The 71393-nt window shown below is 36.9% G+C and overlaps 5 protein-coding genes and 1 long non-coding RNA gene across 10 annotated transcripts; 5 read left to right on the top strand and 1 right to left on the bottom strand.

Annotated features, from left to right (window-relative positions):
- Positions 1 to 17398: 17398 nt before the first annotated feature.
- Positions 17399 to 21382, top strand: LOC112089962. Of its 2 annotated transcripts, none has more exons than XR_002901326.1 (6): positions 17399 to 17787; positions 17896 to 17990; positions 18225 to 18273; positions 18384 to 18431; positions 18527 to 18616; positions 20799 to 21382. It is a non-coding gene; the product is annotated as an uncharacterized LOC112089962 (long non-coding RNA). The 2 variants fall into 2 exon arrangements; XR_002901325.1 differs by lacking the exon at positions 20799 to 21382 and adding an exon at positions 20531 to 20786.
- A 1331-nt stretch (positions 21383 to 22713) lies between these two features.
- On the top strand, positions 22714 to 24558 carry LOC18026303 (probable xyloglucan endotransglucosylase/hydrolase protein 10). Its single transcript, XM_006409586.2, has 4 exons — positions 22714 to 23269; positions 23382 to 23482; positions 23761 to 23954; positions 24028 to 24558. Exons 1-4 carry the CDS (start codon positions 23056 to 23058, stop codon positions 24428 to 24430), a joined length of 912 nt encoding a protein of 303 aa, XP_006409649.1. The 5' UTR covers positions 22714 to 23055; the 3' UTR covers positions 24431 to 24558.
- A 3502-nt stretch (positions 24559 to 28060) lies between these two features.
- On the top strand, positions 28061 to 32266 carry LOC112089817. The gene is made up of 4 exons (XM_024160573.1): positions 28061 to 28108; positions 28164 to 29163; positions 29356 to 30390; positions 30582 to 32266. Exons 1-4 carry the CDS (start codon positions 28061 to 28063, stop codon positions 32264 to 32266), a joined length of 3768 nt encoding a protein of 1255 aa, XP_024016341.1.
- A 3070-nt stretch (positions 32267 to 35336) lies between these two features.
- LOC18026300 (inositol-tetrakisphosphate 1-kinase 2) lies at positions 35337 to 38653 on the bottom strand. The gene is made up of 10 exons (XM_006409583.2): positions 38044 to 38653; positions 37309 to 37390; positions 37149 to 37181; positions 36726 to 36846; positions 36538 to 36630; positions 36257 to 36376; positions 36005 to 36181; positions 35869 to 35924; positions 35695 to 35779; positions 35337 to 35608 (listed from the first exon to the last, which is right to left on the bottom strand). Exons 1-10 carry the CDS (start codon positions 38220 to 38222, stop codon positions 35526 to 35528), a joined length of 1029 nt encoding a protein of 342 aa, XP_006409646.1. The 5' UTR covers positions 38223 to 38653; the 3' UTR covers positions 35337 to 35525.
- Positions 38654 to 48135: 9482 nt separating this feature from the next.
- Positions 48136 to 48681, top strand: LOC18026176 (thymocyte nuclear protein 1). The gene has a single exon (XM_006409582.2). It carries the CDS (start codon positions 48136 to 48138, stop codon positions 48598 to 48600), a length of 465 nt encoding a protein of 154 aa, XP_006409645.1. The 3' UTR covers positions 48601 to 48681.
- Positions 48682 to 54405: 5724 nt separating this feature from the next.
- On the top strand, positions 54406 to 60043 carry LOC18026175. Of its 4 annotated transcripts, none has more exons than XM_006409581.2 (18): positions 54406 to 54497; positions 54872 to 54942; positions 55350 to 55443; positions 55577 to 55685; positions 55771 to 55809; positions 55905 to 55988; positions 56096 to 56157; positions 56419 to 56521; positions 56732 to 56872; positions 57357 to 57425; positions 57514 to 57570; positions 57659 to 57919; positions 58132 to 58215; positions 58443 to 58553; positions 58662 to 58732; positions 59179 to 59373; positions 59467 to 59560; positions 59631 to 60043. In XM_006409581.2, exons 2-18 carry the CDS (start codon positions 54879 to 54881, stop codon positions 59886 to 59888), a joined length of 1896 nt encoding a protein of 631 aa, XP_006409644.1. In that variant the 5' UTR covers positions 54406 to 54497; positions 54872 to 54878; the 3' UTR covers positions 59889 to 60043. The 4 variants fall into 4 exon arrangements, with proteins under 4 accessions (XP_006409644.1, XP_024016499.1, XP_024016498.1 ...); XM_024160731.1 differs by having other exon boundaries at positions 54415 to 54497; positions 55582 to 55685; XM_024160730.1 differs by lacking the exon at positions 54406 to 54497 and adding an exon at positions 54510 to 54712.
- Positions 60044 to 71393: the final 11350 nt, after the last annotated feature.

Genomic DNA, 71393 nt, shown 5'->3' with positions numbered 1-71393 from the left:
TTTTTTATACGACGGTTTTAAAATTAGACGTAAGATCGTCGTAAAATCGTTGTAATTTTGCGACGATTTGAAAACCATCGTAATAGACCGTTGGAAAATGATTGTTTTCTTGTAGTGAACATGCCGAAGAAGAGTATTGGGGACTTAAAAGTAGAACCCTTTGGCTACAAGCAGGAGATAAGAACACTCGATATTTCCATGCAAAGACAAAGCAGAGAAGATCCTTAAACAGAATCACATCTCTTTCTGATACACATGGAAATCTTTATTTTAAGCATAAAGACATTGAAAGAGTTATAACTAATTATTTCTCTGCGCTCTATACTTCTAATTGCAGAGTATCTCCTATGAATATTCTTCAAGATTTAATGCCAAGGGTCACAGACGATATGAATGCCTCTCTTCTCAAATCTGTAACAGAAGACGAAGTGTATAAAGCTCTCCATCAGATGAACCGAGACCAAGCTCCTGGACCAGATGGCCTTACAGCAGGATTTTATATAGATACTGGTCAACATTGAAGGAGAGCCTGGTGAGTTTTATTCAACATTTTTTAGATACAACGGAGTTGGATCCAGAATTGAATAAAACTCACATTTGTTTAATCCCTAAGATAAAAACACCCACTGAAGTTAAAGATTTTCGCCCCATCAGTCTAGGTAATGTGGCTTACAAGTTATTGTCTAAGGTGTTAGCAGAGCGTTTAAAGCCTATATTGCATCACATAATCTCTGAAAATCAAACGGCTTTTATTCCAGGGCGTCTCATAACTGATAATGTTCTTATATCTCATGAGATGCTTCATTCAATGCAAACTATGAAACGGGCTCATCCATATATGGCATTGAAACTAGACATTAGTAAGGCTTTTGATAAAGTAGAATGGAATTTTATTGATGGAATTATGGAAAAGTTGGGTTTTGCAGAAAAATGGAGAGGTTGGGTGATGAAATTTATTAGAACTGTTATTTATTCAGTTCTCATTAACGGTGCTCCATCGGAAACTGTAATCCCAACTCGAGGGATTCGACAAGGTGACCCAATTTCACCATATATATATTTGCTCTGCACTGAAGGTTTGTCTTATATGATTTCTCAGGCAGCAAATAAGGAACTTATTTCGGGATTTCAAGCCAGTAGAGGTGGACCATATCAATAACTCACATGTTATTTGCGGATGACTCGCTACTATTCTGTAAGGCCAATGTTAATGAATGTCATGCTTTGCTTGATATTTTGAAGAAGTATGAAGAAGTGTCGGGGCAAGAAGTCAATTTTCAGAAATCAGCTGTCATGTTCACTAAAGGTGTCTCTCCAGCTTTAAAAGACTACCTTCTTCAAACTACAGGAATTCAAAAGGTGGGAGGTCTTGGGAGATACTTAGGACTCCCTGAATATATTGGTAGAAATAGGAATGATATATTTGATTATCTTGTTTAGAGAGTTACTAATAAGAGGATGGAAAATTGGTACTCGCAATTATTATCTCCTGCTGGTAAAGAAGTCTTAATCAAGTCAGTTATTACAGCTTTACCAACATACTGTATGACATGTTTTATGTTGCCAATGAAAATCATCAGGCGGATAGTAGCTGTTACCAGGAAATTTTGGTGGTCATCACAATCAGATAAAAGCCATATTAATTGGATCTCATGGGATACTCTGGTTGATCCAAAATTTCAAGGTGGGCTGGGATTCAGGGATATGCAGGATTTTAACATAGCATTACTAGCTAAACAAAGTTGGAGAATCCTTCAAAATCCACACTCGTTGTTGGCTAAGGTATATAAATCTAAATACTACGCAAATACTTCTTTGTTACACGCTAAACAGAAATGGTCATCAAGTTATGCATGGCGTAGTATACTTCAAGGAAATAAATTAATTAAGAAAGGAATAAGGTGGAACGTGGGTTGTAGACAACATATTCAGGTATGGCAAGATCCTTGGCTGCTTACAAATCTATCGATTTCACCTACAGGTAGTGGTGCTAGATTATACCCAGATCTTAAAGTCCATCAACTATTTAAACCTGGCACTACAGAGTGGGATGACAATACTCTGATAAGGTTGTGTAATGATGAAGATATACCTCTGATAAAACAAGTTCGGCCTTCAATTGCAAGAGCTCCGGATTCTATAACATGGCTTCATACTAGACACGGAGATTACTCGGTCAAGTCGGGTTATAATCTCCTGCGTTCTCAAAAAGGTCAGAGTTCTAATTCTCCAATACATTTGTATAAGACTATTTGGAAGCAAAACATTCCTCCTAAAATCAAACATTTCTGGTGGAGAGGATTTCATCAAGCACTACCAGTAGCAAGGCAGCTAGCTCCATCAGAAAAGAATTTTATTAGATAGTACATGTCAAGTTTGTGGAGAATCAGAGGAGACTACTAATCATTTATTATTTACCTGTAGAGTCAGCAAAGAAATTTGGGACCTAGCACCTTTAAAATGCCATGTAAGTGAAACTTTGAACAGTCAAGACATGCAGGGTAATTATTCCTCTTTTGTGGAAGCCAACAAAGATAACGAAGATCAGCTAATGTTATTCCATTTACTGGGGTGGAGGATATGGAAGCAACATAATGAGATTATTTTCAATGCCAGACGATGGTCTCTGCCGGACATTATTAACAAAGCTCTTACAGATCAAATGTTATGGAAGAAAGCGTTAGAAGTAAATCAACAAGAATTATTGCTTGCTCAAACGCTTTCAGGTCATAACCAAGCTCAAACTAATACCCCAACTACTATCCAGCAAGTATTGCAAGATACAAATAATCCAAGCTGTCTAGTAGATTCATCATGGATATCAGCAAATCATGAAGCTGGAATTGGTTGGGTGCTATATAATAGAGATAGACACAAAGAGATCATAGGATCGGGTTCAGTTCCTCCAACGCACTCATCAATAGAAGCAGAGATGGAAGCTCTTCGGATTGCAGTCACTAGTCTTCGGAGGCTTGGTTATAAGAATGTTAAGTTTTGTGGTGATCTAAAATCCCTATATAGTCCACTTCAAAATGACCAAGCTGAGAAAGAACTACAAGAATGGAGACATCTTCCATGGGCTACTTATTTACATGACATTAGGAAGATTTCTGCTGAATGTGGTTTTTCTTTTAAACAGATTAGTAGACTAGCAAATAGTGAAGCTGATCAATTATCAAAAAATGCTAGAAGTAATTCCCAGAGATATGTAATCAAATGGACAATGTAAGCCATGAATGAATCAATGAAACAGTTTGACGACAAAAAAAATGATTTTTATTAATTGAATAAAATTATTATTCAAAAATATGTTTATTTATTAGAGTGTGCTCGATGGACTGGTCTGTTATAATTCATGTCATTGTTATTGTTATAGCTACATATACTATTTGTTGGCTTCCAAAATAATTCAAATTCACTAATTATACATTTCAATATATATACTAACGAGTCTACATTGCTAGTTTTCAAGTACTCTATAGAGCTTAGCAATTGGAGAAAATCAGAAGGGTTTGTAGTTGATTTCGAAATGCCTTCAATGTGTCATCTTTCTTCTATGATTTGAAACTTTCGCTTTTAGTACTCGATGTTGTCAATGAGTTTTCTGATATCTTTTGTAGTATTTTCAAGTACCTTAAATAAGAGAATGTGTACTGATACTTAGTGTAGTACGGGATGGACTAACTATTTCAGTGACCACGGCCTTGTTAGCTTAATTGGGACGACCTTAGATAGGACGGATAGAGTTTACGGATTTGTTACTAAATTTCTGACTAGTTCAGTAAAAGATTTGCAATGTAACGTCAGTGTCTCTTCAAGTTAGTGTGATATCTTCTATTATTATTTGATAAAGATAATTTAAAAATGACTTTTATGTCATATGTGATTTACAAGAATGTTATGCTAATGTGTCACTATAAGAGAGCTTCTCAAAGCACATATAAAAAATGTTTGATTTACTAGAATAATTACATCATATGCTATTAGCATTAATTTGGTTAGATATTAAGTTATATCAATTATATATTTAATACTTAACATGTAAATTGTAAAGATATTCTTTCTCTTTCTATTTCTTAACAACAAATTTATAAAAATTTAATACATAATATTACTTAATTTACTAAACATTATGTTTCTTTATATTATATTTCTTTGATCTTAATTTTGTTTGAAAAAAAATCACATTACCCATTTAATAAAACAATCTAATTTTTTCATGCATATTATAATTAATTTTTTTTATTAAAATTTAAATATCTGAGTTTGATGTTGAACCACTTAGATAGAACGTATTAATCCAATTTAGTATATTAAAATGTGCAATTTTATTCATATAAAAGATACTATTATAGTTAATTATAAAACCAACAATTATCTAACATTTATGCAATTATACTATAAAATAAATGTAATTGTAACTATTATTTGTAATTGTATAATCAGTGCATAAATTTATAACTATAAATATCACTTAACATTTTTTAATTATATTTATATATAGATATATATATATTATATTTGCATATTCAGATAAAAAAATTATAAATATTTATTCCGAATAGGGTGCAGGTAATCATCTAAATAATAATAGAATAATGCATGTGACATCATCTAAATAATAATAGAATAATGTTCCAGAGAAGGCATTTGAAACTTCTAAATGGTATTTTCTATATAAATGCTTTACTTGTAACAATTGAGGTAATTAAAAGTTTTAAATATTCTAAATTATATGCCAGACTAGTCACGCCCTTATTCTCAAATCTCAACAACATTTTAAGACAAGTACTCTCTAACTTATTATTTTGATTTTGAATGCCATTAGCAAAAATATATTATTTGAATGAAATCATGATAAATAAATAAATAAATTTACTTTTAAGGCGGCTTCGAATTTTCTATAGATCAAAATAAAGAATACCACTAACCCCTTCCCCCCCTTCGTTTGTTTGTTATAATAACACTAAACTATAACCCGCCCATGAATGGGTGAGAGTAATTTTCTTTTTAAATAGATGGTTGAAAAATGTTAAATAAATGTATGTTTGATTACACTAATATATTGAAGTTAGTGTATTAAAATAATTGAGTTTTATATGATCAGATGGTATTTTAAATCCAGTATAATTCATACTAATATTAATCATATAATACCATAAATTTTGTCGATGAATGTTTTAATGTTGACAATAGATGTTTAACAAATAAATATTGGCGGGCAGTATAAATAATTAGTAATTTTGCATCACTGTATATATATATATATATATATTAAATATGTGCATTCAATTTACTAAATATGTGATAGTTTTGATTATTAGGCATAAGATTATATATTAAAGCATGAAATTTTATATATTAAAAGTTATAGTTTTTTTTGATAAAAAATATATAGTACGTAATATTTTTATAGAAGTCAATTTTTATAAACAACTTGACAAAATTACTAATTATAACAACTAATAATATTGTAATAGTTGAAGAATAACTAATACTCTTATTACTCGTCAAATCCGATGAAATAAAACATATTACTTCTTACATGTTTTGTCAAATTCGAATGACGTGTTTAGAAAATTAAAAATAAATAAATAACAAAAAAATTTAGCAAGACCGTTGGTTGTAATGTTGGCTACTTGTTTTGTTACCTGAATTTCATGTCATGTTTTTTTATCGGAACACTTATAAATGTTTTCACTCGTCTTAAGAGTGGATATAATTTTTATTGTTTAAGGATACTTTTTTGTATGTAAAAAATGTGTTTGTAGTCTCTATTGGAACACTTCTAAATTTTGTACTCGTCTTGAAAGTGGGTATAATTTTATTGTTTTATGATGTTTAAGGATATATGTAAATAATGTGTTTATATATGCTAATTCGGATTCCTGAGAATTAACCTTATAATATTAAAATTAATAATACATTTAGGATATTACAGATCTTGATTTGTTCATATCATAAAATGCATGTCTATTTAACATATTGCATTCTGTGTACACTGAGTTTTGTAATTTAATGTACTAAACAAAATCTTGATATGCTTTTAAATCCAAACACAAAGCAGTTTATTAGATGACGTAAGATTGATTCAGACTGTAATTTGAATCAATTAACAGTTGAACATAAAAAATACAAAATTAAATCTTGAAACAGAATAGAACATTAAAACAGGACAAAAAAAACTCTAAACAACCAATCAAATTCTTCCAATTTCACTTCATAATCACTTTGTTATAGAAAACGAAAAAACTTATTTATTGTTGAGCCTCACTCTGGAGGCACTTTAAACTTGGAAGATGGAATTAATCCTTCCACACTTTTATATCTCTGCAAAAGGTAAAAAAAAAATGGAGTTGTAAAAATTAGAACAATTGGAAGAATAGTCTAACCTGACTTTCATGATCTTTGAAATATTTTTTTTTCTGAAATTATGTCATCAAAACCACACAAAAAAAAAAGTAAGTTACACCATTGGAAAAATGAAGACGAATAAGAAAAAAAAACTAAATAGACTAATAGACCAATAAACGATTCTCAATTTATTTTTATCTACACGTTAACTTGCGCAAGTTTCTCAATCAAACATTTTCTTTTATAAATATATCTCTGAATTTCAGACATGAATTAGGTTGATTTCATGTAAATGTAGGAGTATATCTTTAAAGGGATGATCTATTACCATAAACTTTGGAACCAATAAAATTGAAAACGTACTTTGAGTTAACTTTTTGTAGATTTTGCCTCATAGCGTTGCTTAGATCTCTCACTTGCAGTTCTTCTACATACATGTGAATGACATGTCTGCAATCATTAAAAATAAACAGTTTTATTGAGTAAAAATATTGAATATTTTAGAAGAAACCAATAAAATAAGAATCACATAATTGAAAATGATGAAAAATAGAACTCACCTTTGAAACAAAGAATTAATTCTCATTCTTTATAAAGGAAAAACAACACATATGTTACTATTTAGTTATAAAAATCTTGAATTAGAGTTTAAAACAAAAAAAAAAGATGAAAATTAGGACTAACCTATGAATCTTAGACAGTAAACCTCCATTGTTTTCCTAAATATCTTTGTTTGCTCTCACAATTAGATTCTTCTACACGCAAACGAAACAAATAGTGTTAGGATATTATGTGAAATTATATGTACATAATTCATAAGTAAATGAGAAAGAAAACACACACAAAAATGAGATTTTTTTTTATCAAGAGCAAACTTTAAAATTATCTTAACCGAGTCATAAACGGCATCGAAAAGTTTCACCAGACCCTTTTTGCAAAAGAATCATCTCACCATGGCTACAAACTTCACAACTGAAAGTTTTAAAATCAAACAATTAAATTACATAAATTTTACAATTAAAATATCGTTCTATCAAACGATTGGTAAGCATAAAATAAGTATTGGTAAGAAAAAGAGAGGGAGTCATACCAGCGATGTAGTTAACAATTATATTCAGAAATTAGATTATCATATGGGTGAACGTGGAATATCATTGTACCAAATGAGCATAATAGAATAATCAATAGCTATGTATTAAATCAGAATAAACAAATACAATTTGTAACGATAGGCTTACGGTTTCTTAAGCTTCTCCTTAGGAATCTCTTTATCAAAATTCTCATTCTAAACTTTTGTTCCTTAGACTTCTCTAACCATGTCAACTTTGAACCCTACATAAACATAAACACATAGTTATCAGACTACTAAAGTAAAATTTAACAAAGAACAAAAAAGTATAAATCAAAGAAAATGAGTTTAATATAACAAATTAAAGAGAGCACAAACTAAAAAACCAAAGATAAACAGCAAAGAAATAAATTTATTTATAGTGCTTGTAGTCGGCTACTTAGGTTAGTTAGTTTTAGATAAGAATAATTAGAATATCTTAGTTTTCAAGTTTAAATTATCTTATTTTTTAGGTTTGAAAAATAGGTAGTCCGATATTTATGATCAAACTGTTGAGGATATTCCGAAGTTTATGAATATGATTGGTTTTGTAGGAAAAATTCTTAATTTGTATTCTTGAATAATATTTTTAGGTTGTTATATTTGTTAAGAAGATATTGACAGATAACAACTATATGATATTTGTTAGTTTTTAGGAAAAAATTAGATTTTTTTTACTCGATGAAAATCTTTTTTTTTTTTTTCATTATCCATCTATTACAATCACATTTGGCCCGTCGTATTAGTGATCCGTGGACCACCATCGATTAGCTCGTTATGATCGATTTGGGAAAAGATAATGCCTCTTGCTCGAGCTTCTTTCGCAAGACTATCCGCCCGGACATTTAGATCCCTCGGAATATGAGATAAAGTGCACTCTGAAAAGCTCTCTTGAAGGAGGCGGAAGGTATCTAGCTCTGCATTAAAAGACGGCCAATCCGCTGGAAACTCAGTCATACGCACCAGATCCGAACAGTCGATTTGAAAGTGAACCGAAAGTATCCATCTCTCTCTCAAACAGGACATAGCCCACAGGAGGCAATCCATCTCGGCGTGGAGGGCCGAGAGGCTTCTACGGCATCCCTGTAGTCCAAAAAGTTCATTTCCTCCGCCATCCACAAAGCTCCATCCGAGGCCGCTAACTTGTCCGCGATTGATCCAAGAGGCGTCAATCCGGCATATTGGGATTTGCGGTACCTCGGGTATCGCAATGGTGTCCGGTGGAAAGGGCTACTTCCTCAACTTGAGCGTCGTCGCTGTCCTCAGGTTGGTTCGCAACTCTCCAACTTTCTGCTTCCACTTTTGCATGTATCCATGTATCCACCGGGAAAATTTCTTTCCTTTGAAGATCTTCTCATTCCTTGCTTTCCAAATAAACCATAGGATCCAAGGATAAATATCCTTTATAGGATCCATCATGCCTATCTCTTTTGTTTTCCAAAAGAGGAAGCTCATATTTTGATAAATAGAAGTACTCGGGAAGACACCCAGAAGGGACGGAAAGTCCGATAACGCCCAGACTTGTAATGCCGGGGGACATAAGAACAGTAGGTGGTTTATGGTTTCCTCAGGATCCCCACAGCGGGGACAGCGTTTGTCGGAACCCAAATGTCGGTATGTGAGGTTCTGGCATGTCGCCACGCACCCAGATAAAGATTGCCACATAAAGTGTTTCATCTTCCCAGGTGAACGAACTCTCCAAACATGTCGTTGTAAGGCCGTGATGCTTGGTTCCCTAAAAGCTCCAGCTTCTTGTTCAATCTTTGTTCTTCTAATTAGATCATATCCCGACTTGACTGAGTACAGTCCCGATTTAGAATGATTCCAGGCATATCCATCCAAGGTCCGGTTCTGGCTAGGTCTCAGCCCGAGGATAAGAGAAGTATCCTCAGGATGGAAAAATTCTCTAAGCAAGGAAACGTCCCATTGCTTGGTGTCTTGGCGGATGAAAGAGTATACCAGGATTCCCGGGTCTTGGAATCCAATATGCGGGGCCGGTCTAGGCGGCCGAGCTCTAAGATCAGGAATCCACGGTTCACTCCAAACTCTCGTATTTAGGTCCGATCCAATTGTCTTCCTCAGTCCCATCTTCAAAAACGGTTTTGCGGCCATTACACTCCGCCACCCATAGGATGGTGAGTAAACATTCCGGTCTTCAAGAGGGTCGGACCGGTTGAAGTATCTGCCTCTTAAGACCCGTGCCAAGAGTGATGAGGGATATTGGATAAGGCGCCATAGCTGTTTAGCTAGAAGTGCTAGGTTAAAGGCTTGTAAGTCTCGGAATCCGAGGCCTCCCATATCCTGGGGGACACAGATCTTATCCCAAGCAATCCAGTGTATTCCGCTGCTATTCTGTTTTGAGCTCCACCAGAAATTGGCAATGGCACTCCGCAATTTGTCCGTCACTCCTTGGGGCAATAGAAAACATGACATGACGTACGTAGGGACGACTTGTGCAACGGATTTGATTTGAATTTCTTTTCCACCTTTGGAAAGAAGTCTTGCAGACAAATTATTGACCCGATTACTCAGACGATCATGAACATAGGAGAAGGCTTTCTTCTTTGATCCACAGATCTGCTCTGGGAGACCGAGATACATCCCCATGCCGCCCTCTGATGATATTCCTATAGCATTCTTGATACCTTGCTTTAAAAGTGGGTCCACTCTATTCTCGAACATAATGGAAGATTTGCCCAAATTAAGTTGTTGTCCCGAGGCTCCTCCATATGTATCAATAATCCTGAAAATCTCGGCTCCCTGCTGAATTTCCGCTCTACAGAAGAAAAGGCTATCATCAGCAAAGAGAAGATGTGAAACCGGTGGACTTGCTTGGGCTACTTTCAGCCCAGAAATGCGATTTTCCTCCTCTGCTCCTTTTAGTAGCGAGATAAGAGCCTCAGTACAAAGGATAAAGAGGAAAGGGGATAGGAGATCTCCTTGCCGTAATCCTCTGGATGGGATGATCTTTCCTTTCGGTTCTCCATTTATAAGAATTTGATATGAGACCGAGGAGATACAGAACATTAGGAGTCTGACCCATCTCTCTGAAAATCCAAGCTTGATCATAAGGGCCTCAAGGAAACTCCATTCTACCCGGTCATAAGCTTTGCTCATGTCTGTCTTGATGGCCATGAAATTTTCTCTACAAACGGAGTTGGTACGGAGAGCGTGAAAATTTTCTTGTGCCAGCAGGATGTTGTCTGTAATAAGACGTCTAGCCATGAAGGCCGATTGAGTTTCTGAAATTAAATTTGGCAAAGTCTTCTTTAGTCTCTTACATAAAAGCTTAGATATTATTTTATAGCTTACGTTGCACAGGCTAATCGGACGAAATTCCGTTATCGCTCTGGGTTTTTCTTTTTTAGGGATAAGACATATGTTAGTCTGATTAAGTCTAGGATCAAAGGATCCCGAAGCGAAAAAATCTCTGACCAGTTTAACTATATCATGGCGAAAGTCAAGCCAGAATTTTTGGTAAAATTTGCTCGTCATCCCATCGGGTCCGGGAGCTTTGTCTGGGTTGATATCGAATAGGGCTTCCCTAATCTCTAGTTCTGAAGGATCCATAAGCAGGAGCTGATTAGAGGTATTTGTGACTTTCTCGGTAATAAACTGGAGTGCATTTTCTGGATCTATAGGCTGTGACGAAGTGAAAAGGTCTTGAAAGTATTTGGACGCCACCCGTTCAATACCTTTCGCATTCTCCACCAAATTTCCATTATTATCTTTTAAGGAGATAATGCGGTTCCGGCTTCTCCTTTGTTTGGTTAGAGCATGGAAAAATTTGGTATTCTTATCCCCCTCCATGTGCCACCTCTCCTGACTCTTTTGTTGCCAATAGATTTCTTCCTCTCGAAGCGCTGCACAGAGTTTTCTCCTGATCTCTTATATTTCTTCTGTCGTGGTGTTCTCATCATCTTGTGCTGTATCTAATTGATTCTTCAAGTCTTCAATTATCTTCTCCGAATTAGTAGGGAGAGATTTCTTCCAAATGGAGATACTCTTTCGACAGTTTGCAATTTTTTTATGGAGACCTCGACGAGAGGTTCCATCAAAAGTGCCCCATCCAGAGATTACTGCCTCTCTAAAACCCGGCTTTCCCAGCCATCTTTTATCGAATCTAATAGATTTTTTCCTCTGTTGGTTATCGATTCGTATCATAGCTAGTACTGGTCGATGGTCAGAGCCCCATAGTTTCAAGTACTCCACAGACGTGTGGGAAAATTTGGATTGCCATTCTTCATTTCCAAGGGCCCTATCTAGACGGCATTTAACTTTACCCGAACGTCGTCTTCCGACCCATGAGAATGAATTTCCCTTAAATGGGAACTCTAGCATGCCACAATTATCCAACATAGTTCTAAAGGGGATAAAAGAATATTCTGATCTCCTTCGCCCTCCCCTTTTTTCGTGGTTTCCTGTTATATCGTTAAAGTCCCCTATCATAAACTAGGTGTCTTTTCTGGAGAGGCTCATCCGAGTGAGACGCTCCCAGACATGCTCTCGGTTTTTTATAACCGGATCTCCGTAGACGAATGTCATAAAGATTTTATGTCCGTCTAGAGTAGTTTCTATATCAATCAAATGCTCATCTGAGTAAGAGATAGAAACCGTAGGTTCATCCATATAAAAAAGAGCTAGACCACCGCTTCGACCTCTCGGTTCAACGGTACAAACATGGTCATAGCCAAAAAACACTTGCATATCTTGCAGAAAAAGTCGATTGTTCTTAGTTTCTGATAAAAATAAAAAGCGAGGTTGAAAACAATAATGAAGTTCTTCTAGGTGTTCCTTTGTCAGGTCGGCTCCCGTGCCTTGACAATTCCAACCAATTACGTTCATTTTGGATGGTTTGTTAGCTTTTGAGCTCTACCCAATTCAAAAGATGTTAAGAGAGTTGATTTTTGGGCTCTGACAATTTTTGTCTTTAGGGCCTATCATTTTGTTTTCTGCTTGGGCTTGGCCCAGATTTTGTGCTCTTCCCTTCTTTTTGCTTTTTGGCGACATATAGCCCAAAACATACCCCTTTTTTTTTTTTTCTTCTTCTCCTACGCTAGTCGGAGATCTAGCGATCTCTGTTTCTTCTTTTCAAAATGTCGGCCAAATTTTCCGGTACCAGCACCAATTTCCCGGCTGGTATCTGATTTTGTCGGGCTTCTCCACCATGAGTCGACTGGTTTCTTTTGAGTGTCCTTTGTCACTTTTTGCTGGTCAGATTCCAGATGAATCTGATCCCCACTTTCGAGATTTTCACCGAGCTCCACACCAAACAAATCATCATCGTTTAAAAGCTCGTCCAATTTGCCATTTTCATACAGATCGGGTGAACACAGAATACCTCCCAGCGAGGGAGATAGCTTCAATTTTGGATCTGAAAGGTTTGCTGCAACATCTTAGAAGTTGGACTGGCAAAGGTAGCAGCGACACCTTAGGTAAAGCAGAAGAGGAGACGGGTTCTTGAGGAAGCATGTAGAATTTCCCAGCACTTCCCAAACAGGGAGAAAGGCTTCAAACTTGTAAACATGGACTGGAGAAGTATCGTTTCTTACTAAAGATGAAGAATAGAGACTAAGCTTCCCAGGTGAGAGATGAAGTTTTGATGAAGTTCTTCAAGGATTTTAGTAGATTGAACTTAGCTGCCAGCTAGAAACAGGGTAAACTCCAGAGGAAAAGCTCTTCAAACTTCCCAAGAGGGAGAAATCTTCAATCTTGGTCTGTCTTGGTTAAAAAAGTCTTGATTTTTCATCTGAGGTAGCTGACCGGAGGTGCAAGAAAGGGAGGCTCGGTAAATGGATACGGGAGAACACACAGTAGTTCTTCTTCAAGATGGTATCAGCTTTTGTTAAAAAGAGCCAGCTTGGAGAGGAGACGTACAGCTTCAAGATGATAACATCTTTGGTTTGCAGGTTTTTAAGTGCAGGTCTTAGCACGGAGCTAGATTTTGAATAGTGAAAAACAGGGACAGAGTTTGTTAAGAACCAAAGATGACTGGAAAAGGCAAGATCTCCGACTAGAAAAGGTGGAGAAGCTGCGGTGGTCCGGCCAGATTTGAAATTAGGAGTTAGCAATTTGTCACTCGATAAAAATCTTTATAATTGGTAAAACATTAACAGAGATTTTTTTAAATTTTCAAAATGTCATCTATATATGCAAATTAAATACTACTAATTGTGGTGTTATTAAATAATTTCCGAAACAATTGTTATGTGAGTTAATGTTTTCTATCTTTGAAATATTCATGAATTATATACTTTCCGAAAATAAATCTCATTTATTTCTGCCACTAAATACTTTCCAAAATATTATTTTGTTTAAAGTTACCAAGTCAAAAATATTGAATTCATGTCAATTTAAATATATAGTTATGGACATAAAAGATTTCAAATTCACTGAGTATATCTCCTACAATCGAGGAAAAAAAATATCCTACGAATAAAAAAGGTCAAGCACTAAATATTATTCTCAAACCACTAAATCTTTTATATTAAAGGCGATTGATTTAAACGAAAGAAAATATTATGTCTCTCACCAAATCTTCTGCTAAATATTTCAAAAGCGATTACATTTAAAAAATCAAAAATTACCAAAAATACAAAACGGTTTAAAGTTTAGGATCTGCATCCTTATTAAACGGGTCATTTTAAAAGGACACATATCCTCTCTGGTTTTGATTTTTTTTTTGGTTGTGAAATATATTTATTTATATAGCATTCATTGTAATATAGCACGTAACACTGAGATCAAATTCTAAATATATTTTTCCTTTAATATTATAAGATAGTAAATACGGGTAACATGAACCAAATTTTTTTTTTTTTTGAAATGGCATGGAACCAAATAGGTGGTGGCCCGTGGCCAAGTGGTAACACAAGGGGGTCGGATCTTTTGTGCCCTGAATTTAATTCTTTTTAGGACAGATGTTTATTATTTAAATCAGAACTAGAATCTATCTCGTGCGTCCGCATAGAAACTATTTTTAGTTTATCAAAATTTGTAATATAATTTATATTTTTTCTGTTTATATAATTTGTTTCTATTGATTTTTTTAAGTACTATATATGATCGCAATTAAAAAAAAATATTATTCTAACCTGTCCGTTCATATTAACCCGAAATATATCATGACTATAATAACATCATTATAGCATATCTATTTATATTAATCTGAAAAAAACTTTGATTATTAAACATATTTTAACATGTCCGTTCATAATATTTGTATATTTTAAATATATATTAAGTTTGAATATTTTAAATTTTAAATTTATTTAATAAAAATATACAATAATATATTATCTTTGTCATTGAAAATATTATTTAAATTTAAACATTTAAATGAAATCAAATTAGTATTTATTATTTTGTAAGGATATAATAACAACTTATTTTATGATTTTTGATAAAATCTATAACAAATCTAAATTGAAATTTAAATTTTTGAATTTATATTAAAATATAAATTAAAATATATTATTTTATTAATAAAACAATAATTTAATTTGTTTGGCAACATGAATAACATGAATAGCAGTTATCCCAAAACAGAATAGTTTAAAACTAAAACAAAATTCTGTTTAGACACAAAATATGTTTGCTTCCCTTTTAATAGTATATATTTCTAAAATTTGACTCGGCCAAGGCCCAAAAGTCTGATTAAACTCCCACAATTTATCCAGAAAAAAAAACAGAGTATGTCGTCATCCGTCTTGACTTGTTTACTAAAACGACCTAAGACTGATAATTGCATGGTAATCGTCAACATGGAATAATCAAAGCCTACGTCGTGAATAAGGCTGCTTTAAGCTCTTCAAATCTTGACCATTAGAACTCCAATGACTCCTTCGTTAATTGGCCTGTTCGTTTGCCTGCCGCAAGAGGCTGCGGCTGCGATTGCGGCCAAACGGTGTTCGTTTACTTGCTGCAGCCTTCTGCGGCCAAACGCAGTGTCCAGATGCAGGTCGCTGCGTTCAGTATTTCTGGACGCTATTCAGCGTTGCGATTAGAACTGTTGCGATTGGCCGCAAAGATTAGACACGCGGCTGACAAACGAACAACAATTGATTGCGTCTGGCCGCAGCGTCTAGCCGCAAGCTGGAGCCGCAGTCGCCAGTGTCAGATAAACGAACATGCCCATTTGTATATGAAAATTCACATGCATCATATCTTCAACATACAATACCAACGGAGTGGTGGTTTAGTGGTATGTAGTACAAGGGAGTTGGTTTCCTTGTGCTGGGGGTTCAACTATCCTTTCGAATGAAGAATTATTCTTTAAATCGGAAAACCTAAATACTGATTTCAGATACTGGAAGAGATTGTGAGCTGAAAACCCAAAATTTCTACGGTTTCATAAAAAAAAATTGTTCGTTTTTAATTGGTTCTTACTTATTTGTTTGTGAGAAAATGATAAGTTTATATCAAAATGGCGTATAAGGGTATTTTCTTTTTTGAGATAATTTTTTTAATGATTAATAATTTTTGGTTAAGGTTGCACCTTTTGCTACAGGTGGCCAAAGAAGATTTATTGATCAAATTAAACTAACTATCACATAATTATGCCATCTAATTTTCAATGCAATAGGTATCAAAAAGTTCAAATGATATCAAACAAATAGGGGTTTTAAGTATCAATGGACTTCCGATTAAAATCGGATATCTTTCCGACATAGTTCGGATAATAAGTTCCGTTTTTCGGATAATAAATTTTATTTTATCGGATTTTCTATCTTTGTTTGTTAGTTTATGGTTGTCTTCACCTTCTGATGCGCTTATCTTCAAGTTTGAAAGAGATAGAGGTCATGTTTCATCAAAGCTCGATCTCTTGCGTGCAGAGAGTAAATCTTCATACCCCCTTATGGGCGGTTGATCGGTTTGGATGAAGTGTCTCTCTATGTATGAAAATCGTGATGTGGGATCTTGTTGGTTGGTTTCAAACGGATAAGGAGAGCGTGTTTTGCGACTAATTCGAGCTTGGGATCTGCTCCGATTTCCAGTACTCCAACAAGTCGATGGATTCAATGATCTCTCTCGGAGAAAATTGCAGAAGATTATGCAATGGTGTTATTCAACAGAAGGAATCGCGACTAGTGGTGACGTTCGGAAAATGCGCCGGCAATGAGCATCGATGGCGAAGTCAGGTGGCGAGTTCTTCAGCCTTTCAACCCTAGGTTAACACGTGTTGACATGGGTCCTTGTGTGCTAATCCTTATCTTAATTTACATTTGGGCTGGATATGGTTTGTAAAAGGGTTTGAATGCATCTTTGTAATAGGCGTTGGGCCTTTAATTAATAAAGTTGACAAAAAAAAAATATCTGTAAGGATTTTTAATTTCTCCTGAGTGCTTAGATCTTAGGATCTATTAGATGAATTAGAAACTTAAAGAACACAAAAGTTTGATCACTCAGTTCACGGCCTCGAACCGCTACGTCTGGGGTGGGAACCGTCTCCCACAACCTCAACTATCAATCAAAGAATACACAAACGCACTAACTGGTGTTCTCTTTTGTGTTTCAAATACAAGTCACATATCAGAACAATAGAAAAGAAAAACTTTGAATCACAGCACACGACAAGAAAGACTCAAACTTCCTACGTTGCTCTCTTGGATTCCCTTCTTTATTCTCTTCTCTCTAAGTTGTTCTCTCTCTGTTTCTCTTGCTTGTACGTTGACTCTTTTTTCTGTGTTAAGGTTTTGCTTTAAGTCCTCTTCCTTTTATAATACGTAGCTTGGACAAACGATCACCAATTCCTCTAATGCTGATTTTCCTCTTTTGCAGTGGGCTTGTACACGGCTTTACCCCATCTTGCAATAAACAACAATTTTAGGATTTGGGCCAGAGACTAAATGACTGAAGCCCATAAACTAACAATTTCCACCTTGGGCCCAGTCAATTTCTCCTTTGTCTTCTTCACGACAATTTCTGTCGTTCTCCATAGCTTCCTTTTCTTGATTGAGAATAACTCCGATGACTCCCAGCAATTCCGGTGAAACTCTCGATCCTCAACCACCTCTGACAATCTCCAAAGCTTGCGACATCATTGGGCTCAGCCAATTTCGATTCTTGTCGCCAACTTCCCATCATCTCTCTCGATCCCGATTTCAAGAGACACAATCCGACCTGGGTTTGCCATTTCCGGTTGTCTTCGCCGTCGAATCTCTTTTATCTTCAACTGCCCTCACACGTCACTGCTCAAGCCCTGAAGCCTCAGTTCCTCTTTGATTCTTCCCGATAGTGAAACTAGATGCAAATTCTCTCAAACCAAAAAAAAAAAATTTCATCTCCTGCGATTCCTCTATCGCTGTTACTCTCTGTAATCTCAGGTATCCTCAATCTCTTTTTCATCTCCTTGCTGTGACGAATTAAGATTCTCGATTTCTGAAATTCCCAACTCATGAAGTTCTGACAAAATTCCAATCTTTTACTCGCAGCGGAACCAGTTTCTTTGATGAACATCCCATGTTCTTCTTCTTAACAGCTTCTCTAACGAACTACTTTCTCTTCTCCGTTGTTCAGGTGATTAAAGGTAATCCTTCAACCTTGAATCATCATATCTGTCTCTGTATCTTAAGATACCTCCAAGACACTATGAAATCTCAATTTCTGATTTCATACTTGTAGCTTCTCCAAAAAAAACTTGATTCATCTTTGTCGACCTTATTCATCTCATGTGCACTGAGCTTTGAATCAACGTCTTCATGAATCACTTCCAGCTACTCCACCTGAAACTAACCAGCCTCAAATTCATCTTCTTTTGCAGCTTCTTCCAAGGAACAGCCCATGTTCTTCAGCTACCTAGATGACCTCAAGTAAATCCTTTAACTTGGACCTTGTACTCTCGACTTGTTTCCCAGACTCAAAAAAAAAAAAAAAAAAAAAAAAACACTACTAACTTGTTTTCTTTTGAATCTCCCAACAGCTCCACCTGGAATCAAAGTGTCCTCACCGTAATTCCAGCCGCTTCCAGGTAACTCCCTTAACCCATTAATCAAACTGATTTTACTTTATCGACTGAAGAACATCTCCAAAACTGACCTGTTTCTTTGTTCTTCTTCCTGCAAGAGTACACCGTCGATAATAGAGTTACCTGGAGCTGCACCATCCTTCAAGCTAGGTTGAGAAGATCGCAGCAAGCCTGAGCTTTTTGTCCAGGTACTGCTTTAGTTACCAAATCTGTTGAACTTTTACTCTTGTGAACCGTAGATAAAACTACATCTCCTTTAGCTCTATCTCCAAAGAAACCTGTTCCCAATATCTTAGAAACTTTTTCCAAATCTTTCACCTCAAGTTTTTTGTTCAAACCCTCTTCTTCTTCTCCAACATTTTTCTGATCCATCCGCTTCTCACTTTCCAAGTTATCATCCATTGAAGATTCTGCCTCAGATTCTTCCTTGCTCTCTTTAGACTCATTTTCCTCCGTATTCTCCGTTTTTTCTGACGAAAAAGAGTCTCCACCTTGAGCTGATAAACTTTGTTTTTCAAAACCATAAGAAGTAGGTCCTTGAATCAGATTCTCACTGAATGTCACCTTCTTTAACTTCTTCTTTTTCACTTCTACCTCAGCTTTTGGCATGTTCACGTCAACCTTAGAAACTGTGCCTTGAAGATAATACAAACCACCTTGGTATTTTCCAGATATCACCTTCTTCTTGCCTTTTGTAGAACTGAACTTTGAAGTTACCTCCTTCATACCTGCAACCTGATTTCTCTAACATCCCATAAGAAATAAGATTCCTACTCACTTGTGGTATGTATTTCACATCCTTGAATATCACTACAGAACCATCTGGATTCTGAATCCGAATCTTTCCCATTCCTTTGATGTCACAATGAGTGTTATTAGCCAGCAAAACTCTACCACCATCAAACTCCTTGAAGTCAAACAAGACTTCTTTGTCTGGTGTACTATGGTATGAACAGCCTGAGTCCATAATCCATTCTTTCTTTGTATCTTGAGAGCTGACACTTAACACCATTGGTTCCTTTGAATCTGTTGCAACATTTGTGGAGTCTGCAGGTTTCTTTCTATGAGGACAATCTCGCTTCCAATGTCCTTCATCTCCACAAACAAAACAACCTTTGCTGTTTTTCTTTCCTCTACTCTTAGACCTTCCTCTTCCATTCTCTGACCTCTTTTCTGATCTGCCTCTAGCCTCAACATATAACCCTTCTCCATCTGATCTTGAAAGCTTTTCATTTTCAGACAGCTCTCTCTCCTTAGATTTTGCAGCACTAGCTACTTCCTCCAACTGAATAGTTTCCCTACTATACTTAAGAGTATCCTTTAAAGAATCATACCTAGAGGGAAGAGAGTTGAGTAACAGTATTGCCTGAACCTCTTCTGGTATCTCAATGTTGAGGTTGCTCAAATCTGCAATCATCTTCAAGAAGTCATCTACATTCTGATCAATTGATCTTGAATCCTGCATTCTAAAAGAATACACCTTAAGCTGAGGATGGAGCCGATTAGGCAAAGTTTTTGCCATGTAAAGCCTCTCAAGAGTAGCCCACGCTTGAGCTGCGGTTACGCACTTGTCTAGTTTTCTTAAGACATGATCTCCAACGCACATAAAGATAAGATTCAAAGCCTTCTCATCTCGCTCCAGCCTTGAAGCGTCATCTTTGCTCTTTTTCTTTATTGCCTCTGGATCTTTGTCATCCACGTCTTTGGATGTCGGTTCCGAAAGAACATCTTTCAAACCTTGAACGGTTAAGTATGCGAGCATCCTGTTCTTCCAAATCAAAAAATCACCTGATCCGTCGAACATGCTCACCTCCATCTTTTGTGTCGTCATCATTCAGTTTCTAATCTGATCCTTCTAGCACTCAAACCTGGATTGCTCTGATACCACTTGTAAGGATTTTTAACTTCTCCTGAGTGCTTAGATCTTAGGATCTATTAGATGAATTAGAAACTTAAAGAACACAAAAGTTTGATCACCCAGTTCATGGCCTCGAACCGCTACGTCTGGGTTAGGAACTGGGGTAGGAACCGTTTCCCACAACCTCCACTATCAATCAAAGAATACACAAACGCACTAACCGGTGTTCTCTTTTGTGTTTCAGATACAAGTCACAGATCAGAACAATAGAAAAGAAAAACTTTGAATCACAGCACACGACAAGGAAGACTCAAATTTCCTACGTTGCTCTCTTGGATTCCCTTCTTTATTCTCTTCTCTCTGAGTTGTTCTCTCTCTCTCTGTTTCTCTTGCTTGTACATTGACTCTTTTTTTATGTGTTAGAGTTTTGCTTTAAGTCCTCTTCCTTTTATAATACGTAGCTTGGACAAACGATCACCAATTCCTATAGTGCTGATTTTCCTCTTTTGCAGTGGGTTTGTACACAGCTTTGGTCCATCTTGCAATAAACAACAACTTTAGGATTTGGGCCAGAGACTAAATGACTGGAGCCCATAAACTAACAATATCAATGATCTGACTTTACTAATAAGGTTGACAAAAAAAAAAAAAGTTTACTAATAAGGAAAGATTGTCAAAAACTCTTCAACTTTACAAATTATTCTCAAAAATATCACTAATTAACTTTCTTATGAACCAATCAAATTTTCAAATATTAGGCCGTTAATCCTAAGATTTTTGAAAGATTTTTTAGTCATAGTGTTAGTCAACAATAATTGTGTACTAACACTAGAACTAAAATGGTTTATTTTGGTAGATAAAAAATTGGGGATTATTTTGGTAGATCAAAAGTTGGGAATTTCTTTGGTAAATAAAAAAAATGAATGAACTATTAAATCAAAAATCTAATTCGGTGGTTTGGATAAAAAATAATAAGAAAGAGATATAAAAGATGAAATCACAGTTTAGTTTTCACCTAAGAGCTATTTTATTTCATTTTTTCGTAAAAGAGAAATTTATGAAGTTTGTGAATTTTGGATGATAAAATCAGTTTATGCAAAAGATAAAACTTTGATTTTTTATATTAATAATCTATTATATTAAAACAGAAGCACATTTAGTACTTGCTTCCAAACACTCCTAATTTTTTTTAAGTGTTTAAAAATAATTTTAATAATTATTTATATTTAATTTCGAAAATTAGTTATTAATTTAAATATTTTTAGAGTTCTTTAAATATAAGTAATTTAGATTTGATTTGATTTGATTAAAACTAATAAATCAGATATTAATTTAGATTTGATTTAAAGATTCTAATTTAAATAATTTCTATACTATTAAACATTTTTATCAAAAATATCTAGAATTTTTGAAAAAAAAAAATTAACATATGAAAAATAATGATCAGATTTGAAATATAAAATATTTATAATGACGTAAATGATATGATATTTATGTTGTTTATATAATATATTTACGATTATGATTTATTTACAAATTAATAATAAAATAATAGGTAAAATTCAAATGTATAATTTAAATATTAAAAATATTTTTTAAAATTTATAGAACTAAAAATATATATAAAAAATTGGGTTAAAAATATTTTGGTAACTAATATCACTAATTTTGAATTATACATGTATATCGAAAATATATTTTTCATACAAAATCAAAACATAAAAAATTAAAAATTATTGCATACACTATAATGTGGTTTGAAAACCAGTTGTACACTCCCTTCGTTGATTAAATTTTTAGAAAACTATAATGCTAAATAATACTGTTAATACATCTCAAACTTTTAACAAATATTTATATTATACGATAATATGAACGGAAAAATTAGAATTATGTTTTTATAATAGTTCATTTTGAATTAATATTAACAGATGGGTTAAAATTATATTTTTATAATAATAATTAATTTTAATACTATAAAAATAGATATAAACACAAAAATCAATATTTTCGCTTATTAAAAAATATATTTATAAAAATAATTATATCTAAATTCAAAAACACAAATTATATTACAAAATTCGTTAAACAATAAAAAATATTTCCGTGTGGATGCACGGGGTTAGAATCTAGTTCCATTTTAAAACCAAGGACTTAGATTTTAATGGGTTACAATTTTTTTGTATATTTTCTCGTTTACAATCAGTTTTTAAACTTTACATCTTACTTAGTTAATGCTACAATCCTTTTTTTTATTATTTTAGTCCAAAAATTTGTAAAAACAACATTTTGTGCAAAATCAATTTCTGTCAAATTTCAGTTTACCATTTAGATCCGTAATTTCTTTTCCAGATGAGGTTTTTTTATTACCTTTAATCTTTTTTTTGGTCTACAATTGTTTTAGCCAGCTACGGCGAGAGGATAAACTGAGGCTAGCGGCTTACTTCATAAAATCTAAAAAATAATCAAATAAAAAAGGCAAACTGAAGGTTCTATGGAGATCAAATAAAAAGCCTATAAATTCATTTCTATCACATATTTAAAAAGCAAATATATTATGCAAGTATGAATTGTTAAGAAACAAACAACCAACCTTCCTACGTTTGGAAAAAGAAAGCAATAAAATATTCCTACGTAAGTATGTAGTTCTCTTTGCTTCTCCTCAAAGTATTCTTTGTTTAGGAACACAAATTACTTCAAACACTTTTCATGCAAATAAAATATGTATATATATATACTGTTGAATGATCCTAGGTCCAACCTAATCTCATGCATCGTAATAAATTAATGACTCTTATAAATCGCCCAAAACCATTTCTACTTCTAGGTTTCTTGATCGCATGTCTGCTATTATGGGTCACAGAGGCTTCCGTTGTCTCATCCGGAAATTTCAATGAAGACTTCCTCGTGACATGGTCTCCTACCCATGTTAACACCTCCAGTGATGGTCGATCAAGAACCCTTAAGCTCGATCAAGAATCTGGTATATAATATTTTTTTTTATATATAATATTGTAATTTACCGTCCAAACTCTTTTCGATTTTTTTTTTCCATAATCAAGAACTTATGTTTTGATTTTTAAATGCATACGTAGGAGCTTCCTTTTCTTCCATCCAGATGTTCTTGTTCGGGAAAATAGATATGAAGATCAAACTAATCCCCGGACCTTCTCAGGGAACCGTGGTTGCTTATTATGTAAGAAACCTTCTTTCTCCCTATATATTTCCTAACAATATTGTAGAAGTGGTCCAGAACATTAGCATAGGCCAAGGAAGTTATGGTTTCGGACCTTTCTTCTGGCCTCAATTTATTCTGTCGAATATAGGCGTTTAATCATACATCAACAAAGAATTTATTTAGCAAAAAGAAAACACAATGAATTTATGTAAAAGAGTAGGCACAATTTTTCAAAACGCAAGATACCAGCATGAATCTCAAAATGTTAATGAATCATCTTTAAATTACTTGATCAGATGTCCTCGGATCAGACAAACCGGGATGAGATAGACTTTGAGTTCCTTGGAAACGTTAACGGGCAGCCATACATTCTTCAGACAAACATCTATGCCGATGGAATTGATAACCGTGAGGAAAGGATCCATCTCTGGTTTGACCCGACCAAAGACTTTCACACTTACTCGATCTTTTGGAACATTCACCAAATTGTGTAAGATTCTTTAACAAACATCTCTTTGGCTACGTACCTCAAGAAGTAAGACGCATAAGAATGATGTTTTCAGGTTTATGGTGGATCAAATTCCTATAAGATTGTACAGAAACCACACGGAGAAAGGCGTGGCCTACCCAAGGTTGCAACCTATGAGTGTAAAGGCGAGTCTATGGAACGGTGAGAGTTGGGCTACACGCGGTGGGCGTGACAAGGTTGATTGGTCAAACGGTCCATTTGTTGCGTCCTTTGGGGACTACAAGATAGATGCTTGTGTTTGGAATGGCAACCCAGAATTATGTAGAGAAGAGAGCAGTGAAAATTGGTGGAACAAGAATGAGTTTAGCTCTTTGACAAGAGTGCAAAAGAGATGGTTCAAATGGGTGAGGAAATACCACTTGATTTATGATTATTGCCAAGATTATGCGAGGTTCCATAACAAGCTCCCCAAGGAATGTTCTCTTCCTAAATATTGAGTTTGCATCTGTTCTTCAGCTTTTATTTTTATTTTTATTCATTTTAGGCCTTAAATTTAATTTATAAATGTGTTTGTTCTTCCTTATATTTTTTATCTATCATTAATATAAATATTTGTTTTTATTCATTTGAAAATTAGAGAAAATTACCCAATATAATACTTCTGAACTACAAATCTGACTCTCCTCGTCTTTAACATCTCATAAAAAGGTAGCTGCAAGTGAAAATGTCGAGAGTAATTTGCTCCAGTGCTACTTCTTTTGTTTCTGAATAAGCCTCTCTATTTTAGACTTTCTAGTTTTTATGGTTCTTACTAGTATAATTTAGATTGGTGATTCACAAATCTAAAGCCTAACCAATCAAACTCATCATTTTAGGCTTTCTCACAAAAAAAAAAATAAAAGATAATTCAAATAATATCAGAAAAAACCAGCAAATTTTTAGAAAAAACATATTGTTAGAGTAACAAAAGAAGGAAAATTTTTGGGTTCACCCATAAGAATAAATCCTTTTATTCACCTCCTCTTAATTGAATTAATTAGAATGTGACATGTAATATTATTTTTTAAATAAAAATAAAAAACGAAAAATTAAGTAATTAAAACACTTATTCAAATCTTTAATAAATATATATATATATAATGTATATAAATATTAATATTTTTATAAATATGGAACCTTCGGAAGTAGAGATTAGGGAAGCACTCTTTGATATTAACCTAGATAAAGCCCCCGGACCAGATGGGATGACAAGTAAATTCTACTCCCTCCGTTTCACAAAGAGTATCGTTCTGACACTTTTTTTTTTTTTCAAAAAGAATGTTGTTTTAGAATTCCAATGTAATTTTAACATAAAATACCATTTTTAACCTCAATAAATTCAGAAAATTAATTATAAATATAATTCCAAGAGTCATATGACAAGTCAAAAAACGCTCTCAGGCACTGTAACCAATGTTTTCCTATTTTGTCTCAGATCTACTTTTTCTTTTTCTCAAACCTAATTTCTAACCGAAAATAACCAACTTCCTGGCTGCCTCCCTCTTTCCGACCGTAATCTTCCATGTCTCCTCCGCCTCTCACAACCGGAAAACTTGATTCCTCAAGAAATCACCCCTCCTTTGCTCATCGCCAAGTCTCCTCACCAAAATGAAAGAGTTCTCTGAGTCCACCTGAAGACCGACGACCTGGTGTAATCATATTCCCAAGACCTAACCCCTGTGAAAGATACCAAGCTGAAGTAAGAAGACATTCAAGATTCTAGCTTTTGCTAAGACAGTCCAAACCGGTTATAACATAAAAGTTTGTCCCCAAGATTACTGAACCAAGAAGATACCTCTGTTTTTAGAAGCCATCGTGCGATATAAAAAGAAGACTACTCTGCTTTTCCGTTATTCCATCCGGATCTGTCTCCCCTCTGACTTTGGCCTGGTTGGAAGATCTGTCTTCCGCAAACAAAGCAAGCTCCCCTCCAAGCTCTTATTCTCACGAACCCCTGCTGAACACTACAACAATGGATAAGTCAAAGCAAGCTTCAAAGCAACCCCAACTGGAAGAGGAAGAAGAGGAAATCATTGAACTCCCCCATGTGGATAACTCGCATCTGATAGCAAGATTCAACCGCAGCTTGGTTGGAAGAATGTTTAACCAGGACATAAGAAGCACAGAGGCGCTCATAGCCTTCATGCCGAGGGCCAACATATGGGATGTGGAAGGAAGAGTACACGGTATAGATCTGGGGAACTCCAGATTTCAATTCGACTTCGATTCAGAAGCCGACCTCCAAAGAGTCCTCAACAAGAGGCCTTGTCACTTTAATCGCTGGTCTTTCTCTCTGGAACGGTGGATCCCCCATGTGGGAGAGTCTTTTCCAAGTAACATGGTCTTCTGGGCAAGAATCTCAGGGATACCAACTCATTTTTGGCTTGAGGATAACTTCAGAGCTATCGGAAAGGTGCTCGGAGAGGTGAAAGCAGTGGACGCAAGAGCAGCAAGGGTCCAGGTCTCCGTCAACGCTGATGCACCTCTCAAGTTCAACTCAAGGGCACGCCTTCAATCAGGTGAAGTGGTTAGAGTTAAAATCAAGTATGAGAAACTGGAACGATGGTGTTTAACCTGCAGACATATCTCTCACGATGAAAGAACATGCCCTCATCTCTCAGAAGAACAAAGAAAAGAAAAGATGCTTGAAAGAGAGGCAGAAAGAAACTTGGCGATCACTGCCCGAGATGAACAAAACCGAGACAGAGATATCATGAACCTCAGAAGACAAGCTGGCCAAATCTCGGTCCCTACTCGTGAAAGAAGTTCTGGTGTTCAACACCACGAGGAGTCTCGTCTCCCTCCAAATACTGCAACTGTAAACCGATCTGAGGTGCCAAGAGAAAGAAGAGATCAGAGACCTCAAGAGTCCAGAAGAAATGATAGTGTATGGAATCGGATCGAAACGAGCAGGGATTACCGCTCGGAAGCTCGGAGATATGAATGCCGCTTCGATCCTGAGGAAGTCCACGCTCCACGCCAGAGGGAGCACCCTGCCAAAAACGAAATCATGTACCGTAAAAGAAGCTATGAAGAATCGTTTGCAGCAAGTAAAAAGAAAGGTGAAATGAACAAGGGTCAAGATTATGGCTCTTTTAAGGATTCTCGGGGAGAAAAGCCTAGTGCAAAGCTCCCTCCGATCCCGAAGCTTTCATCGGACTCACAGAGAACAATCTCTGATCTACCTCCTCGATCTGGCACCGGAAAAGCCAAGCAAGGAAACCACTCACCTGAGCATGTGAGAAGCCGACCCTTTCGACTTAAGCTCCTAAGCAAAACTTCTGGTCTGAACAGATCAAGCGCCGAAGTGGGAGAATCATCTGAAGCAGGGAGCTCCGCCAAAAAGGCTCTTACCTTCGACGACGGTGTTCCCGCTGAAGTCTCGTCACACCACTCACCAATCCATAACCTGCAACACACCACATCTATGATACCATCTCAGCCACTCTTTACCAAAAGTTGGTATGAACAAACCCTGGAAGAGGACTTGCCAATTCCAGATGCAAATGGAGAGAAAGAAATGGCAGATGTCGAAATGGAAGCTGAATGTCAGAGGAATTTAAGTATCAACGATCAAAAGCTTATGGAGGAGGATAACTATGACAATCCCGATAACACTCTCTCCTCAACCACCGTGGAGGGTATCGGAGAGGATGAGGACTGGCTCAATGATGACGATCTGTATGATGAAGAGCAAATGGATGAATTTCTGAAAGGAGACGACCTGTTGGGGGATGATCTCGGGGATGAGGAGAAGGATGAGCCGATGATGGATGGAGAAATTGTGGTGGAGGAGCAACCCGGGAATCAGAGGCCGACATGGTGGAGAAGCCCTGACGTTCCCGCGCAGATCCCACCTTCTGAGGACGGCGCCGGAAAAACTGGTCGGAACTCAAGCAGGAGACACCGTATCCCGAAGTCGCCGGCAAATCTGGGTATCTCGCTCAAGAAACGAAATCTGATAAAAGGCTGATCTTCTCCAAAAGGCCGAGCTTCTCCAAAAGGAAAAGGAAAAGGAAAGGCCACTGGATCAGGCCCAAATTCATCAGGCACAAGTTCATTTGCTGTAAACTCTGGCAAGCCCAAGAATGACAAGTCTACAAAGGGGCCTAAGTCCAAAGGCCCATCTGCTCCTGGTTTGGGTGGAACCCAGAAACCAGCAAACCGGCCCCAATGAATGTGATTGGTTAGAATTGTCAAGGCGCGGGAGCCGACTTGACGAAAGATCACCTTGAAGAGCTCCACAAATGTTTTTTCCCTCGATTTTTATTTTTATCAGAAACTAAGAACAATCGGATATTTATGCAAGATATGCAAATGTATTTTGGCTATGACCATGTCTGTACCGTTGAACCGAGAGGTCTAAGCGGCGGTCTAGCCCTTTTTTATATGGATGAACCTTCGGTTTTTATTACTTTTTCAGATGAGCACTTGATTGATATAGAAACAACTCTAGACGGACATAAAATTTTTATGACTTTCGTCTACGGAGATCCGGTCGTAAAAAACCGAGACAGTGTCTGGGAACGACTTACAAGAATGAGCATCCACAGAAAAGACGCATGGTTCATGATTGGCGATTTCAACGAGATTACTGGAAACCATGAAAAACGTGGAGGCAGGAGGAGACCGGAATACTCATTCATTCCCTTTCGAACCATGCTAGACCACTGCGGAATGCTAGATTTCCCATATAAAGGGAACTCTTTTTCATGGGTCGGAAGGAGACGGTCGGGCAAAGTCAAATGTCGGCTCGATCGAGCTGTAGGGAACGGAGTATGGCAATCCACCTTTTCCCACACTATTGTGGAGTACCTTAGATTATGGGGGTCGGACCACCGGCCAGTGCTGGCTATGATACAGGTGGACAACCGAAGGAGTAATAAGTCATTTAGATTCGACAAAAGATGGCTGGGGAAACCTGGATTTAAAGAAGCGGTAACCTCCGGCTGGGGCTCTTTTGATGGCGTCTCACGTCGAGATTTTCATCAAAAGGTAGCAAACTGCCGTAAGAGTATCTCCACATGGAAGAAGTCCCTACCAACTAATTCAGAAAAAATGATAGACGCCCTTAAAGACCAGCTAGACGCAGCACAGGATGACGAAAGTACATCTTTTGAAGAGATAGAGGAGATCAGGAGAAAACTCAGTGCCGCTCTTCGTGAGGAAGAAATGTTTTGGAAACAGAAGAGCCGAGAACAGTGGCACAAGGCTGGAGATAAAAACACGAAATTTTTCCATGCTCTCACCAAACAAAGGAGGAGTCGAAACCGTATAGTCGCCCTGAGAGACAGCAATGGGAACAGGGTAGAAACCGCAAAGGGTATTGAGCGGGTTGCATCCCAATACTTTCAAGACCTGTTCACTTCATCACAACCCACAGAACCAGATTCGGCACTCCGGTATATTACCGAGAAAGTAACAGAATCATCCAATCAATTTCTGCTAAAGGAGCCCTCAGAGGCAGAAATTAAAAAAGCACTTTTCGATATCAATCCGGATAAAGCGCCCGGCCCGGATGGAATGACATGTAAATTTTATCAAAAATTCTGGCAGGAGTTCCGCCATGATATAGTGAATTTAGTCACCGAATTTTTTACATCGGGGTCCTTTGATCCTAGACTTAACCAAACAAACATATGCCTTATCCCTAAGAAAGATAAGCCCAGAGCAATGGTAGAATTTCGGCCAATAAGTCTGTGTAACGTAAGCTATAAGATCATTTCGAAGCTTATGTGTAACAGATTAAAAAGGGTTCTACCTAACTTGATCTCGGAAACCCAATCGGCCTTTATGGCTAGACGCCTTATTACAGACAACATTCTGTTGGCCCAAGAAAACTTTCATGCCTTAAGAACCAACCCAGTGTGTAGAGAAAGTTTCATGGCCATCAAGACAGATATGAGTAAAGCATATGATAGAGTAGAATGGAGCTTCCTTGAAGCCCTTATGATCAAGCTAGGATTCTCGGAAAGATGGGTTAAATTATTGATGTTCTGCATCTCTTCAGTCTCCTACCAAGTCCTTTTAAATGGAGAACCGAGGGGTAAAATCACCCCATCTAGAGGTTTACGTATAGGAGACCCTCTCTCTCCTTTTCTCTTTATCCTGTGCACAGAGGCCCTTATCTCACTCCTCAAGGGAGCAGAAGAAGAAAAGCGTATATCTGGGCTAAAAGTAGCCCAAGCAAGTCCACCAGTTTCACACCTCCTCTTCGCTGACGATAGCTTGTTCTTCTGTAAAGCGGAGCTTCAGCAGGGAGCTGAGATTTTCAGGATCCTTAACACATATGGGTCAGCCTCGGGACAACAGCTTAACCTGGGTAAATCCTCCATCATGTTCGGGAATCGAGTGGATCCAAACTTAAAACAAGGTATCAGGAATGCCATTGGCATTACTTCGGAGGGGGAATGGGTATGTACCTGGGTCTCCCAGAACAAATTTGCGGATCAAAAAAGAAAGTATTCTCCTATGTCCATGATCGCCTGAGCAACCGAGTCAACAACTGGTCCGCACGACTTCTTTCCAAAGGGGGAAAAGAAGTTCAAATAAAATCGTTTGCCCAAGCCATCCCGACTTACGTGATGTCATGCTTCCTATTGCCACAAGGGGTAACGGACAAATTACGTAGTGCCATTGCTAATTTTTGGTGGAGCTCAAAACCAAATAACGGTGGGATACATTGGATTGCCTGGGACAAAATCTGCATCCCCAAAGAAATGGGAGGTCTTGGATTTAGAGATTTACAAGATTTTAATTTGGCCCTTCTAGCTAAACAGCTATGGCGACTTATTTTATATCCCTCATCTCTCTTGGCACGGGTTCTAAGAGGCAGGTACTATAGACAATCAGACCCTTTAGAGGACCGGAATGTTTACTCTCCATCATACGGATGGCGCAGTATTATGGCCGCAAAACCATTCTTAAAAATGGGACTTAGAAAGACGATAGGATTGGGCCTAAACACGAGAGTGTGGAGTGAACCATGGATCCCTGATACCAGAGCTCGGCCGGCAATTGCCGTCCCAATCATGAGATATCGAGACCCGGGATTGTTGGTTTACTCTTTTATCCGGCAAGATACGAAACAATGGGATATCCACCTTCTACGACAATTCTTCCAACCGGAGGATGTGTCTCTCATCCTTGGGTTGAGACCTAGCCAAACTCGAACTTTGGATGGATATGCATGGAACCACTCGAAGTCAGGACTCTATTCAGTCAAGTCTGGATATGACCTGATCAGAAGAACGAGATTAGCTCAAGAAGACGGAACAGTCTTAGAACCGAGCATTACGGCCCTCAAAAGACAAGTATGGAAAGTCCGTACCCCTGGGAAGATGAAGCATTTTATGTGGCAAACTTTATCAGGGTGCATTGCTACATGCCAGAACCTCACTTATCGCCACTTGGGCTCGGACAGGAGTTGCCCCCGCTGTGGGGACCCCGAAGAGTCTATCAACCATCTTTTATTTCTATGTCTCCCGGCTTTACAAGTCTGGGCGTTATCGGACTTCCCGTCCCTTCCGGGCTTCTTCCTGAGTACCTCTATTTATCAAAATATGAGCTTTCTCCTTTTGGAAACAAAGGAGATAGGCATGACAGATCCACAAAAAGATGTCTATCCTTGGATCCTATGGTATATTTGGAAGGCACGAAACGATAAAATCTTCAAGGGGAGAGAAATCTCCCCGGAATATACTTTGATCCACGCAAAGGTGGAAGCGGAAAGCTGGAGAATCGCAAATCAATCAGAGGAAGACGAGGAAGTAGTTCAGGAACACTTCGTGCCTCTTCCCCCCTTGACACCTACACCCGGGGTTCTGCGGACTCTATTTTGCCGGATCGACGCCTCGTGGATTGATCACGGACCGGTCAGCGGCTTCGGATGGACCTTGGAAGACGGAAGAGGTGGAGAATTTTTCGGTCAACAAGGATGCCCCAGAAGCCTCTCCGCTCTTCATGCAGAGATGAATTGCTTACTATGGGCGATGTCATGCTTGAGAGAAAGACAGATTACTTCGGTTCTCTTTCAGACTGATTGTTTAGACCTTGTAAGCATGTCAGAATCTCCGGCGGATTGGCCAATCTTCAGGTCGGAGCTGGAAATCTTCGGAAACCTTCGTGGAAGCTTTTCGGAATTTGCTTTATCTCACATCCCTAGATCTCAAAACATCCGGGCGGATAGTCTTGCTAAAGGAGCCCGAGTTAGAAGCATCATTTTCTCCCATATCCATCATACCGAGCTAGTCGAAGAGGTTCCTCGGAGCCTTACTCCGGCTGGCCACACGTGATGTAATCTTGGGTTGCTGACAAAAAAAAATTAATAAATAAATATAATTCCAAGAGTCATTCTCTGCAAATTAATAAGGGTATAAGAGACCTTTTATTTTATTTCTTAATTTGTGTGAGGAATGTCAGAACGACACTCTTTGTGAAACGGAGGGAGTATCAAAAATTCTGGCAGAATTTCCGCCATGATATAGTTAAATTGGTGAAAGATTTTTTCGTTTTGGGATTTTTGATCCTAGACTTAATCAGACTAACATATGTCTTATCCCCAAAAAAAAAAAGCCAAGAGCAATGACGGAATTCCGCCCGATTAGTCTTTGTAACGTAAGCTATCAAATTATCTCTAAGCTAATTATGTGTAAAAGACTAAAGAGGATATTACCAGATCTAATTTCGGAAACTCAGTCGGCCTTCATAGCTAGGCATCTTATAACAGACAACATTCTGTTGGCACAAAAAAATTTTCATGCCCTCTGTACCAACACCGTTTGTAGAGAAAACTTCATGGCCATCAAGACAGACATGAGTAAAGCATATGATCGGGTAGAATGGAGCTTCCTTGAAGCCCTTATGATCAAGCTAGGATTCTCTGAGAGATGGGTCAGACTCTTGATGTTTTGCATTTCCTCGGTCTCATACCAAGTCCTTATAATGGAGAACCGAAGGGAAAAATCATTCCATCAAGAGAATTGCGGCAAGGAGATCCTCTTTCTCCCTTCTTCTTTATTCTGTGTACTGAGGCTCTTATCTCACTACTCAATGGAGCAGAGGAGGAAAAACGTATTTCTGGGCTGAAAGTAGCTCAAGCGAGTCCACCGGTTTCACACCTTCTTTTTGCCGATGATAGCCTTTTCTTCTGTAGAGCGGATATCCGGGAGGGAGCTGAGATTTTCAGGATTATTAATACCTATGGATCAGCCTCGGGACAACAACTTAAGCTTGGAAAATCATCCATCATGTTCGGGAATAGAGTGGACCCGTTTTTGAAGCAAGGTATCAAGAATGCCATCGGAATTTCATCGGAGGACGGCATGGGTATGTATTTGGGCCTCCCTGAACAAATTTGTGGATCAAAGAGGAAGGTGTTTTCTTATGTTCATGACCGCCTGAGTAATCGAGTCAATAATTAGTCTGCAAGACTTCTTTCCAAAGGTGGAAAAGAAATTCAAATAAAATTGGTCGCACAAGCAGTTCCAACCTATGTCATGTCATGCTTTCTATTACCCCAAGGAGTGACAGATAAATTGCGGAGTGCTATAGCCAATTTTTGGTGGAGCTCAAAGCAGAATAGCGGCGGGATACACTGGATTGCCTGGGATAAAATTTGCATTCTCCAGGATATGGGAGGCCTTGGATTTAGAGATTTACAAGATTTTAACTTAGTCTTTCTAGCTAAACAGCTATGGCGACTTATTCAGTACCCTTCATCCCTCTTGGCTCGAGTTTTAAGAGGTAGATACTATAGACAATCCGATCCTCTAGAGGAACGAAACGTCTACTTACCATCCTATGGGTGGCGGAGTATAATGGCCGCAAAACCGTTCCTGAAGATGGGCTTGAGGAAGACGATTGGATCGGGCCTAAATACGAGAGTTTGGAGCAAATTGTGGATCCCGGATCTTAAAGCTCGGCCACCAAGAGCCGCCCCGCAGATCGGATTCCAGGATCCGGGAATTTTGGTATATTCCTTCATCCATCAAGATACAAAGCAATGGGATGTTCCCCTACTTAGAGAATTTTTCCAACCTGAGGATGTCTCCCTTATCCTCGGGTTGAGACCTAGCCGTACCCGTACCTTGGATGGATATGCATGGAATCATTCCAAATCGGGACTTTATTCAGTTAAGTCGGGATATGATCTGATTCGAAGGACGAAGCTAGAACGGGAAGCTGGAGCGATGAGGGAGCCGAGTATCACGGCCCTCCAACGACATGTTTGGAAAGTCTGTTACCTGGAAAGATGAAACACTATATATGGCAATCTTTATCAGGGTGCGTTGCTACATGCCAGAACCTCACATACCGACATATGGGCTCAGAAAAACGCTGCCCTCGCTGTGGGGATCCTGAGGAGTCTATAAACCATCTACTGTTTTTATGTCTCCCGGCCTTACAAGTCTGGGCGTTATCAGATTTTCCGTCCCTTCCGGGTGTCTTCCTGAGTACCTCTATTTATCAAAATATGAGTTTTCTCTTTTGGAAAACAAAAGAGCAAGGCATGACAGATCCTCAAAAGGATGTATATCCTTGGATCCTATGGTTTATTTGGAAAGCAAGGAACGAGAAAATCTTCAACGGGAAAGAAATTTCCCCTGAAGACACCTTGATCCACGCAAAGAGGGAAGCGGAAAGTTGGAGATTAGCAAACCATCCTGAAGACGACGATGACGCTCACATTGAGGCGTTGGCCTCCCTTCCGACCCCGATATTGCTACCGGAGGTACCGCAGATCCCTATATGCCGGATTGATGCTTCTTGGATCAATCACGGACATGTTAGCGGCCTTGGGTGGAGTTTTGAGGATGGCAGAGGGAATGAGATTTTTGGACTACAAGGATGTCGTAGAAGCCTCTCGACTCTTCACGCCGAGATGGATTACCTTTTATGGGATATGTCATGCTTGAGAGAAAGACATATGTATTCAGTGCATTTTCAAACTGATTGTTCGGACCTTGTGAGTATGTGTGAATCACCAGCAGATTGGCCGTCTTTTATGACAGAGTTGGTATTCTTCCGTATACTTCACGAGAGCTTCTTAGAGTTCACTTTATCGCATATTCTGCGAATTCAAAATATCCGGGCAGATAGTCTTGCAAAAGGAGCTCGAACAAGAAGAGTTATTTTTTCCCAAATTGATCATACCGAGCCGGTCGAAGATAGTCCACAAACCACTTCTATGATAGGCCAAATGTGATTGTCATAGTTGGGTAGAGGAAAAAAAAATATTAATATTTTTAAAAAGCTTAATGAATTAAAGTTTAGAATTTAGGGATTAGAGTTTTAGGATTGAGAATTAATTCTAATTTCTTAAATTTTATATTTATTAACTCTAATCCCTAAATTCTCAAATTGTCAAAATCAATTTTGAAGAACAGATGGAGAAAGATACACAGATGTATGTGATCACTAATCAAAACTTGTTTATGTGCTACTGCTAGCAACATGGAAAAGCTATTTTCTGTACATAACACAATATTGCAGAACGCAACGAGTTTTAATAACTTTCAACCTCCTTCACATTTTTATTCCATTTTTCACATACTATCTCTTGTTAAGCTTCGCTTGCGCCAGACTCAGGAAGAAATCGATGAAAACCTGCTCGTAATCCGGCATCTTCCCGTACCCTACAATTGAATCCGCAAATCAATAACATTGACATTATCTGATGGAGCCACCACAGAGAGTTTTCATAAGAAGTAAAGAAACTTGCCAGGAAAATAGTTGATGTCAATGACATAAAACACATCTTTGCTCCCATGTTCTCTGATAATGTCTATGTTGAACAATCTAAGTCCCTACGAGCAGCAACACAACACAAATCAGACGCTTACAATGGGAAACAGCTATAGTTTCTATCCATTTATACAAAGCATTTGATTCATACCAATCGGCTTCTTAATTCTCTCACAAGCCCTTCGAGCAATGGATTTGGAGGTAGCTCTGCAGCAACAATTAACACATAAGCACACAAGTCCAATGCAATAAGTCTAATTATAAAGTGGAAAGGTAGACATCCTAACCAGCAACACGAGGGTCCAAGTCTGATTTGTCAACTGAAGCTGCAGCAGATGATACCCTTGGGAATTGAAATACACCAGCAACTTTTGATTTTTCAATGTTGCTTACATTTGGCAGAGAGAATCGTCGGACCACCCTTATCACATCACCAACAACAAAAACCTTGAAGAGAACTCCACCTTCAAGCATACAAGTGTGTCAAGGCCGCGTTACAGATTCAAGAGATATATCACAAGTGTAAGTAAATCCGATACCATGATTTACAAATTCTTGAAGAACCAAAGGGGGTTCAAGTTCTGCAAGCGAGAGACGGTCATAGGCTAAGAACAACTGATGTGACTTTGCAGTTCCATCGACCAAAAGTGGCTTTGCAACTGGACAAGTAGTAAACAAAAGAATTTTTTAATCAACTGTAAGCATATACAAACATAAGCATCCAAATAATAAATAAGAGAGCTGAGTTCCAAAGATTTCATAGTAGCCATTGGAGGGGAAGATGTTTCAGAATTAAAACTTTATATCTGAATATATATACCTAGTGGAAATTTTAAACCAGCTTCTTCAACTTCGTTAGCACTAGATGTTGTATCTTTTAAGACAACCATTTGTTTTGGAACACATATCATGCCTACAAAGGAAACATAACATCATTTCGTGAAAAACGTTTAAGAGTATCCTACTCTAAAGAATAAACAAGGATTGCAACTGTTAAATAAAAGGTACCATCGCATTCTGCAAGATTTAAATCTGCAATACCCTGGAGCATTGATTGTCGATTATATATACGCTGGATTGCACCTGGAGGATCAAGCACGGTCACTTCTGGATGTTTTTGCTGGTAATCCTACAAGCACACATAAGAGACGCAAACATAAGCTGCTTTTGTAAGTTATGGAACAGAGGATTTGATGGTACTGTGTAAACATGATGTCTCAGTTATCACTCATTTATTCAACACTTATCCTACTTTAATTGAATAAACGAACAAGGTCAGAACCAAGTTGCTGTACATTTCCAAGTTGCCATTTCTAATTGGTAAATTGACTGATACCATAGTTGTAAGAATCACATGAATGGATTCAAACTAGCATCAGTAGTTCCATGAACGAGAAAAATATTACAGGATAGGCAGACATGTTGTCGAACCTCAATAACCTCGTGCCACGCGTTTCCCAGTAGCTGCAAGCAAACAATCATATAATCGATTAAATCTCATGAGAAACTAAACTTTCCAACAACTGAAGGACAAAACCCCCGAGTATGAAACACTGAGCTAATGTAAATTTGCTTATTGTGCCACACAAACCTTATGCAGAACGACATCAAATGGACCTTGTTCCGAGAGTGGTTTTTCCTGGTCAATGGAAACAAAGGAAATGCCTTTTTGCCTATAAATAAGAATAATAGCTAAAAGTCAGCTTCTTCTTTAAAATGCTGCAGGAAAAGAACGACAGAATAAGAAAGCTAACAATTAAAGAAAAACAACATCTCTTAATCCCTTTTGATCAGCAAATTAAACACTATTGCCAGATCTTTCTTTTAAGAGGTTTATAACTAAAAACATCTACTATTTTAAAGAGAACTGTGTACTGTTTTGACTAGTCTACACAAGTAGCTAAGAAGATATCCAAAAGAAAAAGTAAGAGACACAAAAATATTTAGTTTTTAAATCATAAGTCAAACCCTGAAAGACATTTTGACCTTCCAAGTGGAACCTAAAGGATTTATATAAAGGAATATTCCCACAGAAACAAGAGATTCCTAATGCCACAAACACTCGATTATGGATAAAACATGGCAAATGGCAATCAAACCAAATACAGAAACAGTGACATCCACTACAATCTACCAAACTGACCATACACATGAACAACAACAATCAGGGAAAAATGCCAAAACTCGGAAAATTCTTTTAAAAGAACAATCAAAATGTAAAATGACACATGACATAAATCAAAGTAACGATAGTTCCCACTGAGTGTTACACAATTCTTCGAGTGCAGAGAAAGATGAAATCAAGAAATGGCTTTTAGCTTCGTACCTAGCAAGAACTTCAAGCTTGGGTTGCAAGAAACTCTTCTTCTTCTTAGTCGTCAGTGCATACCCAATAACAAGTTGCTTCTGCCGCTGCTGAGCTTGTTCAAACGACGTCGTATCAAGAACCACTTCGTCGTCTGTTTCATTTCCTCGAGGCACCATGTTATCCCCTTCCACTCTCATACCTAATTTCTTCAAATCCCCAAACACCCGACTCAATCTCCCCAAATCAATTTCGCTAATACCCACAAAAAGATTCCTCAAAAGATTCTTTCTTTCTCCGTTAATAAACGCAACGGGTAAATTTGGGGAACTGCTTCTTCGCCGGAAGCAAAATAGCGAACGATAACAAGAGAGAAAGATGATATCGAGTATCAAATCGGAGTCTCGGAGACGAAGAATCAGGGAAGAAGGGGAGAGGGAGACTGAGATATAACGATGAGTCAAATCCGAAATTGAAGAGAAGAAAGGGTTTCTAATTTCTAATCGGAAGCAAATATTTATAGAGAGAAGGAGAGATTTTAGGTGAAAATGGTTTCGTTATGAAGGTTTAGAACCTTTTGATACCGGGAGATTTTTTTTTTTTTGGGTTCTCTGCAACTCTCTTCGGCTACCCACTGATACTGCTGGGCCTTTTATTTCCCACCTGGCTCAAACTTTTTTTATTTTATTTGTCAAATGGCACGAGCTTACTAAATAAAAGTGAAATCCTGTATACATTAAATAGGAAGAATTTAGAGGCCATATTGCTGAGGTGTCGCTTCCACAATTTTTCTAAGCCTTTTTTATTTAAATAATTCATTCTATTCCACCTAATTCTTTTTCTTTATTTAGCTCCCTCGGCCAATTACATTTTAAATTCTTAATTACTTATTCTTTATGTATTTTCCTTATTTAATTCAATTATATTCTTTTTATTTTTATTTTAAAATTCATCATTTTAATCGCATCTACTTAATTTATAACACAAAAAGGTACATAATAATTTAAATTTCAATGCAATCGAATGTAAAAAATCAAAATATGACAAACGATTACTATGTTTAATTTATTAATTTTTTTTCAAAATCTTCTATACATTAAACAATTAGAATTTAGAGTCTATTTTTCTGAGGTATCGCTCCCACAATTTTTCTCAGCATTTTCTAATTAAAAAAAATATTATATTCTATATTTTGTTTTCCTTATTTAGCTAATTCGTACAATTATTTGTGTAATATTTTATTCTTTATTTTTATTTTTTAAATTATAATAAAATATACCAGAATATTCCTCCAAATCAATTAAATTCAAATCATAAAAAAACTTTTTTGTTGGAGAACCATTTGCATAATTTAAACATTTATAGATAGGTACGTACTTTATATTAAATTTAAAAATAAATATAAACCTATATTAACCTATCATTTATTTTTTTCCCTAAAAAACGTCATTCCAGTAATTATTTTTTTAGTATTTGAATTTATTTGTTTTTATTCCATTATTATTTGAATTTGAATTAGTTTCTTAGATAAACAAAAGTACAAAACTCTAAAATAAAGTAATTATTAATCTAACATATCTATTAATTTTGATTTATTAGAAAGAGAAATAGAAAATTGAGTACATTTAACAACAACATCTTATATATAAAAATTGCTCAACTTTCTCTATATGATTGACACATCAGCATGTGATAGGTTGACATCTGTCTTTAAATTTTAATTAATAAATTTTAATATTAATTTTTAAAACACTTAAAAAATATGAAAAGTTTGTTTTATTAATTGACTCTTAATTAAAGATGTTAAACAAAAATTTATGTTATAACTAATTAAAAATATTGATAGATATGTATTTAATTTTTATATAATTGTAGATTACTTAATAATATTTAGATTACTTAATAATATTCAAGATGTATTTTAAAGTAATTTTTTAAAATGATTTATAATAAAATACTGACAAGTAACAAATAAAATGATGATTATATTAATTTTATTTTTTTAATTAATTGACTATCAATTAATATTTCTGTAAATGTTAAACAAAAATTTATGTTATAACTAATTAAAAATATTGATAGATATGTATTTAATTTTTATATAATTGTAGATTACTTAATAATATTTAGATTACTTAATAATATTCAAGATGTATTTTAAAGTAATTTTTTAAAATGATTTATAATAAAATACTGACAAGTAACAAATAAAATGATGATTATATTAATTTTATTTTTTTAATTAATTGACTATCAATTAATATTTCTGTAAATGTTAAACAAAAATTTATGTTATAACTAATTAAAAATATTGAATGATATTTATTAATCTTAATATAACTTTAAATTATTAAATAATATTCAATATGTATTAATATTTTATAATTTTTTAGAATACAATATTAACAAATAAGTTTGAAAATTTTGAAAAGAAAAACCCGCACGTAACGTGCGGGTATTCACCTAGTTATCTAACAAAAAACTATAATGGCGATTTGTTTGCTATAATGGAGGGATCATCTATTTTTAATTAAGTTAATACATTTTTTTTTTTTGTCAACAGCCTAGATACCTAGAACGGTTCAGAACTCCAAACCGGAGGTACCGAGTTAACATACATAACATCATGTGGGTAGACTCGTGCATTTCGTGCTAAGTTGTCTGCCTTAATATTCTTTGCGCGCGGAATGTGTGATATTGAAAAAAAGGTGAAAGCCTCCTTACTCTTCACAAACTCCTCTAGATGTAAATCAAAAGCTGGCCATTCTTCTGGTGTCGACACCATCGTCACCAATTCAGAACAGTCTGTTGCGAAAAGCTACCTCCGTCTTCTGGTTTGCAGTCATGCATAGCATAGCCCAGATAAGTGCTTCTAGTTCAGCATGTAGTGGTGATAAGCTTCGTCGTACATTCCTTGCTCCTAGTATTTTCTCCTCCATTCCATTTTTAAAATAGTACCATCCAAGGCCAGTCGCTTTGTCCGTGTCTTTCCAAGACCCATCTACATAGCACCACCCCCCCTCATAGCGAGAGGTGATAGAAGGGTTGTATGCCATTTGCAGTTGGGGTATCGATTCGCTCTGTTGGGCTTCTTCCCAAAGTTTGGCTTCCGTTTCTGCAATCCGTAGTGTCATTTGCGATTAAGTTAATAAATTCATAAATCAAGAATCTTATCAAAAATGGCGATTTGCTATAACTGAGGGATACAATATTTTATTTTAAATTATTTGTTTCCAAATATTATTTCTGGTATCAGTTATCTAAATATTATATTATTTCCTAAGTTTTAGCCTTAAATTACTCGAGATTATATAGAAAAAAAATCAAAATTTATTCAGTTTTGGTTAGTTATGATTACTTCTTTCAAAAATGAATGAGATTTTGTTCAAAAAACTATTTATGGCGAAGAATAATATATCCTAAATTACTTTGTTTCCTTATATGTAGCCATCAATCTCACTGCTAATTAATTTTGAAATATTTGAACAATATATTTGAACAATATTAATCAATAAATATTTTGATTTTATTTTTTTAAATTGAACACCTTCTCATGTACGCTTCCTTCTCTATAAATCTACATTTTACCGGTGTCATTCTCATCATTCTTTTCTCTTTACATATTTTCTTATGTAGGTATTTGATTCTATGTAGGTATGATTGACGACTCGGTGTTGATATACTCAGCATATGAGACAATAGAGTCTTGATAAATCAAAATAATCTGTATTATTCCATGAATATGTAAGTTTTTTTTCAAGTTTTATGACAAAACTTTCTTTTATAGGTTAAATTATTTCTTCCCTATTTTTGTGACTTTAACATGATTTAATCATTAGATGGAAGCCAGGCGTATTAGATCCTGCTTTTTCACCATCTCTATCATGAAAATGTTAATCTTTTTGTTCGATTTATCTAACTATAATCTTAAATAATATGAATAATTTTGTTGCTTCATAAACAAACAAATCATGAGTAAGATTTTTTTTTTTTGATATGTCAACAGATTACAACTATATGAGATGTGGTTGCCTCACCACCGCGAAGATATTCATTGGTGACACCCTTTTTTATTGATACACCAGAAAAAAAAGTGGAAGGAACACTGGTAACTTTTCATGATTAATAGTGTATTTTAAAGTACATACAAATTTGAATAAAAACAATTATACCATCGTAGTTAGTATGCAGGGTATATACTCTTTAAACTTTTGATTCAAGTTTTATTAATTGGTATATCTGCAAAACATGGAAACTTTTCAAAAAACTTACCTAAAATACCAATGATATTTTTTGAAGAATTCTACAATTTCAGAGTATATGTTTATTATGATAAAAAAATTATTCGAATAAATATATTATTGCGAACTAAATTAATCGAAATTACCTTAATCTATCTTAACATGTTTAGTTATTACCAAATATGGTTGTTTACATCTCAATCATTTTTTTTTTATTCTGAATTTCTATCTAAAACAATCAACCAGGTATTATTATAACTCGAAAAATAGGAAAATATTTATGATTTTAGTTTTTGTTAATATTTTTGTGCTATGGTTTTGGTAAATAATAACTACATTCAATATTTTGTATTTATCTATCTTCATTTATAATATTATGTTTTCCATTTATTTGATTTGAATTTATATTTATTTATTAAATCTAAGCCTCTATATTATAAGCCTATATAAGTAGTTTATTGGTTTTTTTCATTCTCATTGTTTCTATTTTACCTTCTTTTTTTGCGTGTTTAAAAATTTTAATCCATTTGATATTTTTGTTTTTCAGTTATTTTTCTTCTAGAATCAGTGTGTTTTTACACAGAGGTCGAATATAATGTTAGTGCAACGAGAAAGAAAACCATATGTGGCATATGTCTTCACATTATACATTTGTTCAAAAGAGAAAAAAAATTTCAACATTTATAATGTTTTGAGTTTTGTGGAATTCTTAATTAACTTCCTTTGATTTGCTCATAGGATTATTCTCTTTAATTATTTTACTGTAAAAATAATGTTTTGATATCTCAGTAGCTCATAGTTTATTCTTCTATATTTAAATTCTCTAAAGTGGAGTTAAAAATGATTGAACTTGTATATCGGACAGGAGTAAGTCCAATTATAATTTATGCCTTATGTAAGTCAAATCTTCCATTACACTGAATTTGTAAGCATTTATGTGTTTTAGAGATCATTTTTGTACATTTCTAAACTATTTTGATAATGTGCTGTTTGAATTTCTCTAAAACAGACAAAAACAAACTATTTTTTGCTAAAATGCAAATTGTTTTGTCTTCTAATTCTAAATTTATCGATTATTAATGTTTGTTATTGTAGTCTTACATGTGGTAAAGTTTTCCAGGTAATTGATATTTTTCTTCTTATTCCATATGTTTTATCTAAACGTTATGATCAATTTTTTTTGTATTTTGTTTTAGAATATTCTAATGTCATTGCTAGAGATGAACTTTACTATTAAGTCAAAACTATTTATGAAACCCAACTGAAAAAGAAGTCAAATTGGAAATGTGCAACTCCAAGCCCATCGAAGATTCAGTCTTGTCAGTTCTCTCTTCCAACAAAATTTGAGCATCTCACATGAAGCAACTAACGAATTATTATTGAGCAATATTGATGCTTCTGCAAGTAGGACACTTATTAATTCCCTTCTTGATTGTATTGTCCTATAAATGCAAAACAATTGTTATTGCAAAAGTTAAGAAATAAAACCATCTGACTTTGTTTCATTTTCTTCACTTGCTTTAAGGTTTTATTTTACTATTTAAATGTTTTTATAGTTATTGGTGGATTGAGCTGGAATATTGAAGATTGGTCTCTCTCTATTAATGGAGTTTTGATTTTTCATTTCTTTTTATAAAACATTCTTTTTCATTTTTCTAAAAGGTCTAATTTAGTTGGCTTTTATAAAATAAAAACATCTCATGCACAAAAATGCGAAGTTAGATTGTACAAAATTTATGTATTTTTTTAGACTTTTAAAAGTGTATAACTTTTGATTGGATATATTAGAACTTTAGAATTTCAAAGTAAACTAAAGATCTTTAATGTTTTACTTTTAAAATAAAAGAATGTTTTTCAAAGTTTCACACAGAAAAATGATAAAGATGGTGACAAAAGAACATTTTAAATATGAAATTACAAATGAAAAATTGATAAGAGAAATTCGAGGTTAATTTTTTGTATAACCAGTATACAGATGATAATAGTTGAGTTATTTTTTTATGTATCCAATGAATACTCACCCTACCGGTAAGACTTTAACTCATTAGCTTGCGCTTGATTCAAAAGTTTTTGATGATATATGACTTATACAATTATTCTCAGCTAGAAGTTACTCACTCTATTAGAGAAGTGTTTCATATAAACTTTAATTTTATGCTGTTAATATATTTTTAGGAAAATGTTGTAGAGAATATGACTTTACAATATTTTTTATCTATTATATATTCGAACTAAAATAAATATTTTAATCTAATAACGGAATATTGAAATTTAATAAAGGAAAAATAGTATGGTAAAAATGACATTCAGAAATTTGAATTTATGTTGACGAATCACTATATATTAAAACAGAAATGACTAGATGAGGAATATGTCTTTACGCATCTACATGTTCCTCGACAAAATGAAATCAATCATATCATTTTCTTAGGACTTAAGCTTAACCTTAATATGATATACATTTTTACCTTTAAATATTGCTTGGTTTGTTAATTATCTTTTAGAAGTTTTTGTTTAACCATTAAGCTTAAGAATTGTGATCTAAAGGTTTTGAGTTTAGTGATTTAGATGAGATATGGAAGAAGTTTACTTTGTTGGAGCAAGAAGTTAAATAGAGAAGGAAACACTCTAATTTACACTTCATTTGCAGTATAAACTAACCAGACATTTATCAATGTACACAAAAGAGAAAAGAAAGAAACGTTGTTTGGTCTTAAGTTCTATGTTGGTTGTTGACTATAATTTTATTGTTTTTCTTTATTTGGAATTATATAATCTATATTTTTAAGGAAATATTGAATTTTTTTATGATTAGTTTGTTTGCCTCCATATGTTTTACGACGAATTCTGGTTTACGACGATTGTTTTACGACGATTTTTCATTCGTCGCTAATTCGATGTAAATGCCGTTTTACGTCGATTTTACGTCGATATCTGCCGACATAAAACCCGATCTTTCTTGTAGTGCATCTTCTATAAAGCCATTTGCGTGCACTGAAGCAATGTAGAAAAAGATTTCACACATTTTTCTAATGCAGATTGAGTTTGATCAAGGCTAGAGACACCAACTACGTCAACTCGAGTGGAAGAAACAGAAAGAGAACCCATTCGTGTGGGAATAATATTGAGATTCAAGCCAAGATCGGTGCCTTTGAATGTAGTCGACGATTGGGATGGATCCTCCTATATTATTTTGATCTCACATTTAATTTTATAACTCAAATAAAAATACACTAAAAATAAAAATTCATATCAATACTATAAAATGCTCAAATACATCAACTACTAAATACTATTTAAGTCATTATACTACTTTATGATATTGGACTAAATGATAACAATAATCCATGCACAGCACGAGTACTATCCTAGTACACATGTAAATGCTTAGGAAATACCACCAACCAAATGATATACTTTTACGTATTTGAAAATATATCAATTGTTTAAGATTGTTGGGATAAAAACCTGATTTGATAATATGGATTTAATAAACAGTCGATAAAAAGGCTTGATATAGTGAAAAGTCTTAGACTGACTAAATGACAACCAAATTGATTCTCAGTCTAAGTGTATGATCTCTTAATTATTTCTTTTCACAGAGATAGTTTTGCCACTTAGTGTATAATCTCTTAAGTATTTCTTTTCACATTTTACCAAATTAATAAGCCATTAGGTTTGATTAAATTTGGTCCAATAATCTCCCACATGAATAGTAATAACTCTAGACATACGAAGACCGGACTGACTCGATAAAATAGACTTGGCTAGACTAAACGCGATTTGACTAGACTTGATATACTTTCGAGAGTATAAACAAAAAATCAATGTGTTTGAGATGGTATTGTGTTTCAACCTTGAACCACTCAATGTTAATATCGGTCGGGCTTACTTGGCCAGGAGGTAAACATGATGTCTTGAACTACCTGGATTTTTATGTAAACCGAGACAAACCGAGACAGCAGGTACAACCTAGTTTCATTTTCTTGTAGAATTTAGTTCTCTATTATGTTTATTCTCCGAGAAACAACCTCATTTCACACTCACTAGGTGATTTTTCAATAGTCTTTGTTTTAAAAAGTGTTTTGAACACTCCACTGATATATCAAAGCTATGTTCTTATCATTTAAAGCTATTTTTATCTTTGTAGATATACAATGAGCATTGTATGTGAGCACTGTTTATCATCTTGGGAATTAGGTAAAGACAATAAGTCTTTCAGTGCATTAGATTTTGTTTGATTTAGTTTTTCCTTTTGAACCTAAAATCTTGGAACTCCAGTCATGTAGGTGGGGTGTCCATCAAACACCCTCTTAAGTCATAGGCTTTAAACTCATTCCCTTCGATGATCTTAGAACTTGATCACCAGCTAGACTCTTGGTAAATGGATCTGCTAGGTTATCAGCTGATTTTATGTAATCTATTGAGATTACTCCAGTTGTGACCAAGCTGCTAATGGTTTTATGTCGTCTTCTCATATGACGTGATTTACCATTATAGAGATTATTCAGTGCTTGGGTGATGCTGATTGACTATCACAGTGTACATGTATTGTCGGGACCGGTTTCTCCCACATTGGAATATCTTCCGAGGAATTTTGGAGCCATTCAGTTTCCTGTGCAGCTTTATGTAAAGCTAGAAATTCAGACTTCATGGTTGATCGGGCCAGTAGAATTTGTTTAGAAGATTTCCATGATAATGTTGCACCTCCAAGGGTAAAGATATATCCACTTGTAGATTTAAAATTTTTGGTGTTGGATATCCACTTTGTGTCACTGTATCCTTCCAAAATTGCTGATTCTCTCCCATAGTTTAGCCCATAAGTTTTAGTGTATCTTATGTAGTTTAGTACTCGAATTATGGCTAAAAAATAAATACAATGTATTTTGGTCATCAACATGTTTTGAATTCTATATCTCACAAAATAAAAAATCTATTAGTTAATAGGAGAGTTTTCTCTCTATTTAGGGTGTTCACATCAGCCAAAAAAAATAAAATTAATGATTTAATTAATTTATGCAGTTTAAAATGATAACTATTTTTTATTTTAAAAAGAAAGAATATTAATACTAAAGTTAATGCCTCAACTAATTGACATATTTTTTATAATTAATATTTTTATAAAAAAAGAAAAAGAGTAAAAACTTAGAAAAAATTTGGAAAAAATGATGATGGTAAAAAAAAGTCAAAGACGATGAAAAATAGTAAGAAAAACAGGAGAAAGAGAAAAAACCAAAAAATAAAGAAAATGATGAAGATGAAGATGAAGATGAAGTATAAGAGGAAGAATACATATACAAGATAAGTAAGAATAAAAGATAGAAAAAATCGGAAGAAGAAGACGAAGAAAACTTGAAATAAAAGAAAAAAAATAAGAAAAAAAAACGAAGAAAACAAAAAGGATAAATAAGAAAAAGTAGAAATCAAAGACGATTGAAAGAAATATGAAAAGAAAAGATTAAAAAATGGAGGGAAAAAAAGATGAAATTGATGAAAGAAATTTTGGAAAATATAAAAAAAATTTATTTAAGATGAGGAAGGAGACCAAATGAAAATGACAAAGTATAAAAATGTGAAAATGTAGAATACAGATAAAAAAAACCAGAAAAATAAAAAGACGAAAACAATAAATAAGATGGATTAGTTTGTTTAAATAAGATGGATTATAAATTTGGTTAATGTGAATAGAACGGAGCCTTGGTTCTTTTTACCGCTCGCCTTTGCCCTTGGTTCTTTTTTCTCCCGCCCTTTTTCGTGCTTTAGTGTTTGACTGTGTTCAAGCCCAAACGTAAAGTAGCATAAAAGATAAATTATTAGTAATCTATAAAAGAAAAAAAAAAGTTCTAAACAAGAAAGAGAAAAATATCTAAAGATGGGGAAAACGAAGCGATACTGGTTACTGAAAACAGAGCCAAGCGAGTGGTCATGGTCAGACCAAGAAGCGAACGGCGGCATCAGCAAATGGGACGGCGTCAAGAACAAACAAGCCCAGAAGAATCTCAAGTCCATGACTTTAGGCGACCTCTGTTTCTTCTACCACTCTGGGACAAAATCGAGATGCGTTGTGGGCGTTGTGGAAGTGACGCGTGAATGGTACTCCGATGATGATGATAACGGAGAAGGAGCGGTGGATGTTAAAGCTGTCGGAGAGATGCGGAGATTTGTTGATTTAAAAGAGATGAAAGGAGAGGAAGGGATTAAGGGTTTTGTTTTGTTTAGACAGCCGAGGTTGTCTGTTGTTCCGGTGGAGGAGGATGCTTGGACACGGATTTGTAAATTGGGAGATGGGTTTTGTGGAGATGGTAAGGAAGATTGTGAAAGTAGCGATGACTCTTGAATTATGTTGCTTTGGTTGGTTTTGAGATTGATTTTGAATTGGATCTATTTTTCTTTGTATATGCGATAGATTTTAAGTTAATTACGGTTTGGTGTTAGTGTTATAATGAATGTTAACAAGGTGGTCACGCCATGAATGTTCATCTTTGTTTTGTGTTGTGTGGCGCATTCTATCGAACATATGGTGTGCAAGCAACAATGATTTTGAGAAATTAATCTAAGAAAATATAGAAATATCCAAAATAATAAATAACTCGTATTTCCTTAATCCAGTTTACTGAAAATTATCATGTCTTATTGATTTATTGGTTACGATTCGAATTTTTATTGATTTAGAAATTTGAAGAACATCATGTCACTGGATCATTAAAAATATTGCTAAAATTGTGTAGTTTACAAATATTTTTAAAATTCAAATATACAAATATTTTTAGCAATAATCTACAAATCAATTCAAGTATACCACCATTCACCTACTAGACCATAACACAGGGTGAATAACAATCAGTCAAAGTCCTTTAAGAAGGCCAACAAAACAAAAGCTCCAGAGAGTACAGAGTAGAGACATGATATTTTGTCTTCATGTTTTTTGAAAAGTGATTCCACTACATTTTATTATTTTTAATATTCATGAATAGTTGAATACTATATTTTTACGTTTTGAAAGTCACTCTATTATATACACCTAGCAATAGAAATAATTAATTTATTAAAACTAGTTTCTTGAATATTTTATAGCTTCTAATGAAAACTTGATGGAGTTTAGTTTTTTCGGCCAACAAATGTTTGTAGAATGGATCAATTGTAGGATGGATCAATTGTTTCCCTTGGTGTATTTAAAGGCTTCATGGTTAAGATAATGAAGCAGACTGAAATTTTGCCAAAAAAGCTGTGTTGTGTTGTTCTTATTGTGTTCTTAGTGTTCACAATCTCTTAGTTCTGAGGAAGGACCTATCATCAATTTTCTGCTAACAATTTATATACCACTCCTCTATCACGAGAATGTCAACATGATGGCTCATGGCATGGCTCTGGAACTTTAAGCGGGTCTGATTGGATCAATGTGGAGGAAGATAAGATTATTCAGTTAGTCTCGAAAGTTATGGCAGATGTTTGTCTCACCTACACTCTCAAGTAAAATCTTTCTTTGGGCCATGAAATACCTAATATCAGTTTTTTTTTTTTTCTTTTACCAGCGCCAGGGCTAGATTTGCCTTGGGGCTTGGACTGTACCGAATTGATTACGTTGCTGAATAACCCGTCAGAGTAGCTTACCTTCGCAACAAAGTGAACAGATTTTCAGAATCTTAAGACTTTTTTTTTTAATTTCTTCTTCATATTACTTATATTAGTTGTAACAATGGTGGTGCGGATTGCCTCGCCAAAAGGGCAAGAGCACGCTGATATCTTTTTTCTTATATAAGTTTGTTGGTGCATGATTGGTTCTTCGTTAAAAAAGTTTTTTTTTTCCTTAAAACTTGATGAAACTGTGCTATTTTGATGTAAAAAAAAGGTTAAATATTAAGGGAAAAACTCTAATCTTATTATTTCCACAAGCAGTGTATATATACATTACATAACTAATGTATCAGAAACCCTAATGGGCCATGAGACATTAACCTGATGGTTAATGGGCCGGTTACTAGAAGTCCATTTGTTTATAACACTCCCCCTTGGACAAGGTAACCGTGCCTGTCACAAAACCGGGATCTCTATAATGCGCTGGGGAACGTTGCCTCATTAAAACCTTACCAGGAAAACCCAGTGGGAAAAACCATGGTGAAGGAAAAAGAGTATAATACGCATTACTCCCCCTGGTTTAGGCATCACTGTAGATCTCTAAGTCTACGCATTCCTATCTGATGAATGAGCTTCCGGAGTGTAGAAGTCGGTAATGATTTAGTGAATAGATCGGCTGAATTTTCGCTTGATCGGACTTGCTGAACCTTGACCTGACCATCCTTCTGCAGCTCATGAGTGAAGAAGAATTTGGGCAGAATATGCTTCGTCCGGTCACCTTTGATGTAGCCGTCCTTGAGTTGAGCGATACAAGCTGCATTGTCTTCATACATCACCGTAGGCTCCTTATCTTTGTCCATACCACAATCTGATCGGATATGCTGAGTCATGGACCGCAACCAAACACACTCTCTACTAGCTTCGTGGATGGCCAAGATTTCCGCATGGTTGGATGAGGTAGCGGCAATAGTCTGCTTCATGGATCTCCAAGATATGGCTGTTCCTCCATGCGTGAAAACATAACCGGTTTGAGACCGGGCACAGTGCGGATCTGACAAATATCCTGCATCAGCAAAACCAACTAGACCATCCTTGTTATGGTTAGAATAAAATAATCCCAAGTCCTTAGTACCTTGAAGGTATCTAAGGATGTGCTTAATACCGTTCCAGTGCCTTTGAGTTGGACACGAACTAAAGCGAGCTAAGAGGCTCACGGCAAAGCAGATGTCTGGTCTAGTGTGACTAGCCAAGTACATTAATGCTCCTATGGCACTGAGGTATGGCATTTCAGGACCGAGGATTTCTTCATCGTCCTTCTTTGGACCGAATGGATCACTATCCAATCCAAGGCTCCTCACAACCATTGGGCTGGTCAATGGGTGGGCCTGGTCCATATTGAATCTCTTGAGTACCTTTTCAGTGTATGCCAATTGATGCACAAGGATTCCGTCATTGACGTACTCAAGTTGTAATCCCAAACAGAATTTAGTTTTGCCTAGGTCTTTCATTTCAAACTCTGCTTTTAAGCATTCAACTGTTTGGGCGATTTCACCAGATGTTCCGAGGATGTTCAAGTCATCCACGTATACTGCTATGATTACAAATCCTTTGTTTTGATATTTTCTGATGAAGATGCATGGACTGATCGGATCGTTTTCGTAGCCTTCTCTGATGAGATATTCGCTTAACCGGTTATACCACATACGTCCGCTTTGTTTCAGTCCATATAAGGATTTGTTCAGCCTAATGCAGTGTTTATCACGAGATGCATGCTTATCTTTGAGCTCAATACCATCTGGTAATCTCATATAGATTTCACTGTCCAGTGGTCCATAAAGATATGCGGTTACAACATCCATTAACCGCAAATCTAAGTTTTCTCTTATGGCCAGACTTATGAGGAATCGAAATGTAGTTGCATCCACCACTGGAGAATAAGTCTCCTCATAATCGATTCCGGGTCTCTGTGATAATCCTTGTGCTACAAGGCGTGCCTTGTATCTAACGACTTCGCTGAGTTCGTTTCTTTTACGCACAAAGACCCATTTGTTTCCCACTGGTTTAACATCGAATGGTGTCCTTAAGATCGGACCAAACACATTCCGTTTCTTTAAACTATTCAACTCCACGTTTATGGCTTCTTTCCATTTCAGCCAATCTGATCTACGAGTGCACTCAATTATAGACGTGGGTTCTAGATCCTCTTGCGTGTGCGCAATCTCAAGTGTTACCTTGTATGCAAAAGTTTCATTGATGTCGACATCTTTTCTGTTCCATAGAGAACCGAATATGATATAATTGATTGAGATCTCATTATTATCAATCCCTTCAGAACCTTGAGTTTTGGCGTCCCAAACCTCTTGAGATGGTTCGATAGGGTAAGTATCAGCTGAGGCTGTATCCGTGTTCTCTTGAATCCCGGTTTCAATCATTGCACCTTTCTTTGATTTCCGGGGATTCTTATCTTTGGAACCTGGTGGTCTGCCACGTTTCTTACGTGCGTCAGACTCTGTAGCAACTTGACTTTTCCTTGAGGGGACATCTATTCGTACTGGTGCATTACAAGCTGGTATGTACGATTTGGTAACTTTGTTCGGGTCAGCAAAGGAATCTGGCAATTGATTAGCTAGTTTTTGTAAATGTATAATTCTTTGGACCTCTGAATCACATTCTAGAGTCCGAGGATCTTGCCATTGTGTGGATGTTTGATTCCATGAAAGTTCTTTTACCAGCTTGTCTGTCTCACCACCTAATCTAGGATATACCGATTCATCAAATCGGCAATCTGCATATCTGGCTTTAAACAGATCTCCTGTAGTTGGCTCGAAATATTTTATGATGGTGGGAGAATCAAAACCAACATATATTCCCATCCTCCTTTGAGGTCCCATTTTAGTCCTCTGTGGTGGTGCAATGGGTACATAGACTGAACACCCATATGTTTTAATATGGGAGACGTCTGGCTCATGACCCGTTAGCAATTGGGATGGTGAATATTTGTGCTCACTAGATGGTCGTATGCGTATTAGTTCAGCGGCATGTAAGACTGCGTGTCCCCAAGCTGAGACCGGGAGTTGTGACCTCATGAGTAATGGTCTAGCAACCCATTGAATTCGTTTAATGAAGGATTCAGCTAATCCATTTTGTGTATGGACATGTGGAACGGGATGTTCAACACTTACCCCCATGGACATACAATATTCATTAAACGCTTGGGAAGTGAATTCACCAGCATTATCAAGACGTATAGTCTTTAATGGGAAGTCTGGAAAATGGGCTCGTAATCTGATGATTTGGGCCAATAACCTAGCAAAAACCTGGTTCCTAGAAGAGAGCAGACAGACATGCGACCAGCGGGTCGATGCGTCAATGAGGACCATGAAATATCTGAATGTCCCACAAGGTGGGTGAATTGGTCCACATATGTCTCCTTGGATTCTTTCCAGAAAGTTCAAGGTCTCTTTAGACACTTTGAATGTTGAAGGTCGGGTAATCAGTTTCCCTTGTGAGCAAGCTGTGCACTTGAGGTGCTGAGGGAAAATAAAATTTGTGTAAGGCTGTGCCCTTTAGAATTCTGGACTAATTTACGCATCATGTTCGCACCGGGATGACCCAGGCGATCATGCCAAATAGTGTAATCTAAAAACCGTGCTTTGATAGCAGCATTAGCCTCAATCATACTGACTTTAGCATGGTAAATGCCAGTAGATACGGCGGGTATAGTTTCAAAAACTTGTTTATGGCCATTTATCATTTTAGTGATAATTAAAAACTCTTTGTTCCCTTCATCCTGAGTTTCGATATGGAAACCATTCAATCTTATGTCTTTGAAACTCAATAGGTTTCTCTTAGAACTGGGTGAGTATAAGGCATCAGAGATGTCTAGATATGTGCCATTTGATAACAACACATTAGCTTGGCCATGGCCCTCTATTAGGCTCGAACTACCCGTTATAGTGCTAATGTTTGCGGTTTTGATTACTAAATTTATGAAGTAATTCTTGTCTTTTAGAATGGTGTGGCTCGATCCACTATCCACAATGATATCCATATTGTCTTGCATATCTTTTCGCCAAATGGATTTCTGACCGGCTTATGATCTGGGAGCTAAAGACCACAGATATCTACTGGAAACTCCTGAGAATGATGGCCAGAAGGGAGGACGAATAGCTGCTACAATGGAGGAACCACCGCTTGGAAAGAATCACCCGCTAAGGTGGGACAGCGCCGATTGTTTTGAGTCTTGAGGGCGCGTCTGGTGTCGGATTGAGGAGCGGTTTTCACCACTAGATTCTTCTCTTCCAGGGCTTCAAAATGATATGTAGATCGCCTTCTAACTCCTTGTATTTTGAGAGATATGATCGTTTGAAGTTGAGCTTCGTGCTGATAACGTATTAAAGGAAAAACTCTAATTTTATTATTTCCATAAGCAGTGTATATATACATTACATATCAGAAATTTTAGTGAGCCATGAGACATTAAATTAACCCGGTTACTAAAAGTCCATTTGTTTATAACATTAAAAACGTTTTCTACAATTATTTTTTCTCGTTACAAACTAAAGTAGCCGGGGCGGAGAAAATTACAGAATATCCAGAGAACGTAATCTGAGGACGACATTTTTGGTCAAATTCCGAAGAAGAAAATATCGGTTCAAGGTACAAACACTTCATACTAAGATCGTGTTTCCCTTGATTTCAATCTTCTCGTTTCATTTCTTCTTTCTTTTCTGAATTTCGATCTTTCTTATATCCGTTGTTATTACCATCCAAATTTCCCAATCTTCTTGCTTATACTCTTTGGCCTTCGGATTCTGATTTCAACTTCCACTTAGGGCTTTTAAGACTTCAGTCTGATTTTTAGCCAATATCAGGTTTCTTCTATATACTTTTTGATTCGATGAGTTTTCGATGAGTTTCTTCTGTATACCCATCTGTTAAAAATCTGTAATTTCTTGGCTTTCTCTCCCTCTCCAAATCTTTCACAGAGAACCTAAGATTCCAATCAATTGAAAGTGTTGATCTTTCTGCAGGTCAAATATGGATCATAATAATTTAGATGAGAAAGAGAACCTAAGGGCTCGGATTAAGCAACTCGAACATGGTACGTTTTTTTTAGTTTCTACTTTCTACTGCAGTTTCTGTTGTGTGTTAAGTACAAGTCTTTTGGTGGAAGGTATTTAGACACTGGACATGTTCTAAGGCTTAGTAATAGTTTCTAGTCTTACATTTGCTCTGAAGCTTTCTTGAAAGTAAATTCTGATCCAATGTATTTGAAAATAAAGATAGTTTTGGCTAATCTGCTTCTCTGCTATTTCTTTTCCCTTTCTCCGCCTTCTCATATGCAAACAATGCTTCCTTTTAGTTGATTTATAGCCAAGGGTAATGACGTAAGAAGCATTTGAAGGCATCACTTGTTACACTTAGAGAAATTGTTCTCTTTCTGTTTTGTGTTTATGAACGTTATAGGTCATTTGTGAGTATGACCAATGTATGCTTTTTTATTACCAGAGCGTAATGAATTACAGAAAGATATTGAGCAGTTGTGTATGCAACAAGCTGGACCTAGCATTCTTGGTGTGGCTACTCGGATGCATTTCCAAAGGTATCTTATTTTCTATCTCACTTCCTGGATTAAGCTCGTTAGTCAACAATTGAACGATACTTTTATTTTTCCTTTTACTAAACGCCTCGTTGCTCTATATTTTATTAAGTGATATTGGGTAATGCTCTATTAGGACAGCTAGCTTGGAGCAGGAGATAGAGAGCTTAAAATTGAAGTTGGCTGGTTGTACAAGGGAGAAACACAATCTTCAGGAGGAGCTAGCAGAAGCTTACCGTGTGAAAGTGAGTACTCTTTAAGGTCTCTTAAGTACAATCTTAAGAGTTTAAGAATGTTCAGAAGCAAATGCTTACAAGCATGTCTTTTCAGGCTCAGTTGGCAGATTTACATGCTGTAGAAGTAGCAAAGGTCTCTCTCATCTCACACTAACTATTGATCAGCTTTATTATGTACAACATATCCTCCTAACATCTAAATATTCTGATGTATTCCTTCGCTTCCAGAACTTGGAAGCAGAGAAGCAGCTTAGATTTTTCCAGGGTTCTGTGGCAGCAGCTTTTTCTGAAAGGGATAAATCAGTAATGGAGGTATGAGAGAATCCCATCTCAGTCTACTAAGAAGAAGAGAATTTTAATATAAGAATGTATTCTTTTTAACATTTTTTTTTTTTTGATGTTCCCCTGACTTTGACTAGGCTGAGAAAGCTATAGAGAACGCTGAAATGATGTCTCAAAAACTCTGTGAAATTGAGAAGCGGTAATTGTGACCTTCTTCACTCTCTTTAACTTTACTAGTTCCCTTTTTATAGAGAAAAAGGATGGTTTGTAGTTGCATCTACTGATCTGAACCTCTCTAAGAAGCATTGTTCTAGAAGTGTTTTATGAAAACTTTCTGCCTTAAGAATCTAACAGAATCTAAACTGGACAGACATACAACTTTTGTATTATGCTTAGTCCTAGCCTTATGTTACTTATATCTTCCGCCTTTCCTTGGTTTGTCATGGTGATGGTAAGACAGGTTGGAAGAACTCAGCTCAGATTGTCTTGTACAGAAGAGACTAAATGACACATTGCAAGCTGACTTGGCAAAACTTGATGAACAGACTAGAACATATGCAGAGGTAAAATTTTCATTCTTGTCATACCATAATTCATCCCTAAAAGTCTATCACGTTTTCTTCCCCTTGTTTTTCCTCTTAAATACCGATAATTTCCGGTCTTTATAGTGTACCTCGCTAATAGCCTATCATGTGTTTCTGAATCATTATGATTGTTAGTTACAAAATTCTTCCGTGTTTTACTTGACCTTTTCATTCTCTCTCTCTGTTCAGGTGATTGAGAAGTTCTATGATATCCGTAAAGCTTCGCTCGGTGAGTCCCTTGAAATGAGTTTGCATGATAAGTGTGCAAGTTTATTGGATGATCCTATAGAATCGTGGACTTTCAATGATCCTTCAACATCAGAATATGTAGTAAGTTTCTGGAAACATCTCCAATCCTTTTTTTGGACGCTGTCTTGAACATAAGCTACTTATTTTCATTTTCGAGTGTTGGCTATATACCATTAGCTGGTAAAGTTGGTGCCAATAGAAGATTTTTGTCTATTGACTAGTGCCTCTGGATTTCAGCAAAATAAGTTTCTGGAAACAAATTGGATATTGGAATATATATCGTAATCGTCAACACTATGACAACATATTGAATAATCATATATGAAAATGGACCCTGGTTTGTCTGGTTTGAGAATAAAGTCAGTGTTTGACCAAATTTTTCTAGTGAATTTGTTAATCATAGGCGTCTCGTTGTGTGATTTTTTGAATTTGAAGGCAGAGATAATTCAGTTGACCATATTTATTAATGATTAAACATCATGTAGATAGTTTATAGCATTATGTGTCAGATTATTACGGTGATCTGTTGTTTCGATCTGCTATTTGAACAACTCTTTTTAGACAGGCTGCACTTGAAGGAGAGTTGGGGAAGGTTAAGAACACTGTGGATAATCTTCGGAGTAAACTACGAGTGGTATATATCCTTTCTTTCCTCATCTGTTCATCTTCTAGTATTACAACTAGATGCAGCACTCACTAACGGCTGATGTTTGTTACTCTAGGGATTAGAAATTGAGAATCATTTGAAGAAGAGGGTTCATGCGTTGGAAAAGAAGAATGTGGGTACTTGATGCATTATAATTCTTGAAATGTAGAATTATTCCTTTTTTTACCCATTGAGGTGTGTCACTATTAACTTGCATACAGATTGTTGCAGATGGGCTGATTGTTAATGGCATTACAGATATACGATATCATCATTCTCAACTGAGGGCCTACATCATTAATTTACTTAACGAGGAAGGATTATACATTAAATCGATTTTTAAAGATCTAGACGGAAAACTTAAGAAGCATTCATCAGAAATACAAAATGTCGTGCCACTGCAGCATGATTTGAAGCCAGATGAATCTGAATGCCGGGATGTGCATATAACCACAGTTGTTGAATCTCGCCAAGTAACTAAGGTCTGATTGCTGGAAAATTTTGCTTATTTCCTCCCTTTTGGTCTGCATTTACATCAACTTCCGCCTTTTTTCGCTGACAATCGGCATCTAATAGCATACTTGATCTTATATAATGTGAAGTGGTTGAAGTTGTTATTTGAGATTTGGATAATTACTGGCTCTTACAATTTGTCATGATTTTTGTTGTAAGAAAGTTTCTTTACTGAATGCAGCTTGAGGACCCTAGTTTCGCCAAAACCCCGGCTGAGAGTGGAGGTGATGCATCTGAAGCCCTTGCACAAGCATTACAAGAAAAGGTTAATCTTATTTCTAGTGACTAAAGCAAAAACTAATTTTTTTCTTGACCCATGATACACTAGTGGACAGAATTCATAACAACACTGTATCTTGATTAGTCTTCAAATGCTTAATTGAGGAAACAATCCTTGGTCCTTTTTTTTTCCGACGTAGACATTTGGAGTATGATCTATGATTTTTCTTTGCTGTCATAATTGTTCTAATATCTTTTCGGATGTACTGTTAGGTTGGAGCTCTTTTACTTTTGTCACAGCAGGAAGAGAGGCATTTACATGAAGGAAATGTCAATGTAGCTCTCCAGCAGAAAGTAGATGAGCTTCAAAGGAATGTCTTGCAGGTTTCTTTTTCTTCTAACATTTAAGTAGTTTTAGGCTGTTGAATATGGGAATAATTGACCTTTTTGAATCCTACGACCAGCTCTGAATCATATTTAATACTCTTTTAGGTTACCAACGAAAAGGTCAGAACCCTTCTGGAGTTAGCGCGACTACGAGAGGAATATCAGTCGCTAAGAGAGTACGCTACTCCTTTACTAATATTTTTTCTATCAGAGTTGTCATAGTTTTCTTTGCATGAAGTTCCTCTTGCTAGTGATTACATGTTCACACACATGGTATATTCTGAATACGTGTGCTACTATCTTTATCATTCTGTCTCGTCTTCGGCTGTTGCTGCTACTTAAAATTTATTGTATGCAATAATAGTACATAATTGCCAACAATGTAGACAACCTGATATGTTGATGATATAGAAGGTTAGGTATTGTACGTTCTGCAGATGGTCTGGGTAGACTTTTGAAACCATTTGCCCTCTATCTTCTGTTTCAAAGTCAGTAATTTTCTTTTGTAATATAGTTTTTCGTACCTGCCATGCTAGTGACATTTCTCAGGGATGGTAACTACTGTGTTTTATATAGAGGAAAAATAATGCATATCTCTAAATATACGAAGTATCCTTGCCAGTAAAATGACTGGTTCAAGAGAGGACGTAACAACGGAAAAAAGTGGCGGAATAGTTATCAGCAATGAGAAAGAAGGAAGATTAAAGAATATGTGGAAGAAGTCTTACATAAATCGTTGGATTGACCCTAGTTCAAGAGAAGGTGGAAGTCACTCGAACACCGAAGCAGAGTATGCCGGTAACATTGATTATTCCAGGTTTGTCATCCTACATTTACATTGGCAAAGATTTTCTTTTTGTAGTGTCTTTTGTCTGGTCATATCTGCGATCAATCTCTATTGTTTTGGCAGAATGAAAGTAGAATACGCAGCTTTAAAAGAGAGCCTGGAAAGCATGGGGCATTTGACGACTTCAATCCGCAGGCTTCGTCTAGCGCTTTTGAAGGTAGTTACAGCACACTAGAGTGATGTGGACTAAGTTTTTGGTTCCTCTTCATGTTAGTCCTATTTTACAGGTAAAGGAGTCGAATGATACTGAAACAGCTGCGAGAAGATGCGAAATAGCGATTGCCAACATCCTTGTGGAGGCAACCCATTTGAAGACTGCCCTTGGCATCTCTATACCCATTAGCTGGTCAGCTGAATCAGACATGGAATCAGTTGCTGATGGCGAATCAAGCTGCGAGAAGACGGATTCTGTTTCTGCTGCAGGATTTGAGATGGTTGAGCTTGTTATTCTAGCAGCCGAGATAATGAAAGAACAACACAGCTAAAACTTATTATTCAGTTCCTTACCGGCATTGTGAGTTGGTTTGTGCATATGATTTATTGAGAAACCTTTCATCAACTTCGAACCTTACATTAGTTGTCAGGTTGGTTTTAGTGTTTTGGATTAGTGAGAATTTAATTTTGATTGGCTTGTTGGTTATAAGATCTGATGTTTTATCGATATATATATAGTTCTGGAATTACAACAGTGAGGAATTTGATGATAGAGCTCCTCTTGCTCCTCCTAAAGAACCACAAAACTCTCAATAACCCTTCCCAACCCCGCTCAAACATGAAATTTAGAGAAAGACTACAAAGATAACCTAATAAAGCCATGGTTTCGTGAGAGTAACCACAGTAAACGCTAATTAGTTTAAAATAGATGGTAAATAGTAATAAACCCTGCGGATTGTAACAGTCACTACGTAATGTGCAGTGAAATCTCTGGAGAAAACCCGATTATTTGACCTTCTTCTTCATCATTATTTTCATGGTATTCGAGAGGAGTCTCTGCAGGTTCTTGTTGCCACTCTTTTAGGCAACTTGTCAATGAGATCCCCTGCTTCTTTGTTGTTGAAGTCTTTGTCAGTAAGCTATAACTTGCTGAAACCGGACACATCAGGCCCAGCAATATGATTATGCCTTTGACCGTAGGATGCGAGTAAGCTTCCCTCAGAATCTCCTCCATGTATTTATTACTATCACAAAAATAGAACCATGGCTAGCTTGTTATGTTAGTTAGCTCAAAATTCAAGCTAGCCAAGTGTGCATTGCATCTATACATGATCCAGGCACTTAGGCATATAAACCTCCGTAAGGCAAACCTGATAACCTAGAGAGCCTAACGTATCTAATGCGGATCTCATGTACGCCAAGTGGGGCTTTGTTGGAGCAAAGTGAGCTTGTGCTCCAATTCCTCCTTTGATATTCATGTTTCCTGGGACAGTCTCTTCCATCTTTCTCTTCACGTTAATCCGGATCCCAACTCCATGAAAATACTCTGCCGTGTTGTACGGTATATTAGGGTCAAGCTTCGAGGCCAAAGAGTAGATCATAGCTGAAGCGTTTCCCAAGCATGTCCTCAAAGTAGCTGAAATGCACATTCTCATTCATCACATCCCATCCAATTAATCTCCTTTTATATATCTTCATAACTGAGTTGATCCTGTTGATTGTCACATTCTTCAGTTCTTCAGGATCATTCATTGTCTTAACACAAGTTGGCTGATATTTCTGATTGTCTCACAATACCGTATGTCCTTTTACTAGAACCTCATTTTTCTCCGCAAGCTTCGTCATTGAATCAGCCTATGTGGCTTTTCACTCTCTTAGTTGTATACCATTTCATTTCATTGGTGAAGGAAGTTAGTCTAAAACACGACACAAACCAATCTATGTAGCTATAACTGTCTAAGATTCGATATTTCATAGCACATCCAAGGAGGAAAGACGGTCTGATTTGATTTATGGAAATTAATGATCCTTTTGCCGCGCTTTTGTTCTAAAAACTCACTTTAAATCTCACTTTGTTCTTCCACATCTGCACGCTCGTTTCTAATTTTTTTTTATAATTAAGATCTCAGAGTTTCTCAAGCGCTGATTCTTGTGTGTTTGTGTTTACATTTATGTAACCTTTTCAGTGACTTGGTCTTGTTGTAGCCTCCACTGAGTTTTGTTGTAATATCTCTAAGGTCGCTAAGCCATCGCTCTGGTTCGTGTAAATCCCTGTATTAATGCTGATAATCTTTAAAGAAACACACAATTATGTTCTGGTTAATCTTGAAGAAAATGTTGACAGGGACCGTGACATCAGCGATGAAACCGCCTTAAGAGACAACCAGCGTCCTTTCTTTGCCAGAAATTGGCCTACATCTTCATTTCTGACATTCTTCCCCCTCAAAGTTCTTCTGACTGTTCTTCCATTCTCATTTCTCAACTTTACCCAAGCTGGATACACCAATTCAAGAATATCAAATCGTAACTTATTACACAAGAAACAATAAACCAACATTTTTGTTACCAGAGATGCTGTATATGTTTTCTTTATGAAGATTAACTCTCTCTACTACTTTTATGTTTCCTTCAGTTTCTTTGATCTTCAACTCTTGGAATCCTTCTCTAGTATTATTTATTGGGAAAATTGGTTGATGGGTAGTATTTGTTGGTGGTACGCTCCGCTCCCCGGTTCGAACCGGTTAAAGACCGAGACCGGCCCAATTGACCCCGGTTTACGATGGTCTTAGCCGAAATGGGCCTGACCTGACAGCGCGGCCCATGAGAAAGAAGCCCAGCAACAAGAAGCGGTGAGAGCTGAACGAGAAGCCCTAGAACATCTCCTCGCTTATGTACTATAAATAGTAGAATTGTTACTGTAGAAGGGATCTTTTCGGACCCGGAGAATAGAGACCTGAATATTGTATCGAGTTCGTCGAGAGACCTCCGAACTGAACGAACTGTAATTGAGAACTTAATAAAATTTAATCAACTTAATCTTCTCCGAACTCGAATTACCGAACCGACCCTTGAATAGTTGAGAACCACAATCAACAGTATTGAAGTTTGTAATATGGGAAATTGCTATTTATTTCAAAAAGTAGGAAGACAGTAGTTTTTACTGTTTCCTTACTAGTCGATGCACTAAAGGGTAAAGAAGAACTTGACAGGTTTCTCGAATCTCAGTTCGGAAAACTGTTCACAGTACCTACTGCAAGATGTTGTAACAGTGCCAAGCTTGTCCACACTCTTCTATCCCGCCAACCTATCACCACTGAAATACATGAGATTTGGTTTGTTTTAGTGGCCAGCCTCTGAGATACTCTTTACGAGAATTTAAGAAGATCACTGGACTCAATTGCAATCTGGAACCAATCTTCCAAGATGAAGATGAGACAGAGAATAAGACAATGTGGAAACAATTCGGAAAGATAGATTTTAATGTTATTGTCTCTGATGCATATAAATGATGCTGGACCTGGAATTACCCCAGTGGAAACACTTACCTTTAGCTCTAATCATCATTTTTGACAGTGTTCTCTTCAGCAATAGCAAAAGTCTTCATTTGATTTTGAAGTACGTTAAGATGTTGGGTGACTTGGAATTCTTTATCGAGTATCCATGGGGTAGGGTGTTATTTGACAAGACTGTCTCTCATTTTCAAACTCCCATACAAACACAGGCGAAGAAATTCAGGAAGATCCTCTAACACAGCTGCATCGGCAACTAAAACAGCAAACAAGTGCCAGCTATGGATTCTCTTTGTCCCTGCAACTTATGACCCTTTAATCTATACCAATGTTGGTGTCCAAAATTTCGCAACCTGAAAAATACAACACTTTTCTTGACGATCCAAAAGGTTGTCAAAATGTTATCACATTTCTACTTTTTTGAGGACATACTTGTTGAATTCGACCCGCTGGTAAGTTCGTAGCGTAGTTTTATTAGTCGACACTTGATGATATTACAATTTTTGTTGATGGGTACAAATTGTAGATGTTGGTGACAATGATCAACAGTCTGAGCTGGGTTGAGATGATGAGGTAGGACCCCCAAGTTGCATACATGCAGGAACTTATGGTTGATGAGCACAAAAATTCTCATCTTCTGATTTCGCTGGAGGAGATGCTTCAATTGCTGCCATCCTTACACACAACAAACCAGATCAGTTAAGCCATAAAACAGAGCCATCCACACGACAAAATAAAAAAGAAAAACTGATCCTAAGCAAGCAGCTGAAACAGCTCATCCACCTAAAAGAGGAAGGACATGAATATATCTCCGATGATGAAGGTGAACAAAGTGGGCCAACTCGTGGTGAGATTACAGAGCATAAAAAATGGATAATAACGCAGAATGCTCTGCTGAAACAAGACATTTTGGAGGCGCTTAAGGTAGAGTTAGACAGAATATTTGGTGTACACAACCCTCAAGAAAAAGATGGTGTATGCAATACTAATGATGGATCAGACAGTCAGTCAAAGACTTCACCGAATACACGCAGAAATAGAAAACGAAAACATGGAGGTGAGCATGTGGTTCTCGATGATACCAAAATGTCTGGTGATAACACTTTGTCCTACTACGGCGACGGTGAAGCCATTCCAGATAACAGTATATATGGTAGGACTCTACATGGCGGTCGAGACACAAGTCTTCCACCTGACGGATGAGAAAGAAGTCTCGCACCCAGGTTCTGCGTGGAAGATGTAGTTGCTTACAATAGTATTCTTTTACCTCCTCAAGGTTTTTGTTTTTTTTTTAAACTATGTTGATTATATTAAAAAAAAACTGTTCTCTTTACATTGGTTTTCAAATGAAAAAGAATGAAAGAAATAAATCCATTACGCTATTACAAAGATGTTCCTGCCATAGTATCATCATCGAGCTGTTGTCGAGGGGTTGAGCTCCTAATGTTGTGCCATGTATGCTTTGAAGAGAATTTGGGATGATACTGGCCCGATTTCGTCTTCACAAGTATTGGTCATCTCTCTGATTCTTATGCTATGCCGCACCAGCAATGACATCCTCAATACTATTTAGATCATCTCTGCGATGTCTTTTCCTGCGATGAAAGCGCCATACGGAAGCTAAGGTCGAGAAGACAGAAATACCAAGCGAGATAAATCCCTGGGTGCCTGTAATGTCAATTAGTCTTCCTAGCGGACTCCATGCGTCGAACCAAAATGAGGTCTGTACCCCATTATTTGCTCTTACACGATGCAGGTCTTTAGCCACCTCTCTTAGTTTCAGCATCTTCCTCCACGTCCATGACCCTTGTTGCGTTTGCCAAGGAACAGACCAGAAAGATTGCCCCGCAACAGATGCTCTTTAGTCCACAATACCCAGAGAGAGGATTTGTTCGACAAGATCCTCCAGATGAGTCGTAAAAACCAGACTCGATTAGTCACTCGTAATGATCGAATACCCTCTCCTCCTTCTGACTTAGGTTTACATACATCCTGCCACGCAACCTTAGCTTTCCTACGGCTCAGTGATGGACCACCACAGGAAAGCGCTACAGAGAGACTCCACCTCTTTAATGCAACTGCTGGGGAGGCAGAGTGCTGACATCCAAAAGTTTCTAAGTCCCGATACCACCGACAGTAACAGCTGCAATCGCCCTGCATAAGAGAGGTTTCTAGTAGTCCATGAACCTATCTTCTTCCGAATACCTTCAACACAAGGCGCGTAATCCTCTCTCGACATGCTTTTTGTCATCAAAGAGAGCCCCAAATATCGAACCGGTAATGTGCCTGTGGCAAAAAGGAAACAATCCACTATTGCCGAGCGTTGCTCCTTCGAAACGCCCGCCAAGAAAATTGTGGATTTATGAATACTGATCTTGAGACCCGATATCGCAGCAAACTTTTCAAACACCTTCACTATGCTCTCGATAGAACTCACTTCTACATCTGTAAAGACCATGACGTCATCGGCAAAGCACAAGTGAGTGAGCCTCAGATTAGAACAGTTTCGATGATAGCCAAATTTCCCCTCTTCAACTGCTTTATTCAACATACTCGACAGAACATCCATACACAGCACAAAGAGATAGGGCAAGAGAGCACACCCTTGTCGTAGCCCCCGACTGCTCTGGAAATATCCTAATAATTCTCTATTGACCTGAACAGAGAATGAGGCAGAGCAGACACATAGTCTAATCTAGTGAATAAACTTCTCCGGTAACCCCAACACTGCTAGAATATTAAGTAAGAAACTCCATTGCACTGTATCAAAAGCTTTGGCAATGTCAATCATCATCAAACAACAAGGCTGATGATGGCTTTTATGATAGTCCTGGACGAGTTCCGATGCAAGTAGAACATTTTCGATGAGAAGCCGGTCTTGCACAAAAGCTGTCTGATTGGGAGCAATGATATTGGGGAGAATGCACTCCAAAAGGTTTGCGAGGATCTTAGATATCAGCTTGTACAAGGCGTTGCAGCAAGAGATGGGCCTATAATCTCTCATATCCTTAGCATCATTTTTCTTCGGTATCAGCGCTAGAATGGTAGAGTTTACCCCTTTCGAAAGAAACCCTAGCCTAAAGAAAGACTCAATAACAACCGTGACATCAGCTCCTATTATCGGCCAAGCACCCTTAAATAACTCAGCAGTGAATCCATTAGGCCCTGGTGCTTTGTTGTTTGGCATGACAAAGAGAACCGACTTCACTTCCTCAGCCGTTACTTCTTGTATCAAGAAATCACACTCCCCGGTATTGCATCTTACACCTAGCAACTCCTTCAGTGTATCGACTGCAATGCCACTAAAATCCGAAGGTTTATGAGATAAGAAATCTCAAAAGCGCCTTTCTGCCTCATTTTTTATATCGCTCTGATCCTGAAGAATAGTTCCGTCAACGCCAACAATCTCTCGAATTGTATTCTGTGCTTCCCTGATCCTTACTGCTCGAAAGAATATTTTGTTACTTTTATCACCCAAATTCATCCAGTGGAGCTTAGACTTTTTCCGAAGATAGCTCTCCCATAACTCATACAAATGTTCCCACTTAGCCAGTGCTTCACTCTCAGCTTCCATGCCAGAACTTGTCGGATTTTGGGCATTGTCTTCCTGTTTGCCACATGCCAGCACTCCTGATGGTTTTTGAATTGCGTTTAAATCCTATATTCTTGGTAGATGGTTAGTGGTGAGGACAATGATAATTTATTTGGGAAAAACAATGAGGTGAGATAATAAGTTAGTTTGATGTGAATGTCTGTATTTAGTAAATGGATAATTTAATATAAGGCTAATTTAGATGGTTGCTGATATGGTGGTTCATAACTCGATTCTGGTCTTCAACTCTAAGGCCTACTCTATTCCTAATCAAAGAAAAGAAGGTTTAGAAAGAGTATAAAGAGATGGAGGAGGCAAGGTCCTTTATGACCTTGAAGTAGATGGTCCTGAATGAGGAGATAAGGAGAATCAACAAGAGAATGTGGATAACCGTGAGGCTGAAGGGTTGGGCCTTGGCGTCTAGGATTGTAAAATAAGTGCAGGAAGTGACTTGGGCCTTGAGTTGGGCTTCTTAGGCTCGGAAATGAGTCCACCGCGGGTGAGAAGGGCCAAGCCGCGGTGCAAGATGCTTTGACCGTGGGTGAGAGCTATTTGACCTTCTAGACTCTGTTGATTTGTCTTCAGTGCATTGATGATATCTGGAGATCTAACCGTTGGATTGCATTGATTCCAATTCCGTTGGAAAGCTGGTTGTCTCCTATATAATGTCTCCATATTTGGGGATGCTCAGATGTTGAAAAGGTCTTAATTGATTTCCAAACTTTTGACGGTTTGAATTTATCTAAAAATGTACTTTTGCTCAAAAATGCACTCCATAAGTCCAAATTTCCTGAAAAGTCTTTTAAAACTCCAAGAACTAGAAATCACTTCTAAAATATTAAAAAATGAGTTAAAACACCTGCATATGACATTAAAAATGATCCATAAAAATGATAAAAATCCGGTGTTATCAACTCTCATAGACTTAGATTTTTGTTTGTCCTCAAACAAAACAAAGATTTACTCCTAGAAAAGAGGTTGAAAATCGCAGGAACTCACAAAATCTCAGTGATCATACTTCTAGACCATAATCAATCATCATGCTTCAGTTGGGAATAGCCTAGAAAATTCTCACCAAAATACAAGAATAACTAGTCCGTTAATCCGACATGCAAAAATATACACACTTAGACTTAACTTCTAGTCAACTAGCTCTTAACATTCATTAAAAGTTCCAGTGGTCCTCATCATAAGAAAAATAAAAAATGCAATTAAAGCTAGGTATTCAAAGGGCTTTTTAGGGGTGAGGTTTGAAATGTTTAGGCTTACCTAAATTTTTGAAGAAGCAGAAAATTATGCAAAACAGCAAGAGAGGATGGAGCTGTTGATATTCACAGTTTCCAGTCACTTTTTTCTTGCCATAAAATCTCTGATCTTCTTCCTCAGGTTCTCCTCATAGTTCCCCCAGACTTAGAATTTTGTCTAGGTTATAATATAATATAAAGTGTTAATACAGAAGCTAGTAGTGGTAGTAATATATATGTTTGTTGGTAGGAATCTAGGATTCGACACTTATTAAAAGAAAAAGATTGTAGTGTGGACATAATTGCAACACGGTTCAAAAGACATCGGATCGGGACAAAACAAACCATAACTCCATAGATGAATACTAGTTGCCTTTGCTCCAAATAATTTCGACAGTCTTAGACTCTTCAGGCTTTTGTTTCCTTTCCATAAATGAATACTAGTTACCTTTGCTCTAAATAATCCTCGCCATCCTCTTTATTTTTTTTAGGAAGGGAAAACACCTTAAGATATAACGTCTTAGAAGGCATGAAAATTACCATTAAAAATGAGCTCTCTTGGGCATCACAAAGTTTGATAAGATTGCTGATACACTTCCTCCCCAATTCCATTCAGTCCTTCTCTTGAGGGACTGAAAACTGTGTCGTTACTCCCTCTCCGACATTTTTGCACATATCTGCCGATAACAACTAAAGAGAGAATGCATGAGGTTCGAAAGTAAAGGTTTGGGTTAAAGGTACGATACCAGCTAAAGACGAACTGGCCATCTATGACAACAAAGAGTGGTAAAAATGATGAAAAAGATGTTGTGGATGTATATCTTGATGCTTGCCTATAATCAATGATGAGAAAATTAGATATCAATATTAAGTCCAAAAAGAACGAGCTAGTATATCCTGTCAGAAAGAATCTCTATGAATAGAAGTCCTCTAGTGGGAGTTCGTTGTGCAAGTACTCTAGCTACCGCTTAGTCTAGTACTAAACCACAAAAGAGCTATCTTGTATAGTGTAGAAGCATATAGGTCAAAATCATCATAGTTTTGTGTCAAACATTCCTGAAAAATACTAAAAAGGTCTTTAACAATGCACGAAAATTTTAAAAATTGTAGGAAAAAGGATAAGAAACAAAGAAAATAGATCAATACGGATAGACATCCTTCTACAGACTTAAATCACACTCTCCCCAATGTGTAAAAGTTGATGAGAATATAATAACTAACTAACAGTCAATGAAAGAAGTGGAACAGATGGTAGGAAATCATGTGTGTGTGAGCCGAAACTCGCACAACCAAAAATTTGTTAAGGAAAACTTAAGGAATCCGAAATTTCTAGGGTTTATTGCAAGATTTGTAAGATTAAAAGAAGGTTTTTTGCTGGAAAAGTGTTTAAGTCTTATTGCTCTCAAGCTGTGAAAAATTACATAATGAATCGTGTAAATCGCCTATTTATACTAACTCCCTAAACCGCCTAGCCGAGAATCCTGGGAGAGATTTTCAGAATATTTCCTTATCTTGTCGTGCGGCCACCGTCATAATGCTTTTGCCTAGGTTTTCAGTGGGCTCGCCTCTTCCGGCTCGGCCCACTTTCTCTTGTGTGCAGTTCGGCCCATCTTCTCTCATGCGCGGCTCGGCCCATTTGAATGTTCTTCACACGGCTCGGTCCACTTATTTCCTCCTCACAGCTCGGCCCATTTACAGCTTGGCCTACTCCTCTTATGCGGGGCTTCGGCCCATATTTGATGAATCGCTGGTTCTCCTTGCCAAATCGGCTCTCCGATGTTCTTGAGATGGCCAAAACCGATTGGGGTGAAACCGACCCCAACAGTTAGCCCCCCAGCTCGTCAGTTTCGGAGACGAGAGTGATGAGGTATGAAACTCTGAAGGCCGGTTTGACTATATTCACCGAGCTGTTGTGGTGCGGTTTTCCTGAGCCTTTCTAGGAGAGGAGGACGCCGAACTGTCGTGCCACTTCACCTGGTGAGGCAGTGTAGGAGCCGAGCCGTCACTGGGTGTCAACGACGGAGTGTTCTAGAATAATGCCGGGCCACAACATCTGAGGCGAAACTTAGGGGCAAGACATGTTCTAAAGAAGTTTATCGAGCCTTTGCGTGTCTAAGGATAACGACGAGGCATTTCTAGGAAAGCTGCTGAGCCATATCGTTTTCAACGATAATGACGAAGCGTTCTGATGAAATTGCCGAGCCGTCTTGTGTTAACAATAACGACGAGGCGTTCTTATGAGATTGGTAGCCGTTTTGTGTTTAACGACAACGACGAGGCGCTCTCATGAAGTTGCCGAGCCGTTTTGTGTTTAACGACAACGAGGAGGCGTTCTCATGAAGTTGCCGAGCCGTTTCGTGTTAACAACAACGACGAGGTGTTCTCACGAAGTTGCCGAGCTGTTTTGTTTAACGACAACGACGAGGCGTTTTCACGAAGTTGCCGAGCCGTTTCGTGTTAACAATAACGACGAGGCGTTCTTATGAGATTGCCAAGCCGTTTTGTGTTTAACGACAACGACGAGGCGTTCTCACAAAGTTGCCGAGCCGTTTCGTGTTTACAATAACGACGAGGCGTTCTTATGAGATTGCCGAGCCATTTTGTGTTTAACAAAAACTACGAGGCGTTCTCACGAAGTTGCCAAGCCGTTTCGTGTTTACAATAACGACGAGGCGTTCTTATGAGATTGTCGAGCCGTTTTGTGTTTAACGACAACGACGAGGCGTTCTAAGGACAGGTTAACGAGCCGTTTTAACAATGCAAGGTTAAGTTTTCGTGGTTCGACGAAATATTCTCGGATTAGTGTAGTTGCATTGTGGGCTCGGCGTACCTGGACAGCTCCGTACGGGAAGTGTTTAGCAGTCGTCAGTTTTCTTCAAGAAATTCTGGGTACTGGCGCGTATGGCGGACGCGCCACGAGGTTGCGTATTCGCCGCGGACTTCACGCGCCTTCATTTATTACCTTTGCGCCATCCCGAGGTCCACGCGGACTCCACGCGCTTTGGTTGTTCTATAAATAGGTGAGCTCCCTTCGTTCCTTCTCATAACTTCAGATCTCTCATTTTTACTAAAGGTAACTCTCCCTTCTCTCTTCTTTCTCTCTCTAGTTTATTTATTTTCCGGCTAGGGTTCCAAAGTTCTCGCCGTCTCAGATCTTTTTCCGACAAAGCGCTGTAATTTTGGTGCGAGCTGTAAAATATGTCGAGCCGTTCGGGCGATTCGCTAGAACCCCTGTTCAATTATGAAACGAGCCGTGCAGACGCCATAGCGAGGAGTGCGACGGGGTCTTCCGAGGCATTTACTTTGCCGAACCCCTCCAACAATTCTGCCAAGGATCGGGACATGTCGAATTCTCCGAGCCCTTCTGGCGCTTGTTCTGTTAATAACGAGGTGTCTGATTCGACGAGCCATTCTCGGGGTCCCGTCAACCAAGAGGAGGTTGACTACGCCGCGGTTAAGGCCGAGGAAGAAGTGTTTCCTTTCGACCCGGTTGAGGCAAGGCTCGAATTAGAGCGGCTTATGGCATCCCGATGTGCTTCTTCTTCTGGGAAGGGAAAGCCCAAATGGGTGAAAAGGCAAAAACCCGATCCTCCCGGTTCCACACTCTCCTCCCTCGAATCGCTCGAGGCATTGCGTCATCGCTTTGGAATATCCGAAGCGATCGAGTTCGTCGTTCCGGAGAAGAGTGACCGAGCCGACAAGCCTCCCGAA

Source organism: Eutrema salsugineum, unplaced genomic scaffold (genome assembly GCF_000478725.1).
Source record: "Eutrema salsugineum unplaced genomic scaffold, Eutsalg1_0 scaffold_11, whole genome shotgun sequence".
NCBI classification, from domain to species: domain Eukaryota; kingdom Viridiplantae; phylum Streptophyta; class Magnoliopsida; order Brassicales; family Brassicaceae; genus Eutrema; species Eutrema salsugineum.
The sequence above is the reverse complement of the archived record's forward strand: the minus strand, read 5'-3'. Positions and strand labels throughout refer to the sequence as shown.

Excerpts from the sequence above, each read along its gene's own strand:
- LOC18026303 (XM_006409586.2), top strand. The coding sequence starts at position 23,056 with ATGCATCGTAATAAATTAATGACTCTTATAAATCGCCCAAAACCATTT. Across the intron at positions 23,270-23,381 it reads TAAGCTCGATCAAGAATCTG|GAGCTTCCTTTTCTTCCATC; the intron begins GTATATAATATT and ends ATGCATACGTAG. Across the intron at positions 23,483-23,760 it reads GAACCGTGGTTGCTTATTAT|ATGTCCTCGGATCAGACAAA; the intron begins GTAAGAAACCTT and ends TTACTTGATCAG.
- LOC18026300 (XM_006409583.2), bottom strand. The coding sequence starts at position 38,222 with ATGAGAGTGGAAGGGGATAACATGGTGCCTCGAGGAAATGAAACAGAC. Across the intron at positions 36,847-37,148 it reads CGTGGCACGAGGTTATTGAG|GATTACCAGCAAAAACATCC; the intron begins GTTCGACAACAT and ends GTGTGCTTGTAG. Across the intron at positions 36,182-36,256 it reads TCAAGAATTTGTAAATCATG|GTGGAGTTCTCTTCAAGGTT; the intron begins GTATCGGATTTA and ends GTATGCTTGAAG.
- LOC18026176 (XM_006409582.2), top strand. The coding sequence starts at position 48,136 with ATGGGGAAAACGAAGCGATACTGGTTACTGAAAACAGAGCCAAGCGAG.
- LOC18026175 (XM_006409581.2), top strand. The coding sequence starts at position 54,879 with ATGGATCATAATAATTTAGATGAGAAAGAGAACCTAAGGGCTCGGATT. Across the intron at positions 55,444-55,576 it reads ACTCGGATGCATTTCCAAAG|GACAGCTAGCTTGGAGCAGG; the intron begins GTATCTTATTTT and ends ATGCTCTATTAG. Across the intron at positions 58,216-58,442 it reads CACAAGCATTACAAGAAAAG|GTTGGAGCTCTTTTACTTTT; the intron begins GTTAATCTTATT and ends ATGTACTGTTAG.
- LOC112089817 (XM_024160573.1), top strand. The coding sequence starts at position 28,061 with ATGACAAGTCTACAAAGGGGCCTAAGTCCAAAGGCCCATCTGCTCCTG. Across the intron at positions 28,109-28,163 it reads CAAAGGCCCATCTGCTCCTG|AATTGTCAAGGCGCGGGAGC; the intron begins GTTTGGGTGGAA and ends GTGATTGGTTAG. Across the intron at positions 30,391-30,581 it reads TTCGGAGGGGGAATGGGTAT|GGGTAACGGACAAATTACGT; the intron begins GTACCTGGGTCT and ends TATTGCCACAAG.